At 42.9% G+C, this 61260-nt stretch overlaps 2 protein-coding genes across 3 annotated transcripts in view; both read right to left on the bottom strand.

Annotated features, from left to right (window-relative positions):
- The window catches only part of LOC112974827 (PDZ and LIM domain protein 5-like), a 128312-nt gene extending 127451 nt beyond the window's left edge, over positions 1 to 861 (bottom strand). For both annotated transcript variants that reach the window (XM_026084190.1, XM_026084191.1), the window contains exon 1: positions 692 to 861. The gene's annotated coding sequence lies outside the window, so the exon portion shown is untranslated. The remainder of the gene's footprint in view (positions 1 to 691) is intronic.
- Positions 862 to 28860: 27999 nt separating this feature from the next.
- LOC112974832 (melanopsin-like) lies at positions 28861 to 60673 on the bottom strand. Its single transcript, XM_026084198.1, has 10 exons — positions 60624 to 60673; positions 50070 to 50212; positions 47580 to 47713; positions 45839 to 46042; positions 45230 to 45401; positions 43461 to 43616; positions 42286 to 42393; positions 37787 to 37964; positions 34686 to 34835; positions 28861 to 29247 (listed from the first exon to the last, which is right to left on the bottom strand). The coding sequence occupies exons 2-10, from the start codon at positions 50201 to 50203 to the stop codon at positions 28861 to 28863; spliced, it is 1623 nt and encodes a 540-aa protein (XP_025939983.1). The 5' UTR covers positions 50204 to 50212; positions 60624 to 60673.
- Positions 60674 to 61260: the final 587 nt, after the last annotated feature.

Raw genomic sequence — 61260 nt, 5'->3', positions numbered from 1 at the left:
CCAGAAAAGCGCACCTGCAAAATGCAAGACAGGAGGGGAGAGGAAGGGGTGCAAGGGCTCTCCATGCGTCGCTGCTGCTCCCRTGTCGGCTGCTGTGCTGGGCAGGGGTGCAAGGCCCCCCTCCGGCTACTAGCCAGGAACTTTGGGCCCACACTTGCATTGGGGGGGGGGTGTACACCCCGGTGCACAATACAACAATGCACCCCAGTGYACAATACACAAATACACACCACTGCACAATCCACCTCGGTGCACCATACACTCCGGTGCACAACACACCGATACACCCAACTGTACAACACACTGCGGTGCACAACACACGGATACACCCAGGTGTACAATACACCCCGGTGCACAACATACCCCGGTGCACAACACACCAGTACACCCAGCTGCACAATACGCTGCAGTGCGCAACACACCCCGTCCTGTCTCTGCAACTGCGGCAGCTGCAGAGGCGAGCTTGTAGCAGAGCCGGGACCTGTCTTAAAAGGACCGACAAGGATGCAACGTCAAACTGGCAACACCAGCAAGGCAGAAGAATCATTTAAGCCGAAAGACAACGTTGGCACAAGACCAAATAGGTGTAAAGTGGCCGTGAATAAATTCAGCTTAGATATTCGCAGGGGCCGGCCAGCTAGCAGGAAAGAGAGGCTTCTGGCACAGAAGGAGTGAGCACAAGGAATCAAACCGGTTGGAAGGTGAAGCTCGATCAGATAGTGGACAGGGTTCCTCGAGATGTTTGCCCGCGAGCAGAGCAGTTTTTCATCGCGGAGGCTATCAGCCTGGCCATGCCACAGTCCGAGGCCGGACCAGCTCGCTGGGAGGGCACGCTGCGGCGCTGAACAGACCGCCGGCACCGCCGACGCCTCTCGGGAGGGAGGAACAGCGTGAAGATGAAGTGATACCGTTTCAGTTTCGTGTTCAGCTACTTTTTACAGCTAGGCGAGGCTCGAGGTTCCTCTTATATTGCACACACGTTAAAAGTGATCACAAGAAAAGGTGCCTGTGAAAGAAACAGGCACCGGATTAAATAGTCATGGCAAGGAGGCAACGGCAGAGGATTYCAAGCCCTCCGCTCAGACGTGGGTGTGCTGAGGAGAAAGTGCAGAGGGGCAAGTTCACATGCTTGTTCATCACCCGCCAGGGTGACACCGAGCCCTTCGCCACCCCCAGCCCTGCGGCGCGGCCCCTGGTCCCCTCGGCGCGCTGAGCTCTCCGTCGCGACTACGCTAAATGCATCTCAGAAAAATAAAATAAAATAAAATAAATAACAGGCTAATGTGGCTGAACCACCCTTTTGGAAATCCTTCTTCCTTACTCTGCTCTTTTCCTATTAAGTATCTCTAATCAGGCAAAACTGACAATCCCCATTGCACACCCAGACTCTCTCACATGATTTTAATTCATGAAGGTAAAAAATTCCCCATCGCAGTGATTTTTCACTGTGTCACAAGGGCCTGAGGTCACTCGCATGCTGTTTTATTCATTAGAGAAAGCTCCAGGATCCCACTCCCTGGTACGGCTCACGTGACGCCTCCAAGGTCAGCGTGTCCCGTGCCGACCGGTTGGGTGGAAATCTGCTCCCAGGTCACCGGTCTGCGGTCCTGTCTGCGCACTGCGACTAGCATACCAGCTAGCCACATTAATGAAAATATACATAAATATATATATATGCACACATCCTCTTCTGCTTCCAGCTTGCCAAAAGCCTTCAGCTTTTCTTTGCAGAGGAATAGCTCGCTCGAGTTATCTGAACATGCATCATCTCAAGTCTGTGCTACTTTAATTCATCAGCACTCAAGGAAAACTTGCAGAGAGACTTTTGCTCGTAGGCACTGTAGCAAATTGAGTAGTAGCGACACTGTGGTGACACTGGAGGCACCTTGCCGCTGTGCTCCGTACCTACCCGTTGCCCCCCCAGCCAACGTGACGCCCAGCTCAAGGCTGTCAATCATCACCACCCATCTACAGCACGATCAATTTGGGACAAATAAATCCGTTTTCCGCTGGAGAAATGCAGCCTCCGGAGCCTAGGCACGGAAGCTAGAGACAACTCATTAGCTGGAGGTCTCCCGGCTCTTGGTCACTTGTCAAATGCCTCTCTCCTCTTGTAGAAAGCTTTTCATTAGGGCTGAAAAATGACATAAAAGATAGCAAGTTGAGGAGAAACCTCCCTGTCAGCCAGAAGGACTACAACCGCCCTATTCTTCCTGCCCTGACCGTATTTGAGACAGAGCTTGCATTTTTCCTTCTGAACGCGGAAGGAAGTATGCGAATTAATTAAACGCAGTAGTCAGCTAGCCTTGCAGATACAGCCTATCTCCGAAGTACTTAAGTCCTGTTGAAATGCTAATGAAATGCTCTAGGTGCCAGATAATGGGCACTGCAGAGCTCTGACAGAGGGAAAATCACCTGCGGTTGTGAAATACAACATGCCGTAGAAAAAACAGCCCATGAATTAAGAACAGTTTAACAATGCACAATAAAATAAGTCTTAATTAGACAGTAGCTAACCTAACATTAGCTTCCCGTACGCTGAGACGCTGAACTCCAAGCCGTAGTTGCACTACACGGCTACTTTCACTTTTGCTTTTCTTCTAGAGGTGAGGTTAATGCGAACACAGCTAGTGCAGGGCTGGAATTCAGCATAAAGTAATCTGCTCTTTAAAGCGGTTCATGTGCATATTGTCTGTGGCCTAACCGGCTGCTACCAATTCCGAGATAACTCTCTGGTCAAACAGTGGAAAAGCATTAGACGTGTTCCAAGTGTTTCTGAGAAACAGAGGCCGAAATAAGSTTTTGACAGCCACACACGGCAAATTTTATTCTGGAGTCACGCTGAATCCTAAACTGCTTAGGACTGGCGTCACAGCAGCACTTAACAGCATGGCTCTCCCCACTTCAGGGAGCTAGCCATTAACGCTCTCCAAGTTATAAAGAGATTTATGGGTGTCCCGGTTTCATCATCAACCCTTCTCTGATTTTTCTTGAATAATGCATTCCTTTCTAAAGAAAAAGTAATATTTACTATTATAGCACCCTTTATTTATCATGTCCCCCAAAATCCTGATGATTTTTGTAAACAAGGGAAACGAATGTGGGTTATGGCTCGACTCCTTCGCGGCGACTCAGCCTACGCATGTCCAAAGTCTGGTTGCTCATCCAGGCCCCTCAGCCACTTCCACCCACTTTCCTGCCCCCTGCGCGGGTGAAAGGGCCGCCYGTGCGTGGGGCCACTTGCTTAAGTTTCCTTTCCCTGAGCAACCGGGAATGGCTTGTGCAGACATCTGTGGTTTGGTGAGGTTTAATTACAGTCCACCCGTTGCAGAGGAAGGGCTTGCTGAGTGATGTCTTTAAGATACATTGACTTACACCCCAGCACCAATTACACAGGGCTTGGCAGGTAAACACCAAAACCACCAGAGCCATCCTTGCGGTTATTTATATTAATTAACGTCATGGGAAAGGAGACGCAGCTTCACCTCTCATCTTCTGTGTAGTGCACTGCCTTAGCGAGGGAGGGAGCACGTGCAAGCTGCGGCAGGACAAGCACTCTGCGGGGCTGGACAGACGCTGGAGCCATCACAAAATTATTATTATTATTATTATTCATACCAGCAATGGTAATGCAGTCGGGCACTACTACACACAGCCTTTTCACGGGGCAGGCGTGTTTTACATCGCTGTGCCACTTTCAGTATGTCAAAGCACCTCATTCAAGCCTGTATGTGATTTTTGCATCCATATAAGTGAACCGATATAAAAACGAGCGTAGTCCAAACTAGTGAAACTCCACTGTACCAGCAGCTCTGACAATGCATTTATGAACGCACAGAAACAAACTTAAAAACAAACAAAAACCATAGTTTGAACGTCGCATTGACTTAATTCAACTGGATTTTATAACTATTTAGGTAAATCCATAGAAAAAAAAACAGCATATAGAGAAGCCTCCCTAGGCCTTTGCAACCGCCTCTGAAGTTGTATTTCTCTGGAAAAAACTGAAACCAACCGTGTGCATAGTAAGATCTGAGAACACGTCAAAAAGATCTTATTTTTAGCTGCCGCCCACAAAAAACACTGGAGCAACTTATAACTATTCCCACAGTAAATAAAATACATCTAATCCTTACTGACAAAGGGGAATGGAGCGAAAAAAAAAGAGAGGCTGGTATTTATACATTTTAAGAAGTTGTACCAAATTTACACACACCAGTGGTGTATTCACATGGCAATATGTTTAAATGATTTATATCCCTCCTGCTGCTTGTCAAGCTCTGGTCGCYGCGCTGGCTTTGCAAGGGTAACCGTCGCACAGCTCCGCACATCGCCGGCAGAAGAGCAAAACCCGCGCCACATCAATGTGTTTGGCCAAACCGCAATACGWAAACTAAGACGGGCAGAAGGGCCTGGAGGGAGCGCAGGCACTTGAGAGCATCCTGCCTCTCTAGCTGGCAGAAGTCAAAGGAAAATGAAGTGTCACCGTGCCAAAGCCTCTTCTGCCCCAGGTCCTGCAGCCTACCAGCCCAACCATATTTCCACCGTGGAAATGCCCGTGCCTTTTTYTGCCCCAGCTGTTCCCACCCCAAGGCTGACCTGGATTTAATGGTTAGGAACCTGCACCTTATTTCCAGACTAAGTTTAGTCACAGACAAATTTAAATAGCCCTTCTCCCTCCCGGCTGTTTTACTCCTGTTTATTTTTAGCCGGAAACTGTATCCCCGCCAACCTGCCTTTCGCTAGGCCAAACGCGTCGGCCTCGCCTCCACTGGTAAGGAAAGCTGGTGGCGCTGCCCGTGATCTCAGTAGCCTCCCTTTACACCTGTCCGGGTTTGTATTTTCCTTCGCCATGAGACATCAAAATCATATATAGCCTCCTGAGGACACCTTAGCGGTGTCGTCTTCCGTAAGGGAATTAAACGCCTGCCCTGGAAACACCGCGTTTGACACATCCCAGGAGGACGTCCTCCTTCCTTCCCAAAGGGGAACAGTACTGGTGACACAGAGCCACCACGGAGCTGGCCCACGGATTCAGGATTTTCTGCTCCTTTACCCTTTCCAACTTTTGCCTTCTCAGAGATCAATGGCAATTGCTGATAGCAAACTCCAGGTGCATGCTTTTGGCACTTATGTTCCTGAATTTAAATTTCATCCAATTTACCATAAAATTTTTCAGATTCTCCCCTCTACTGGCAATGCCTCCCAACCTTTGGTCATCCACAAATTTCATCATCAGACTGGTGGTCTCTGTGCCTAACTCACGGGTGGAAGTATTAAGCAGGAACAAGTTCAAGACTTTAAATAAATAAATAAATAAGCAAGCTCTATTAAGTGCCTGCCCTTTCTGCCTTATACCTTAGAAAGGTCTAAGGAAAAAGGAAACAGAGGGAGATAGTACTAGGGCATAGGAAAGTTTCACCACATTCATCATGATACAAAACGCTATAATGCCGATGTTGGCAAAGCAGCAGAAGGGGACAACCAAGCAGCGGCAATGGCAGACACTCATAAAACAAGACAGGGAACAAAAAGATATAGGGGAACAGTATTTGAGACATTTTTTAGGTTTGTTAAAGCAAAGTTAAAAAAAACTTCTCTTACACTGATTAAGGAAAGGGGAAAAGAAAAAAGAAAGCTGTTGTGCAGAGGCGAACGTTTCTCACCTACGCTTTCCTATCAGGGAGGCGGTGGCCTAACCTGGATAAATCAAAATTACAGGTACCTGGGTTATTTCCTGCRAACATATTTAGCACATCCACCTACGGAAAAACACGTAAGCCAGTTTCTGCGGAGGAGGAACAACCTGCACAACTGCGAGCAGAGCGGGACCTAACGCACCCGACTTTGACGGGCCACCTCGCACAGCCCACGGCGTCTGCGCAGCTCCAGGTGGGACTTGTAGTCGGAATAATCCATCCGGGATAAACAGGAGCTGACAGGACTTTGGAGGGACACGAAGTCGTCCCGGCACTGGCCCGCACGCCCGGAGCTGGGCTGTGACCTCCGAGCCGGCGAGAGTGCTTGGCGCCCGCCGCTGTGCCCTTTGCCGAGGAGGAATTTGGGCAGCCCTCCGCCGACCGACGTTTCCGGGCCTTTAGCCGATGTGTCTGAGCCCTGGAAGAAGGTGGCTAACGCAAGGGCAAGGGGAGCCATCACCTTACCCGTCGCCAGCATGAAGGCGGTCGGCGGAGAGCAGGATCGACGCCGTCCCGCTGCTGCGATAAGAGGACGGCCAGGGATGCCGGGAACGAGCGGCGCTCCCGCAGCCGCCGAGGGACGCCGCTGTTAACGTGCCCCACGCTGGGCCGGGGAGCAGCGCGCTGCCTCGGCTCCCGCTTCGGCTCTATTTGCCTGAAACCGAAGGGGAAGGGGCCAGCTTCTACCCTCCAGAAGCGTGCGTGGGCAGTGCTTGGTTTTTTTTTGTTTTTTTTTTAGCAAAAAAATAATCCCTAAACACCAAAACACTGTAGCATTATAACTATACTCAAATATTATTCCATGTTTCAAAACCACACTAAAGGCAACCCATTTTTTTTGTATAAAACGAATACCGTATCCCATACGTAAAGGCAACGTACCTATCAAATCTGGTCTGTGCTCTGCAAACCAGCACAAGAGTCGACTGCTTCAGTCTGCAGTCGGTTGCCTGGATGACAGGGAGGGACGGGGTTAGCAAAGCAGAAGAGCTTAGAGAGACATGAGGTACACCCAGGCTTGGATTTTACGTAATTAAAAATATATATATATCAAACTAACAGAGTCCTGTAAAGCTGAATTCACCCTTTTTGCCAGAATTATGTTTGAAACTCAATTAAGCACATATTTATGCTGGCAAATAAGCTCTTTGGAGCCAGATCCAAATCAACCCAGAGTCTGAGATATGTCAGACCAGCCTGGAGTGTACTTGCACGCATTTATCACGGTGGCTAAGTGGCGTTTTCTGCCTTTGAGGGAGCCGTGGCACTAAATTTCTTTCCAAAGCGACTTCCTCCTGTTGACAGAGATAAGCCCTGAGAGACTCGCATCCAGCCGTCCTGTGCTGGATGTGACAGAAAGGAGACGCTGGGAAAAGAAGATGGGCCCAAGCCCCCAGGGAACGCTAACCGTAAGCCTATTTTAACCATCTTGGATGCTCCGAATATTTCACAGGACTGTTCCAGCTGCTGAGAAGTCAAAAGCCTCTCGGTAATAAAGACCCTTGGGAAACCGATCCATTGGTTTTACAAGTTCACGGCGCCGCTGGAGAAGGGCCAAGGCCGGGGTCYCTGGGAATGAATGGGATATTTCGGTATTACCTCACGTAGCTTGCGGCCTCGCAGCAGCCCCGTAACCCGCAGGCCTCGCTGCTGCAGCGCCCGCACGACCCGGGGAAGTCCGCGCGCGAGCTGCTATAAAAACAGTTTCACTTCGCTTTTGCGGGCAGGGTTTCCACCAGCCCTCGCAGGGCAGGGCTGATGCAGAAGTGAACAAGTGCTCTAACGCCTTAAGACTTGCATGTGACCTATAACCCAGGCCCACTCGTAGATGACCGCCATTATGTTATTTTTAACACTGACAGCCACTGGGTCCACATCTACATTTTTTCAAACAAAAGCATGGCTCTGGCCCAGAGGCTTTCTACAAAACAGTTTGCTGCTCCTTCCCCCTCCACCTCCTGTTTGCCTGCCCTCTCCACCCATAAAATTTAGGTCCAGAACCAGTCATCTCCGTTCGGCTGACAGGAAGGGCAGAGGTAAAAACTGATAGACTGAAGAAAATAGCACAGCGTGTACGCAATAGATATGCATCATAAAACACTTCCTATAAATAAGCCAAAACATGTGCTAAGAGCAGTTTACTCAGACGGTCATTTCAAAATTGCTGCTTTTAGGGGGAAACAAAGATGAGAGAAGCTGGTTGCAAAAAGAGAAAACAGAGCACATTTTCCATGTCTCAAGAAAACTTCTCTAAAAATGTTTCTAACCAGCTCTAATTATGAGAGGGGGAAAAAAAACAACATGAGAAATGACTTTTTTCCGTCTTACACAAATCAGGGCTTGACCGCCGAGAACAATACGCCCTGTCCCGCTGCCGTAACCTCGCAGCCTCGGGCTCCCCGCTCCGAACGGCTCYGGAGCCAAACAAATAGTTCTTCAGCGAACCACGTCCTTATCTGTTCAGCAAGAAAGGAAGAGGTAAAGGATGAGTGACGGCAGGAAATTCGCATTTCATTCCAGGGACAAATTTAGCCTGCCGCCTCATTCCCATCACTGGAGATGTAAGGGCTCAGGAGGAGTGCGAAGATGAGGAAGAACATACAGCAGGAAGGAGGAGAGAAATTCTCTTTTTGCAAAAAAGCATGTTTCCCACTTTTGTGGGGTCAGTAGGATCACCGGACAAAGTGTGCGGGATTGGGGGGTTTTGGGGGGTCRGTCTAGCCAGGCTTTTACACAACTTCCCCCACTGGGCCTTGTTGATCTTTCTGTGACTTTTTGGGCAACCCGTCTGCACAACTGGCATGTTCTGGCTAACGCGATGAGTTATTTCCTGGGAAAACGGCTGTATTAGGAATGCCTTGATCCCTGCGCAAGTGCGCCTTGGCCTCGGGGGCTATGGCAGGTCTCCTCTGGCTGGGGACACCTCCCATCGCTGGGACCACTTACTTGGGCTGAAGCAGCCTTGGGCGAGACGGGCACGCAGATCCGAGATCACGCAAAATTGTGGGCGTCTCTAGCAGGTGGGGATGTCGATCTGCCATTCGAGATGGTGTCAATAAAGCCAGGCTGAAAAAGGGAAAACGCAAGGAATAAAGGTGAGCTTAACAGCTATATACAGTTATTGCGAGCCCAGAGGTATGCAGGGCACCAAAGAAGCTTTTGATACAAAGGAGGAAGAGATGGATGTGAATGAAAAATAGTACAAGATTTAATATGCTTGCTGAAAACAGGTGCTGCAGGACTAGCTTCATAGCTCTCCTAGATAGGAGAGCTGATTTTCGAGACTACGGAAATGAAGCAGATCTTATCTCTCTGCATTTCAGGAAAGCATCATATACGGTACTACATGGGAAACTATTAATTAAACTGCAGGAAATGGGGGTGACTGTGGAAAAAAAACAACCTGCTAAGAAACTCTCGATCGGGAAGTTTCAAAGAAATGGACACGTCTTTGTAACAGTTTTAAAAAGAGAAGTGTCAGGCCTCAGGAACTTAGGGGTAAGTTTTGAAACTGAAAGCATTGCAGAACCTGTTGACACTGTTAATGCAGAAAATATATTTATCACTTTTTCCTTTTTTTTTGATAAATAATTAGGGGGTTATTCTCAACTGAGAGGAAGACTGGAATAAATTAAGATTGGGAATTAGAAGCTTTACAGAGGCTTCTCAGCGGCCTGAAATTTGGAAGAAACTTCAGAGTAGCTGGGATAAGGGAACCATGTTAATTTTAAGATGGTGTTTGAGCTGTTTATGAAAATATGAGCAGTATGGGAAAGTGGTGAAGAAGTCTTTGAAACACAACTTGTCTTGTTGTAGGAGAAATCAAGTATAGAGGAAACATATCGTGACATCTCTACCTGCTTGAGCACAGTTAGATCCCCGCCGCCAACTCCCAAAAAAGAAGTCTAAGCTTAAGTATAGATGCCATAACAGCTTGAGTTTCAGCCCGCACCTTTAGTGATCCCTGGCCAGTCTTCTTGGTGCCTAGGTGCAGCTGGTGCACTGTGATTTGGTCCCTCCGGCCTCAGAGAGCCCTTCGCTCTCTGCTGAACATTTTGGTTTATCTGCCAAGACCAACAACGAGTCAGTGCCTGCTGCCAGCTGTGACAAGGACTTGTTCTCTAGGAGCAAAACCGGGGCTGTCTCTTTCACACAGCCTTGCAACTTCCCCGCAGAAGGCTGCAATTACTTGGCAGTGAATAGCAATTGTTAAGCCCGAGACAAAAAGTCTGGCAAATAACTTGTAAGGTGCTGTAAGCTTCAGTAAAGCTAGAACCTATTGTATCTGTTATCAGGAATAATAAATACACGCTTACCCTTTATATGCATTTATTAGTTTTGGAGGACAGCTATTTTCAGAAGGAAATGGCCTTGAATAATTTTACGTTTGCATGTTTTCTTAAAAATCATAGTATTGAGCATAATCCTTGAAACATTTAAATATTGGAAATAACTTACTAGTTTATGACTTCTCCCTCTTCCCCACATCTTTGGGAAGTATCAATTTCTCTAGCTAAGGACAAGATGAATGATGTGTCATTCCACTAATGACCTTTCTTCTTACTAAGTTTTATTCCATTGGCTGGAAACCTAGCTTGACCCTGGCTAAATAAAAAGAAGAAACTAACACAAGCAAGAATTTTAATAAAGTAACATTGCATCAGGTGCACAAACTTGCCGGAACAGCTAAAGTTTGCAAACAGAGTCATGGATTTTGGCAAAGCCCTGGCATGCTTTGATGGGGTCACTGAAGGTGTAAAGTGACCACAAGACATTGTATTTGATTATCTCTTGGATTTATGGAGGATTTGCTTGCTTGGAAAGAATTTTTAGAATGATTGGCATATGCARTTTGTGCAAGCTAACGTTGTCGGGATTTTATACGCAATTCTATTTATATATATGCTGGAGGTAGTTTTGATTCTTGATCTAAGACCGTGTGTAGGCAAGGGGTGGGATTCTCCATTTGCTGCTTTGCACATTCATTCGGACGCATCCACACAGGGAATGCAAAATGATACCACATCAGAAGGGCAGCGTTTTACACCCACTTCACAGTGCCAGAGACACAGTCAACAGCCACCAGGGCAATAATGAAATTGCTCTACTGAGAAACGCCGTTGGCTTGCAAGGACCCGAAGAAGATTTATTAGCAGCCCTTCTGTAATGGGTGCAGAAGACTCTGTACCTTCGTGCTAATAATAGTCTGTCTATCCAAGTGAGGAAAGGGGTTTAATGGAAAGATGACTGAAGGATCTGTGTGCTTCAAAAAAAACCATCTCCTAGGCTCTGCAAGCAGTATTTATCTGTTTGCTTGCTGTCATCTTTCAGTTCCATTCAAAGGCATGCTTAGGTCACGTCACCATGCCATCTGCCCATAAACTCCCTGAGGCTTATGCTAAAAGCCAGAAAAAAGCTATTCCTTTTAAGGTTTGAAGGGGACTGTGTGGGTGGTAACCAGCATGGACTAACCCTGCTGCAAGCTGTTGTTCCATGGACTGAACTTCCCAGGGAGCTTCCCAAGGTCTCACCCCCAGCCCTGGGCTCTCCCAGGGTGGGCAAGAGGATGGAGGGAAAAAAGGATGGAACAAAAGTCTCCCTTTTGCCCTTCCCTTTTCCCGTAGCTCTTCCTCATAGGTGGGTCTCGAGCAGCTTTAAAGGTAGCCAGCTGCTTTCTTCCCATGTGCAGCTGAGTACAGCTACAAGTAAAGAAACAACACCAGCGTATCTCAGCAAGAATGCAGGAGTGATGGAGAAGGGCTGAAAACAAATGACTTCTTATTTCAAAAGCAGGGATTGTTTACTGGAAAAATGGCCAGAAGAGAGGTGGACCATGGCACAGGGCTTTTGGCCTTTTCTTTTTTTAATGCTAAAGGAAGCTACTTTACTACGATGGAAGCAACATGGGGCAGGAGAGAGAGAGAGAGAGAGAGAGAGAGAGAGGGAGAGAGAGAGACTGAAGATGGCAAAGCAAACGAGAGCCAGAGAAACAGAGCCTCGCAGGAGTGTGCTGACCATGGTGGAGAACAAGAGATCACCAGGACTGCAGGTGAATTTGCTGGATTCACTCCACCATCCCTTGGCCTCCAGCTGGGACACCAGAGTGAGAGGCAACGGTCAGCACTGCAGATGGAGAGAGATTTGAAGCACTAGAAATATAAAAGGAGAGTTTATGTTAGCTAAATTTAGAGGGGAAAGAGTGGCTGAGAAAAGGCTGAGCTAATGTTTATGCACACAACGCATTTTGGGTGGGGGAATCTCTTTTTTCAAGACTGATTTGTGAGGCACACTGTTATGATTGCTTTGAGAGCTGAATCAGAGAAAGAAATATAGGCAAAGGATTGAAGAAATGGCCAGTTCTRCAACAAAGGACAAAATGGAAACACTAAAGCATGATTTTTTCCAATCCCTCCTTCTCCAGAAACATTGACCTTCTCCCAAAGTTATGTTAGCATTTTGTGGCAGTCACCTTGAAAACTACGTTCCCCACTTTACCTTTTCCTTCTACGACTTAAAGTGGGAACAGGAGATTAAAGAGACCAGAGTAGGTACTCTGGGCTATATGTATGGCCTTTTCCCAGAACCAGAGCTCTTCTGGCATTTTGGAGGGTCTATTGATAGATGTTTCCAAGTCACGCCTGAGGATGGCACAAGCTGCTGAGAACTGCCAGCTGGTCATTCATGCTCAGGAAGAAAAGCAGACTATGGAGAAATTCTGCTTCTTTGTCAGATGCAGTGAAAAATTGCTGTTTAAAAACCTTTCTAGTAGAGAAATGGCTCTAGAAACCAGGTTCTGACTGCAGATATGCACGCAGGATCACATCATGTAACGCTGTTCGATGTAGACGTCCTTTTGCTAACAGAATCAACCCAAAAGCTGCTTCTACACTTAACCATAACAAAAAGCTATCTTAGAAAGCTATTTTATCATTTGCAAATCTCTAAGCTTTATTTTGCCAGTTTCTATTTACAGCGTTTCGGCGTCCTCTCCCACGGATGCTGCCATCTCCTTTACTTACAGCTAATTCCTTATGCACTGCAATTTCCTGAATGACTCTTCACTTTTTTCATGGTTTAAGCATATTCTTCCTGTCTAATCCAGGATTTGTGCCAGTCAGCTAAGGGGAACTGGCCTAGGCAGTACATTTACTTGCTAGACTCTGTTAAGACCTGGGTTAGTTTGGTTTAGATTTATAAATGTTATCATTTGAGCCACACTGCTTATATAGGCAGGGTCTGAGATACAGCTGAGTCGGTGGGGGAGGCGGAAGGGATTTCTTCTAGCCCAGAGTCCATCAAGCTCTCTTAAGAAACGTGATGTTATACAGCTTTTTGAACCAAAGTTATGACTAGACTGCATGGGTGCCAAGATTTGGAAATCTCTAGTGCCAGTGCAGCTGACACCTGCACAAATTTAATTAAGGATTAAGAGTCTGTGGCAAGTTTAATCCCTAAACACAAACAGATGAAACTCGCTCATTCCTCACAGCTCAGAGAGTGGCTACTCAAAAAGAAAAAATATCATAACTACTTAGAGAGTACTGAAAAAAACCTTTCTTTTACTACGCACATCTGGGGAAAGGAGCAGAAAGTAGATACAATTACTTTTTTTTTTTTTTTTTGGACTATGTCTATCTCTGGCGCCACCTCCATCCTTGTGCTCTTTGCATCAGGGATGACCAGGAGAGAAATAAAAAAGAAAAAGGATCCTCCCATTTAGAATGAAAAAAAATGAAATGCTTCTAGGGGTATAAAAAAAAAAAAAAAAAAAACTTTTTCTTCTCTGAGCTTCGGAGGACTCAGCAGGGGACAGTGAAGTCAGAGTAGCGGTAAAAAGAAGAATTTTCTTGCCTGAGGAGTTTGAACTTCTTTGAAAGTTGTTGGGGCAGCTTCAGTTCTTTGTAGGGGAAATTGTCTCTGTTCCCTTAAAAACCGCAGTCTTTTTGCGACTTCCCTGCCCTCTTTGGGGAGGGGAGGTTCGTCTCGGACCTGGGGGCTGAGTGACACAGGTGCGCTGCTGGTCACATCTGAACACTCGAAAACAGCCTTCCTGCACAACGAGGCAATTGCCATTTCGTTTTAGGGACACAGTACTGCAAGGGGGTGCAGAAAGGAGAAATAACAACACAGAACAGAAAAAGAAAGGCTCAAGAAGACTTGATGGATAACTAATAAAACAAATAAAGGAAAAACTCTATTTCACTTGGTATTTTAATAATGTTTTCATTTTCTACAAAAGTAGGCTTTTAAAAATAGCCTTCTACGCACTTAAAAAACAAACCTAACCCTGACATGGTTTTTACTGGCCAACCTGAACTCTTGGCTAGACTTGTCTGGGACAGGGATTTCAGAAAATCTTCCTGGCTTTCTTATAAAAACGCATGAAGATCATGGTCAACTACGCTATCAGCAGCATTACTGTGCGTTATAAAATGCAGATGTTACTGCTGGGGGGAAAAAAAAAAAACACCTCAGTGATGACACCTAGTGTTTTCCCAAATCACAGCAAAGTGCTTATAAAGCATTGCACAGGGGTCTGCACCATGCAGGCTATGCCGTGCCTAGGTACCTGCAGAAAGGTGCAGATGGGGCTTTCCCAGTTTGTTCTCAACACAGCTCCTTAGCTTCAAAGCCCTGAGATTTTACAGGCCCCAGAAGAGGTGCAAGTGGACCTTGTATCTCACCTAGTTGACATCTAAGGACTCCCTTTTCCACAACTACGTAAATGCAGAATAATTGCTTAGGGGACCACTTCCCTGCTGCAAAGGCAGTGGGAAGGAGGCTGACCCCCAAGGGATTTGCGTCTGCTGGTGGGGCACACGAAACCCGCCGATTACAGGCTTTGCCACCTTCCCAGCAGAAGCGAAGCCCATGAAGATGCTGAGCCCTGAGAAGGAGGGCTGGCAGGACGTTACCACTCTCAGGGAAGTGCCTGGGGGAATTGTGAGCGGTGCAGATTACGTTGATGGGGACTGCACAACATATGGCAGCACGTGAAGCGTGTGACCCCTTTTTGTACGTTTATTTTACGGATGGTGAGGGCAATACTGTCCCAAGACCCAGATGGGCAAGAAGCTCCTGCCAGACCCTTACATTACACCTTATCACGAAGGTCAGAAAGTCCTTTGCTATCACAGCTGGTAAATATTGCAAACCACCCCAAACCTGATTCCCCTAGAGGATGTTTGTGCAAGAAGATTTACTTATGTAAAGAGCAAACCACAGCATTAGATACAGCATTTCATACAATGTTGAAGTTGACCCCTTTCGCTAGTAATATCAGATGATAAAAACCATTGGAAGTGCAAGAAATGGTTTCTGCTAAAGATCAGTAGAAGAAATGAAGTTCTGATTGTGGTTATATAATGAGAATAAGAATAGTGGCTTCCCTTTTTATTAGCTTGGAGAAGCAGCTAAGATGAATTTAACAGTTGTCACTTGTAGCAACGAGCGCACAACTGCGTTTTCTGGCAGAGCCAGGAAGGCAGCTATAAAACTGAGTGATATAAAACACGGAGTCAGGCTCTTCAGCTGAAATAAAAAGCTCAACATCAATACGTAAAGGCCTTTTATGATATGAAGTAAGAAAGGCCAGCTAAGAAAAAAAAATCAATCAGATGCAAGCCTGTTGTACAGGAGTCCTCTTGATCCCTGTCAAGGGGCAAGTGGGAGATTTTGCTGTTTATGAGAAGCTGGACATTTCTGTTTCCATCCTCCCCCATGGGGCAGGTGGAAATCCAGCCAAAGCAAGGGAGAGGATCACAAAAGAATGAAAGAGCCAATGTGTTTTCCCAAGTCTCCTAATCCTCGGACGCCAGCCCAAACAAACTGGACCAGTCACATGCATTAAAAAAAGCCAGTGCCCAGACTAATTCCTGCAGAGCCAGAGCCAGTGGATGAAGGTTTATTAACTGATTTAAAGTGTAGGTCTGCTAGGAAAAGGGGCTCTGCGAGCGATACTCCGATGGCTTTCTATTTATGGTGTCTCCTTGCCTCCCAGGTCAAATGGACTACAACAAATCAGCCTGAATCCTGCCACCTCCAAGAGCTTGGCCAGGCTGGCTTCTCCCATGTTTATACATCAACAGGAATTCACGACCCATAAGTCGAGCAACGGCTTCGCTATACCTCAGCGATGCCACTGTATTTATTGGTACTCGTTAATAAAAACAAACAAAATAACCCAACCTCCAAATTCAGCGTTACCTTTGTACCTTTGCCACTTAAATGAAAGAAGCCTCCCTTTCGGCAGCCACATTACCTTGGATGTAGGCGCTGCTCCTCCGCAGCCCGGGACCCTTCTCCGCTGAGGAGCTGTCCTGGGGACCCTGCCGCCAAATTACAGAGGGGGCACACGGGCACCTGCTCGCTGCTTTCTTACTGGGGCAAAAAGGGAAACAACACTTCAGGGGCAATTTCAGTGAATGCATTTTTYCCCCTTCCCCCCTCCCCTTATTTATTTATTTCCAAACTGTCCTGTACACTTGAAACACCCATCGTTCCTTTACTTTGGCCCTACTCTGCTAGCTATATATTTTATGCCCAGTGCTGCTTGCATGGCAGCACAAATCATGAATAGCTCCATCAAGGTACATGGAACCACGCCAGGAGAAGAAAGAGAAAAATCAGCCTAATTTTTTCCTTRTTAATCTGCTCCATGTGCTCTCCATTTTCTTTTCCATTAGGCGAATAGCCATTTTGCAGCTATTTTTCAGTGCTGAGGGTGCAATGCTGTATAATGTATTGCRAAGATGAAACCAGGTGACTTATTTCAGCTGCTTGAACTGTGCAAGGCCATCAGCATTGTAAGGCTGCCTCGCAGTTCTCTCTCCATCAGACTCCAAGGGGACTTGAGGTTTCATGGACCAGGACTAAAGCTGGCCACAGAAATTTCTTTTTTTCGCTGCTTTTACTTTCATTCCATCTTTGTATAAGGACAGACTGCAGAAAAAAACTTTTTATTTTGGAGGGATTTTTCAGCTTTGTTTGTTTTTCCATCAAAGCAGAGAAGGTTAGATTTCCTRTTGCATTCCTCCCTCTCTCTCGCCCCCTTCGCTCTGCTACAGGGTAGAGTCCAAGGATTCTTTCCCATTAGTTTGCTTTGTTATGCTGCAGCTTTCCAAAATTTGGCTATGTTTTTGAAAGCGTTGAAAAATAGCGAAAAAGGAAAATGAAAAAAGGGAGAASTGCCAAACCTTAGATACAATTTCCCCTATTACGTTCTGCGACAAAACACAGAAACCAAGGAAAAAAATGCTTTTAAGATGTAAATCCTTCTTTCAGAAGCATTTCATGAGAGCTGAGAGACAAACAAGCCATTTAAAGCGGAGCTCGAACATTTTCGAGAAATCTCTGCTCCGCTTTCTCACAGGAAGCCGAGCTCCCTCTCTGACCTCCAGTTCCTCCGCCTCGCAGCTTTAGGTAACYGAGGGGATGCTGAGCCACTCTCACAGCAGCGTTTCCATTTTTACCAGCTAAATAAGGAAAAGAAGGGGGCTCCGGTCATCCCCAAGGAAACRTTGCTTCTCTTTGGGCAATACACTTGAATAATAGCTTATATCGGAAAGGGCTCCCCTGGAAGGAGTGCAGCGTTGAACTGGCAATTCRACTGCAGCTATTTTTCACTTGTGCTCACCTTACATGTAGCACACGTGGCAATTATGGGCTCTCCAGCGAGTCAGAGCATGCGAAACTGAGAAGGCAGTAACAAGCGCCACTGCTAAAATGTCTGGTTTTTAAAAGACAGATTGCTCTTCAATTAGCGTGTGGCTTTTCCCTTGACAAACCGCCTTGTACCTCTTTGAACACACTTAATGAAGAGCTGCAGTCTCTACCAGAAAAGACAGACTCTGAAGGTGATTAATGGAAAAATGAGTATCTGTGATTAACAGTCGCATTTTCTACACCCACTACTTTAACGGCAGCTCCCGCTGCTATCTCATCATTTATCACTGAGCAGTGCGGTGGGTGGCCACGAATCCTGGCCGCACTGGTATTTTGTTACTGCACTGAAGAAGTAGCTCTTGATAACAGATAAAATAGACATATTTGACAGAAGGCGGGAAGGATACTCTCCTACTCTCCCTCCTTCACCTGCTCTTTGCCTCCTCCTCGTTACTGCCGGCACGCTTGCTATTTTTCACTTGGTAAAACTACAACCACAGATCGGTAGCAGCAATAATACCGTAAGCAGCAAGACAGCATTAGCAAAGGACATCCATTACCATGAAGCAAAGCATGACAACCAAGGAGTATCTTAATTAAAAGCTTAACCAGCCCATACATCTCATAATTACTGGCTTGGCTTTCTTTATGCACGATTGCTATTATATGCTCTACAAGTTGCCTTTCAAAGCCGCAGCAGAAGACAGATCTTTTTCACTACTTACAGGATTTCACCAGTTTGATGATAATTTTCTCCCCAGCTGCCCTGGGCAAGCGCTTGGTCAGAAGTCAGCCCTGTACCTCTTACTGCTTGCAGCAAAAGGTCTCAGCAGCAGCAGTGATTTTGTAGAAGAAAGTCAGCTCGGCTGCCAGCAGCAGCTCCAGCAATTAGAGGGATTTTAGTTTCACCTGGTAGCAAGCATTTGGGCCAACACCAAGCATTTTGGCATGCTGATGTAGATAGATAGTGTCCAGGTGAAATAAAGTACCAAGGGCTATAGGGCAGACAGGAAACAGTCCTTAAAACTTGTTCTGGACCCACTAGTTGTGCCTTATAACTACCTGAATTTGAAAACCACTACACTGCTCGGGTATCTCCTGTACTAATAAAAGCAGTGGAGAAACCCTATAGGTGCCTTTTGTACAACGTGAAAGGAGCTCAGCTGCTGATCCGTGCTGAGGGTTTTCCCTACGAAAACAGCACCATCACCCTATAGTGCCATTTCTGCTGGGTATCAAGGTGGTACACACATCCGGAGGGGAGCGTGGGAAACAGTGCAAACCGGAGCTCCTGTATTTCCTATGGGTGATAATGTGCATCATATGTTTCTGTATATTTGAAGGATTGCTCACTTGCCACATCTTATCTTGCTCATACTGAAAAATTCCATGTTAAAAATTTAATTAGCCTTTTGCTGGATTATTCCTTGTAGGAAATAAAAAGAGAAAAAAAATATTACCCCAGTCAAGGCCATTTCTTCAAACCCTTCCTCTGCRAGAGGGCCCATCCCAGCCCCAGCTTATAAGGGGGAAAAGGCACCGGGGCTTTGGCTGCCTGATGCTGACTGGGGACACCTGCCGCCTGGCAGAGCTGCAGCAGGTGCCCACCCGAAAAGAGGCTCCAGGGCTGAAACCAACTGTTTTAGTCAAGCACCTCTCCTGCGTATCGGCATTTTCATCGTGCCTCCCTTTATTCTGCGTTTAGCTCTTCTCCTTATACTGACTGATCTGTTTTGTGCCACTTCTCCAAGTTTCAGCTCTTACTAGTAAAACCTGTTCCTTTGGTCACTTCACGGTCTACAGATTTCATGCTTTAAACCACCAAAACCTCCATCTTTCCTCCAGAAACAGCGTGCCTCCAAACTCAAAGTTATACCATAGCTTTTGGGTCCAGTGCATATTCACCTTAAAAATAAGATTTCAGAAGGCAGTGTTGTCTGCTGCTTTTCCTCGGGAGCCCGCTTTGCCAGAGACTTTCTCATTATGTCACTCAGATTCAAGTGCACTTTCCTTTGGATTAAATATTGCTGCAGATACCTAATACTTTCACTCCAGTATATAAAAATAGAGAGACCTTTCATCTACTTCCTCCCCCCATCTATTGCAGTTCATATGCAGTACCACAGAAAACTTGCAGTGAGCATTTCTGGTTTCTCACCAAACCACCGCCACCAAGGTGCTTGCGGCCGGACAGCTCGAGTTTAGCCCTCCGCTGCTGCCCCTGCGAGAAGCGTTTCCATTCCCCGGTGCCTGGCGGCTGGAGGTAGCCTGTGCATCACCCGAAACCCAAGAGCACCCGTGGGGCACAGGGCTGCCCCGGGCGCTGCAAACTGCCACCTCATTTTTAACGTGCTCCTTTCCTTTGAGTGCTTTAGTGCGGAATATATATTTTATATATATATATTTTTTACAAGAATAAAAGGCTCTACTTTTCAAAGGGTATCACCACTTTAAATTGCATTAGCATATGTGGCCTTTCCCTGGATAACGCCAGTAACTTACAACTTTCTTTACCCTTTAGCTATAAGCTAGTCTGTTTGCTTCCAGTGCTCTCCTCTCTTGCTGCCCTTGGAACCCGAAAAAATGGCATTTTTACTGGGGAAAACTACATGAAATAGATACAGAGACATCCATGAAGAATTATACAGAGAGACAGGGGCTCGGTGGGATATAGTCAGGGTTTCAGATGTGACACCATATCCTTAAACCAGTCATGAAGAACTTAAAAAAATAAAAAATAAAAAATCTCACCCCCTCCAGGGTTACTCTTGAAATGGGTGGAAACCCCCCAAATAACAAAGCCAACAACAACAAATCCTGGGCCTGCAGCATTAAAGCAGCCAGGACATCTCAGACAAAGAAGCTGAAATTAGTCACTGAAAGTTTTTTTTAAGTTTATCTTCCTTGTAAGATACCGAACCTTGAGAGAAGTGGTTTTGAATTCAGTCTCTCCACCTGCTAAGCGTATGCTGGGAAGGGGAAGGGAGAGATAGGAAATTTGGCTGCTCCAAATGCAGTTCAAAGGTGGTGGCAATAATTACAGTCTATTTAAAAGCAAGCCACTCTCTCCAGCACTTAATGACCTCTTTTCTCACTCCACCCTTCGGCTTGCCGGGTTACGACGAATCTGGCAATATTAATATACCCCACTGCAGAAGCATCTCGCTGTAAACACTAATCAGGGAAGAAGAGCATGTGGAGCAGAGACGCTCATTAAATAGACTATTACTTCATGTAATGAATTCCAGGAAAACATCTGTTATTTTGATTACTGGCATTAAGAGTGGGAACTGCCAGTCCAGCACTTGAGATAAGGAAGAGGCCAGACAGACTTATATAGCAAACCTTAGTCTGACTTATTATGTAATTATCAGCTCCCCTTCACCAGGAGATCTGGATGTCTCAAGCAGCTAAAAATAGAGCGGCCTCGCTCATGCTTTCTTTCCAGCCTGCGGGAGAAACGACTTGAGTCATTTGCTTACGTTTGGGTGAGCAGCATTAGCGAAGGGAAAAAAACGATCCCACACGCGGAAGCGACGGCGCTCTCCCCCTGAGCTGCGATAGTCCCTACGATGGAGAAAGCATTTTCACCCAGATTTGACTTTGGCCTGAGCGGTCCAGAGGCTGCCGCAGGAAAGCGGGCGCAGCGCGGGGCGGCTCTTCCCAGCGGGAGCCCTGGAAACCCTGCCCTTAGAAATGCCGTTTTAATTTTTATTTTGCGATTTACTTTTTATTTTATGAGGCATGCCAGATTAAGGAGAGAAGATAAACACTGAGCCAAGACCTGCGGCTTCAGTTGTGCGTCCTAGAGCGAGCCCCATGCATACGTTTCTGTGACAACCACGGCGGTGAGCTTGAATCCATCGCTTAATTTTGCTATGCTATAGAGGTAAAAAATATTAAGCGGCAAAATTTAGATCCCAATTGAGATACCACTCATATCACCTATTTAGATCCCAATATCACTCCTGGTGCACAGGCCGTTTGGATCTAGTGCTTTGCTTTGTGTTTTTAATGGCATACCTGCAGCTGAAGCCCAGGTATTTCGGTGATTTTGTGTGCACGCCGTAGGTAGGGAGGACGAATGGGCTGGTGTCGAGGCTCGGACTGAGGAGAACTAGAACGGACAACCTCTGCTCTTTGCCCTTGCACTTCCTACACGACAAGGTGTGGGGAAAAAATCCCCCCCTGGAAGGAGCAAAGCACCTTTCAACTCAGCTGGGTTCTGCAGTAGCTTTACCGTGCTGCTGGTTTAATGGGAGCAAGCTGCTGGGGTCACGTGGACAGAGTGGGACCCTCCAGCCTGGAAAAGGTGTGATCAGTGGCGATATGATGGAAGGCGATAAACTTGGCAATACGGCCCAGCAGGTACAGGCTAGGGAGAGATTATTCGCTCTTTCTCCCCYGGCCGCTCTGGGAGACAGGATATTAAGTTAAAGGGACTCTTGGTCTGAGTCTGAGAGATTGGTCTTTCATTTTTATGTGAAACAATCTTGTTTCTGTCTCCTCAGGCGGGAGAACGAAACTTGAAAGAAGGTCCCCAAAGACCTATAAAAAAAAAAAAATCATATAAAAAGAATTCATTGTGGTAGTCCACTGCTTTCCAGCCAATTTCGTGATTACTTTAGAGTCTGGCTTTTTTGAATGTTTATAATTATGCATCCTGAGCTTAGCTGTGCCTGCTGGAGGCCGGGATGAAGGTGYTGGGGGCCTGAGCTTTAGGAGCATACCTGCCACATGGGGACTTCTTTACTCCCTGCCCTTTTCATTGACAAGTCCAGCAATTCCCACCTACGAACTGCTTTCCTCCCTCTTTTTTCCTGGGTTATTAAAACTGCTGATTTCACTGTAGCCTGTGGTATCAGAGTTTTCAGCCTTTTTTTCTGAAAGAGAGACATGTGAGAAAGCAAGGTTCAAAACAGGCACACTGTGGGATGCAAAAGCACCTTCCAAATTTTCCGGCTTGAGCCCTTCTCTGGCACTCCTTTGGAAATACCACCGTAGTCGAAACGGAAACAAGGCCGTGGGAGTTTCTCCGCTGGAAATCTTGGTTGCTAATTCTAGCTGGACAGGAACAACTTCACTCAAAAGCAAACGCCTCAGCGCATCGGCAACTCCCGAGCGCGGCATGACAACCGAACTGCGAACGACTGTCTGCCAGACACCTTCGGCAGCCCTCAGAAGCTGTTCCAGGAAAAATCATTGTGCAGGGAAAATACATTCAGACCAGCACAAAAACAAAGGCTTTCTGAGGAAACAGCCCATGCCAGCAGGGACGCATGCCAACGCACCCGCAAAAAAACAAACAAAAAACCCCCAACCCCCCCCAAACCAAAAATCCCCCAAATCCACCAGCCACTCCCAACGCAGACAAGATACCGAAACCACCGAAACCCACAGGCTCCCCCTTTCCCCTCGCCCGCTCGCCTTGGCCTGGCAGGGGTTTCGGCACTTCTTGCTGGACTCCCCAGTGGTGCAAAACGAGGTCTGAAGCCACGCTGCAGTCGCAGTCGTCAGGTGGGGCCAGGAGCAGAAGGCCAACCCCGCTCAGGTCGCAGCCCAGAAACGGGTGCGCGAGGCTTGCAGGCAGAGGATCGCTCAGCCTTCTCTCCCCTCACCACATCGGAAGCAGTTGCTTGCCTGATAGAGTAAATTTTCTGAGAAGAAACAGCTGTCTCCCTGACTGGTAGAACTTCTGCCTCGTTCTGTTTTATTTTTTTATAGACACCCACTTGCAGAGACTCAAACCCACCAAAATCTATTTAAAACTTTCAGCAAATTATTGATCTCAAAACTTTGTTAATATCAGGGTTTGTGGTTTTTTTTTTTTAATTTACTTTTTTTTTTTTTATTCCACCAAACTAATTGCTGCCTCTGTTGACTGCCGCCCATCACCTGGCTGATATGGCCAGCTGGACATCACCTCTCACATGGGCTCAAGCTCAGTATAAAAAACAGTTGTTTCTTGTGTGTCCCCGCTACTCACATGGCCCAGGTTCATAAAACCACTTACAACCCCATCTAATTTTCAGAATACACTAATTCACAGACAGTTTATGCTAACTTATTCCTGTGCCAAAATTGACACTTAACTTGAATAGCTCTTTTCCTCCCCAGACATGTTTAAAGATAGCTGTCATATCCCCCTCAGTCATCTTCTGCTGCATTTAACAAGCCAAACTAAGTTTGCTCTCATAAGGAAAARTTTTGATCCCCCTTTCCTCTGCATACTCAGGTTTGAATTCTCTCATCTCGACTATAAATAATGAGAAGTGCGCACAGCAGTCCAGGTGTCGCAGTGTCACCTATAACGAATGATAATGCTTCTTTCCTGCGTCCGCTGGGAATTCCTCTCCTGAGGCATGCCTTTTCCTGCCGGTATCCAGCTGATTAATAGACTCAGTTGTTTTTCTCTGTCATTTCCAATTGATGAGCTGCTGGTGTTTACAACTTCCCCGTGTAGAGGTAACCTGACCGAGCTGAACTCAGGGACCACCAGCAGCTTTGTCACATCTGGCTTGTTGTCACTAGGCTTGGCTGTCCAGGCTCCACATTTTATTTATTTATTTTTTATTACACAAAGTTGGAGTTGGCTGTTCTGCCTGCAGTTCTGGTTGCTCAACAATTTCCATCATAAGCTCCTGTTTTCATTTGTTTTAGATTTACCAAACTCAAACTGTTCAGTCTCACATTTTCCACACTTCTAGTCTGCTCTGGGCTGGAGTTTTTCTCTGTTTCAGGAAATGGGGATCATTTGTTTTCCAAGAGCAAACCCATGGAAAATTAGTTGTTAACGTTAAATGCATCCATCTGTTTCTTTGAAGAGTTCTACCACCTGCCTACAGTGGAAAGGAACCTGAAATCTGGCAAGAAGAAACTCTAGGAAAGCATCTTCTGCTGTCCCCAGAAAAATCTACCCGCGCTTAGCTCAGTGAAAATTGTTGAGAATTCCCATTTTCGTATGCATCCGCTAGCACACGTCTCCAAATACTCCAAAGGGGGGGGGGTCATGCATGCTCCCAGGTGCAGAGGAAAAGGGCTGGGATGCATCACCCTCAGGATGATGCACCACCGGTAACGGTAGCAGCTACAGCCCCTCTCTTCTTGTGTTACTGGTCATGTCTGTGGGTCATTCAGTCCAGCCAAAGGTCCTGAGGGCTGACAGGCAKCTTCTGAAGCTTCGCTTTCAGCAGAAGAACACATCTGACTTTTTAAATAAAAATATTAACACTGGCACACAACCACACATAAAGCAGAAGTGTTTCAGAATAAAAAAAAAATCCATGTATTGCATAAGACACTTTCCCTCAAAGAAATGTGCTCTCAGAACATTTTTCCATGACTTACTGGCATCAGTTTCTGTCACAAGAGATATATCCCCATGGTGGCACTGGATAGAATTAGTACCATACCCATGCTATAAAACGAATAAAAAAATTGTGACTGACCTCCGAATCCTTAGTAAGCAGTAATATATGTTCATACATGGGTAAATGTGACAGGGAAAACGTAAGTATCCCACCACCAAACTCTCCGCTTATATTCTTGCTCTCCCGACCAGGGCAGCCAGAACACGCGTACACAGACCTAGGCTATGAACAAAGTGCAAAACACGAAATAATCACCAGCTCTTTTTTGAGACTACCCAGGAGGACCCCCCTTGTCCTGCCTCAGGAGTTTACCTGCTACATGCACTTGCTGGAACWGAAGCACTRTGGTCAACTTTGATTTATTCCTAKGSAAAAATAAATAAATAAATGAAAAAGTCCATATTTAAAATGTTGCACAATGCCCACCTAGGCCTCCACCTCCCCTTAGTTTGCCTGGGTTTCCCGTACTCGTGAAAGAACGATATGAAAAACAGAATGGCTCACCTGCACCAGGAATCGGTAGAGACCAGGTGAATAAAAAAAAGGTGGAAAAAAAAAAGTAAATAAATCAAAAAAGAGGGYATTCGTCCACAAAGGCTTTTCAGTATTATGCACCACATGTAACCTTGGAACGTAAACTTTTTTCAGACAGGAGCATGGAAGACTTCTCTGGTTCAGCAGCATCTCCTGAAAGGAGGGAGATGGATGCATCCTTGGGAATTGAATGCGTTTTTGGATCTTTCCAGACAGGCAGAAAGTGACACAGCTCCTGCTTCATGCCAGCCCAAGGCAATAAATACATCAAGATTCAAATAAGTATTTTTTTCTTATCTGAAACCTTTATTTAGCCATAGCTTTAACTATAAAAATTTAAATTCTTTGTCCGCTGATTCATGGTAAAACAAAAGATTTACACTTGTGGTCTAAACTTTCAGTCAGGAAAACTGGACCATATCCCGTAATTGTTTTATACAAAGATTTAGCAGAAACAAACAGTTGCTGGCTAATTATCCCTCAGATTTAGGACAAAGATCAAAGGCTGCTGTCACAGTTCTAACGTACCGACTTGGCCAGCTTTTTCAGATTTGTTTGCCTGACTGCTGACATCCCAAYTGTAGTCGTCTTCTTTCAGAGATGTGGAGCAGCCTCAGATTTYCCAAAGTCAGTGAGTGAACTCTAATTTTAGATGCCAACACGGTAGGCTCCGCGCTCAATTATGCAAGCACCCGGTTGCACGCGAGTAGTCTAAATAACCTGAAAGGAGCTGCTCAGGTAAATAAAGTTATACATACACCCTTCCTAGACACTGGGTCAGAACACAGGTGTCAAAAGCTTTCACCTAACTTTTGTGCTCCCCTGTCTGGCTACAGAAATTAATCATTAAAGAAGAAAAACAAACAATGGGTAGTTTAATTTTATTCCTAAGGATTTTTTTATTCCATTTGAGTGACCAATACATGTCTCTGTGAAATGGGAAGCAGCAGTTARTATTGTACATTTTTATGTGGCATCTAGTCTAACACGGCAAAAGAGAAGTGCACAAAATTCTTCCATATTGCAATAGGCTATTTAAGACAGATTTACCTGCAATCAATATTTCTGCAAAATTACACAGTGGTGGTAATAAATCTGGTATTTCATAGTACTTTTTTTTTTTTTTTGGCTCTCCTGCTATCTCATTTGGCATTCTAGCCTACATCATTTGAAGCAAACAGTAAACAGCTTGATGCTGGCTTCAGAAGAGAAATAGTACTAATAGTATATGACATTAGCAGTATAAAAATGAAGCAGTTCTTTGCACATACCTCAGCCCACTAGTTTTCTGAGACACATTWCTAGCACAAGCACGTGTGCAAGAGATGACTGTGAAGTCACCTTGCTAGCTAAAAAGCAGAAGGGAAAACTTTGTCTGGATACAGAGGAATTTCTTCACTGTTTCTTTAGGTCTCGCTCTCTTCATCCCGATGGAAACTACAGCAATATCCTGCCTACAGTCATACTGGTACAAGTCTGTGGACAACTCAGTGCAAAGTCCGCTCCAGGGTATGTTTTTTATATCTTGGAACGCTGAACACATTTGTTRTTGTTATTTAGAGGAATTACAACAGTAAGAGTCAGGTACAGGAGTTGGAAGACTTATAAGAATGTTTGCTTCCCAACATCTGGCTAGGGAAGAGAGGAGGTCCAGTAACTCAGGATATTAAATACAAGCAGAAGTAAGGTCACTGACTGCACAGCTGATGTAGAAAAAAAAAACAACCCACAAACCAGAGCAGACAGGTTCAGCAGAATCAGATTTGGCAGAATGGTAGATTTATTCCAGGATTAAACCTCCTCCTTTTTCCATGAATTCTGTACTGATAACCCATTCATGACCACAACCATGCACTGGAGGAAAGCTGGGCACGTAGGTAGTCCCTGGTGACTCCTGGATAGTGTTAGCATTGCAATAGGCAGCCTGATGGTTAAGAATACGGCTTGACAACATTTTTCAGCAGTCACTGCTGTAACTCCCCGGAGCTTCATTTGCCAAAGGAGAGCACCACCCACACCAGAAGCAAGTCTCAGTCCTCATGGAGATTAGTCCTACTGACACTGTGTAGAGCAGCATGGTCGGCAAGTTCGGGCGACTTCCAGCYCCTCCTGCATTGCTTTGGTTTTAGTTTGTTCTTTGGCCGTGTTTCAACACTGTCTCCTGTCTATACAGCTGCAAACAAGATTTATATTATCTTTTTTGTTATTAAAAAAAAGCTTCTGTGATTTCCATCTGGTTTTTGCATGAGGAGAATAAAAAAAAAAAGAAATTACTTCTTCAGATCAGCCAATGTGTACAGAAAACTTTGAAGTGCTCTTGGTGCTCTCTGTGCAATGCAATCTATGATACACTAACTGGAATAAAATGAAAACATGAACATMAACTCATAAGTCCAGGTGCTTGTTGGATGTCTGAATGCTACTACACTCACTGGACCAAATATTTGCACTATTACATCCAGAGAAACTCCTGGTTTCTACTAAGATATATTGATATTACTTGGAGAAGAATCTTGTTCAATTTGCTGTCTACATTTGAAGGTCAGAGATTGAGAGGGTGGGTGTGGAAGATATGCTTTAAAAAGAGAAAATGAGTAAAGAAAGAAAGAATGCAATCAGGAATAAAATGTTCAGAGGGTGTTGTGAACCTGAGGCATAAGTGAAGTGAAGCACAAATAAACAAGCACAATCACTAACCACAAACAACAATCCTGCAGCTAACACCACAGTACTGAGGAGTTTTCTCTCCAAAATGATGTTTTACAGTGGCCTGTAGAAGACATCCACCTGGTGTACTTCAGAAGAGGAGAGGAGAAGAATCTCCCTTGAACAAGCAAGTGATATACAGCAGTCAAGGCTTTACTTTTACCAATAAATCGTCAAGCCAGCTGTGAAAGTTCACCCTTTTAATCACATTAGGACCCATACATGTTTAATCATGTAAATCTGTAAATCTGAAAGGTGCTCTAAATGCTTCTACAGCTAGTATAGTATATAGCACCTTGCATTTTGACATTCAGGTGATTGTACTAATGCTGAGGTAAAATCCAAACTTCTATCACTAAGCTGTGTAAGCAAGCAGTGGCACGATCAGTCCATCTATTTAAGTTTAGCAAGCTGCTTATTTAAAAAAAAATGAAAATAATTTGATTTAAAGATAGTTCTGATTCTCTCACTGTCTGGACTACTGTTGGGCCCGGCAGAAGCTGCGGTCCTGCCTACTCCTGGTACTTCCAATCACCGTCCAGAAGAAAGCTGCCAAAACACACATGCTGTTTCTTACAGGTAGCAGAAATATTCAGCAGCTGCTAGTGCTCTCTTTCATGTATTTTTCCTTCTGCTGGCATCGATACGCGTGGCTGCAGATGCCAGGGTGCTGCCCTGGCATCTACTYGTTTCCTGCGGTGCAAGCTGGGAGCCTCTTCCCGTGCCTGGACCCGTCTGGACAAAGACAAATCTGAAGGCTGCCTAGTGACTGCCATATAAACATACAAAAAGTCTGATGATCTAACCTACAAGGCTGCAGCTATTTGGTATAATTAAGTGGAGAAGACGCCAAGAAAACAATTACTGGAAAGTTTTCTTTCGACATGTTATGATAGAAATTTCTCAACAGCTTCGAGGAATTCTGTGGAAGAGCTCAGCCCTTCTAAGTCCAGCAGATTGCTCTTTTTGTCATTGAAGGGGAATAATTCAGGCTCTTCCTCTTCATTTTCCAGTTCCTCTTGAAACAGGTTGGTCTCAGAGGTAGGAACGATAATGATGCGAGGGACGGTATTGCTAACGATAGAGTCCAGGCCTCCATCAATCTGAGTTTCCGTTTGTGAAGTACCTGTATCTCTTCTTTTGCTGATACTGCTGCTATTCAAACCAACAGGCAGAGAAGCTGCTTTTAGGGAACTGGCCACGAGTGTTTCAGAGGGGCTGTGTAGCACTGATCGCCCCACCACCTTCTCCAAACAGCTGGAGGAGAGCGACATCTGGAGCAGAGATATAAGCTTTAGCACGCTCATACAGCATATGGCTATGGAAACTAGTATTTGAAATATTCAGTAGCACTAGCTGCTATTTAAGTCACCAGTTAGATTTTCTAATGACTTGAAGCACTGACCAGAAAGAAGGAAAATGAACACGTTAATATCTGCAGCTTGGAAAGTAGAATGTTAAATGAAGGGGGGGGGGAGAGAGGGTGTGGGGAAAACCAAACCAAACCTCCAAACATGCTCAATTATCAGCAGAGATTAAAGAAAAAAAAAAAAAAAGAAAGCTTATTCCTGTATCAGACTCATTCTATGTTTTAAAAAGCATTTTTCAGTTTTTAATACATCTCAGTATACTGGATAATCGTACTGTTTTTTCTCTCTCAATGAAAAGATCTCAGATAAGACTCTAGCACACTGCATACTTCATTTTCTTAAAGTTTCATCATCTTTACAGCTTCAGTAAGGATCTCTATAACAGTGTCCTGATTTGCCTCCTGGTACTGCCTCAGGCTAGACAGTGGCTTTGTATCCATACGTCGGACAGTACTTCCATCAACAAAGTAAGGAAAAACAGTGACCATGATTTTGCTTTGCCACCATTTTCCATCTACCTATTTTGGAAGAACTTTAATRCCAATTTTAGTTTACCTCAAGACTAAAAAAGATGCAAACGCCATCAAAAGCCTCTAAAAAGTAGCAATTCCTAACTGCAGACTTGCATAGAAATAGGAAAGCAGTCCAGTGTAACAAGACTAATATTTCTGAAGCATCATAAACATGCTGATGGAAGGATAGGTAAGCATATAATAAATGMAAAAAAACACTTATACACTCTTTGAAAAACCTTATCAGATAGTTCTTTTCTAGCACATAACTTGAACCAAAAATGTACAATTTTCAAATTTGGTCCCGATGGCTACTTCCTTGTGACCTTTTCATGTGCCATAACTTCTCTTCAAAGTGTGCAAAAAAAGCATCATATACATCCATAAGAAATCTTTCAAAGTTTTAGCTAATATTTAAATATACTGGCAGCTGAAAGCACGAGTGGTTAATTTTGGCTTTCTTTAGAAAATGACAATTATGGTCATAAAAATCACTGTGCCAGATATACAGAGAAGTTAGAAGTCCCTCCTCCCTGGGGAGAATCAACATTAAAAGTAAAATGCAGTATTTACTTCATTACGTCATATTTTTCAGTGAAACCTAACAAAGCTCAGAGTAAGACTAAACTGTACTGAGATTCTTAAAAAAACATCTTCCAGAGTTATAGTTGTATTTGTCTCTATTAATATATTTGTAAAGTATATGAATTAGCTACACTGACTCTCTCCAGAGCTTGAGGTAACACTTTTGTAAAATTTTTCATCCTCTGCAGATGTTTCTATTGCAGCTATAAACCATATTAATTCAGCTCTAGGCTCCTTGAAGCATCCAAGTATATAATTCCCATTAATTTAAAGGGAATTTGGTGCTGAAGCATCTTTTCAAAATGCTAGACCACAGTTGGCAGCACTTCCCAGTCCAGCATGAGCTCCTGGGCCCATGCCTCCTTCTAGTCACTGGCCTGTGATATTGCCTTCACACTGACAAGCTGAACCGTTCCTTAACTCGGAGAGGGGAGGCTCATTTTTTGTAGATTTAAAGGTCACAGTCTCAGTCTTTGCAATTAGTCTGGCATAATACACTATTACATGTGTCAAGTATGGTTTTACTTGGCTACCCTCTGCCATACTCCCTCCTCTTCCTGCTCCAGAAGCACTCCCCCGAAAAGAAATTCTCCCTTGCCCAACACTTGAAAGAGATAAAAAACAAACAAAAAAACCCACACAACAGAAACCCCTACATTTCTTTGCAAGGTTATGCTTTTCCTATTAATGCCTGTGAAGTGCCTCAGTGCCAGGAAAGGCAGGTTTTCCAGCAATGTACGAGGACAGCTAGGCTGCGCCTCGGACCACACAAGTGCACCATAATCTAGGGTAACTTTGGAGGACCTGTGCAATATCAGACTTATCAAGTTAGGGTCCGTTGTTTCTGTGGTGGCCCTGTGCTCCGGACTATCCAAGGGATCTGCTGCTCCAAAAAAACCGCATTATTCACCATGCTAACGAAACAATGAAGAAACAAGAAAACTTGAAAAAAGGAGTTTCTGGAGGAAGCAGAGTTTTCCTTGGTGTGACAAGGATATGGACATCATGCCCGGATGTGAGAAAGGGAGAGGCACTAATTCCACATACCCTGATTGCAAAGAAATTTATGCTTGAGCACATTTCTTGGCTTTTATAAAGAAAACGGTGGGACAAGTTTGATGGTGTGCCTCTCAGTCTAGGTTTCTAAGTAGATAATGGTATATACTGCAACATGACACAGCTCTACTCCACAAGCACGAATAATTTCCAAATAGCTATCCATAATGATTTCTCCAGCTGCTGAAACAAACCAAGCCGGCAGAAGCACAATAGAATAGCCCCTAAACAAGTGGTTTAAATAAACCTGATAGAGGAGAAAAGTTTGTCCTTCCAAATCAAAGACAGAATGAAACCCACACTCCTCTGGCTAAGCGGATAAGAGTGTGATATGGGCTCATCCGGAGCAACAGCAAACCCGCCAGTTCCTGGTGGGTCACGTAGTGATCCTAATCCCTGAGGACACACAACTTGCCCCCAAACCAAGGCTTTTTTCTTGACAGCATTGAAAGCAGTGTTAAAAAACGTGTGCCTGTACTGTGCATTAAGGAGTCTTGATTTCAGCTAACCAGTGAATGGAACTTACAGGTAAGTTAAGTTTTTAGATGTTGGTGAGATGGTAGACTTAAAGGAAAACAAAGGAAATGCACAAAATCTTTTAGGTAAAGAAGAATCTTATGTTGTTAAATCCAAAAGTTAGATGACCCTTGACTGAGTTCAAACTTGTAATTTTGTAAGTGAGCATTTTTGGAAATGCCATAACCAGAATTCAGTCATAGACAATCCAGTGATGCTATCAAAACTCTAAAATAAGCATCTGAAAATAAACCTTTTTTTTTTTTTTTTAAAGGGCAAAGGGGTGGACTGGTATTGAAATAATCTAATTGATCTTGATAGATAAACATTCTAGTAGAATGAATATTTATGCATTTAACTAACACACAAAGAACTTTCACACCGCACAGGAATACTTGTTCAAAATATTGAGAAAAACAAACTACGTTTTCAACATTCAATGTAATAGACTCTACACATCAGTGAACACTGCTGATAATCTTAAATTGCAGGCACTCCATTTAAAGGTTATTTATCAAAATAACATTATATCAGTCATCTTTATATTATAGCATCTTTATATTATAGCAGTCATCTTTCAAGGATTAAGTACAGTGTCTGAGCCTTCTTGTGAGCTATGTGGTTACTAAATTCCAGAATATTAAAATACTTAATTACTAAACACTTATGAAGACCACCTCAGAGTTATTTTCTTCTTCTCTCTTAGATTAAAAGGAGGTGATTCTCCAGAATCTGGGTATCATCTCTTATCTTTGCCACTTATCTGCAACCTTGGACATTAAATCCACACATTGAGCTACTGATGTAGTTGATGGGGGGTCTAAGCCACAACTTGTTAGCAAGCAGCTGGGCCATGGAAGGTACAAGACAATACAGGGTATGAGCCTGTATCATCTTCCATGACATCTGAAGCCAAGGCCTCATTACAAATCCTTTCCCAGCAAGAAGTCGTCTGGAGGTATGGACACAAAAATCTTTCCTAAAGCTGGTTCAAATCAAAATAGGCCAATTCATGCTATCAAACACCATGTTGTGTAGCCCTCAGTAATACTTGGGTTTAAATTTTCCAATTTTGTCTTTCCTCTCTGTCCTCAGAGAAGGAAAACTACTTATTGCTGCTCGGTCATAGAAGGCTGTTGTAGTTCTCATTGCTGCCCTCCTTGACTTTCATGTAGTGAAACCTAAAAGTTTCACTTGAATGTGACTGTAGTAATTGTGTTACCAGGACAGAGTGAGAAGGGAAAGAGTGACAACACAGCAAAGTGATTTTTGCAGTCTGTGTAACACAAGCTCTTTACCAAGCTTCAATGTTTCATACCCTGTCTCTGACAACAGCCAAGCCAACAGCAGAGCTTATTGGTGCTGTAAAACAGCCACTCTCAAAGTGAGAATCGGGGCCACGTTGCGTGAAGAAAGCTTATGGGGAAGGGCGGAGGCTGTCCCGAGAACGGACAGTCCAGGCAACCCTGTCCTGATGGGAATGGGGTGTAGGACCCCGCGCCTCCACAACCACACCATCACTTCTGTGCTCTCTGCGTCCCTGCTTTCAATCAATACTATTCATAACAGTTAAAGGAAAAGACTAAGGCTTCACCAGACCTTATCTTAAGCAGACCACTGACAGAAGACGAGGCAGATGCATGCAGGAACAGGATGATCAGATCACTGGAAATTTCCAGAACAGCTTTTGTTTTAAACCATGCTGTCCCTGGAGAATTAACCACAGAGCTGGGAAGAAGTAAAGCGAACATCAGGAGATGCTGTAGCCTCCTCAGGCACATTTGTTTGGATACACACACAGCCACAATGCTACCCGCATGAAGAAGCGGGTGCTAGTCAACCTAGCCACTGGCAGGGTCTTGTAAGTCCTATGCCTTTCTTTTCTTGAAAATTCAGCTCTGACACAAGCTTGACGCTGTGTCAGCCACACAAATACTGGTTTTGAAACTAAAATTACAGTACTGGCACAAACTGACTTGCAGGTGACCTACTGCTCTCATCCTCAAGGAAAAGGATGCTTCTCAGAGCATGGCACCAAACCTCAGTGGTTTGGGCCATAGGTGTGATGCATCCAACAGAAGACACACTCAGTACTCACCATCTCCTTTTTCAGGGAGAGAAGGGTGGCAGCTGCCAGACTCTCCTACTCTGAGGGAGAAATGGGAGTTTCTTTCTCGTCTTCCCCCTCAACAAAAATAAAACATTTTAATGTACGCTGAAGAGAAGAAAAAGGGTGGCTTCCACCACGCCTAACTCTGTTTTGCAGCCCTGACTTGTAACAAATGGAGGCTGCCACAATGTGGGTGCAAGTGTCAGGATGGGAGGGACCAGAACTGGGGTAAATTAACATGCAAAGAGACAAAGAAGTCAACTTCTTCGATTTTGCCCTGCTGACTCTGCTATAATGCAGCTTTAGAGCTGTGGACTGACCCGGGCTTTCCAGAACAAGGCAACACATCAGTGAAAAAAGTTAATAAGGCATTACTAGCATTCTCAATAGTAATAAAAAAATAACACCAGGGATGAAGAGGACATCAGAATCAGTATAAATAAAGCCTACATATGCAACAGATGGGTATAAAGACTGAATTGTTATTCCAGAGATAACTTACTGTAGAAAGATTAGACACTAAAACCGAGATTCCCCAGAGGAGACGTAATTCTTTTCCTTACCTTTTCTGCAGTTACTGCATTGCAGCTGTGGGTTTTTGGGAGCAGGTCCCTCTTCTCCTGTCTCACACTTGTTGAAAAAGAGTGACTTCGGTGAGGCTGTAGTTGCTTATTAGCTGGCTCTACAGGGTTAAGCTCTACATCACTCCAGGTCTAAACACAAACGGTGAAAGATTTTGTACAGTTACATTCTTTCACAAATTCTGAAAGTTCTCAGACTCTAGCTTTTCTTTTTCACCTGCAAGATGACCAGGAAGCTTACTAACAGAAAGCTAAAGCTGTTCAAACACACGTTTCATACCCAAAACTTCCCATGGGGAGAGACCTGATTTTTAATCTTGTCTGGGACTACTTTTCTGAGAGCCAAAAACCCTTTGAGATCATGAAAAATGATTTCATCTCTTTTTACCAGGATGCTATTCACCCTTTTTTTTCTCACTGCTTCTGTGATGCTTATAGCTACCTGGCACCTGGAGATAAAAAGATGGGATCCTATCTAAGCTATTATCTAAGGGGTATTCTGCTTGGCCATCAGCCACTCTTCAGAAAGGCCTCCCACAGGTCCAAAATCTTATTTGTGCATCCCGGGCGGATCCCCCACACACTCAGGGCTTCTCCAGCCCCATGGGCTTGGCTCTTCTCATTAGAAGAATGAGAAGAAGTCATTAGCAGTGTCGTGGGAGGCGATGGGTAGGCTCTGCACTAATTTTCCAATAGCRTGCCCGTGATGGAGCATGATCGTGACTTGCAATCATGCCATTCCATTTATAGGCTTATCACCTTGTGCAGAGGCCATCAGACATGTCTAGCTTTGTGGTGACCTTCTGAAAGAGTATCCATGATTAGGTCATTCCACTGTTTTCCACATCAGCTTTTAGAGGGGGTTTGAGCAGGCTCCACACAAGTGGGAAGCTAGTTTGTAATTCCACTGCATTGCTTTGTTCATACATCTATGTATTATCCTCTTTTTATTCCTCCTCCCTCACAGAATTAACCTGTAAATATAACTTTATGCAACTTAGAAATATGTTTGGCTCTCTGCACGGACATGTATGCATATATACATGCAGGAAAGTGCTGGTGGGAACAGCTGCATCTTTTACAGTGTCATTGCTCCCCGCCAATACTTTATTGGAGCATTCCAAAATTTCACTCTGTATTGCTGTCATGTGAGAGTCGTTGAGCTGAGCTTTTATTTCAACAGCTGCTGGTTCATCTAAAATCTGTACAGCTGCACTGGACTGTCAGTTGCCCAAAGAACAATTACCCTTGGCTGTGTCGATTCAGCACAGCCCTGAATGACACGTCACCACCAGCAGTTGTTTCATTTGAGACTTGTGAGCAAAAGTTGTGCCAAAGGCTGAAACCTCTTAACAACCACATCTTCCCATCTCTTGAAGGCAGAGTGTTTTAAACACTAAACCAAATCAAACACAGGCAATAACCTGCCAACCTGAATGAACCAAAACCAAACAGCGACCAACAAAGAAGAACAGAAAACTTCTTGGATCAGCATGTGTGATTCTGCCAAAATCACCTCATTTGATATCAAATGAATGATTAATGGGGGGAATTTAGGAATAAACTTTAACTCAGGGAAAGTTAGAAGGTGAAAGGGGCAAAAAAAAGATTAGAAATAAGTAAATGAGTAGCCTCCTCATTTTTAACTATTCCAGCACATTTCCATGTCTCTGCCCATGCTGTCTACAACCAGTGAATTAAACACAAGTGAAGTGTAAGCAGGACTGCATGGGCTGTGCAGTCCAGTGGGTTACAAATGTGTGTGGGTGCTTTGTTTGCTCAGGCTGTTAAACAATCTCACATAAAATATACGCCTTTTGATGACAGGGTATCTGCCTGTTCCATATACTAACCTCATATTTCAAGAATAATCCAAGAGTTTTACAGGTTATGAAATTATCGCAGCAGATACACTAATGGAGCATTGTGTAATCAGTGGTCTGTGAGTGGTATTAAACCATCAGGCTAAACTATTTTGTTTTCATTTACATTGCAACAGAATTATTTGTGCATTTAATACCTTCCAGAGCCAAGTCAAATGCAACATTTCAGAGCACACACAAGAGTCATTCATGAGAATAGCTCAGTAAATGCTCACTTCTGCTTCTTCTATCAGGCTAAGATCTTTTGCCCTAGTGTAGTGGCAATCAGATGACCATGAAAATGCTCCCCGTGCTCTGAAAACTGTAACATCCTAGGCTAGCAAATTTGGGGATCCTCACACTGTGCTGCTTGGTACAGTGGTGTCATACTTTGCAGGAGTGCTATCACACACATCTAACTCAGTCTGGCTCAAAACCAGTCTGTATAATGGTAGTCTAAAAAAAGGCTTTGCCCAGGCTAAAAGGCCTTTTCACTCTTCTAATTATTATTTTAATTTTTAAAGAAACTTTATGTTTGATGTATTTTATGAGAAGCTATAGACAGAGATTGCCACTTCTAGAGCAGATATCTACAAGTAGCTTGTCCATTGCGTGGTATCCGAACACCACCTTACTGTGAATGACAAATTTCTACTTTTGATTCCTAACTCCAGTAACCCTACTGCTATGAGGCTTGGCTTCCATTTAATCCTGCTTTGTAGGTAAGAGAGAGAAGGGACTCATTTAGCTATTTTTCCAAATGTGTCTCAAAACAACGTTACACATTCTGAGTTTCTATCCTGTGGCTTTTTCCTACAAAAAAACTCCATGCTGCAGGCAACTGCTTCTTTGCTACATTTAATCCAGACCTCCAGCCTTAACGATACTTAATACGCTTACAAAACATCTAGCTCTAGATGCAGGAGTCTTTCGTTCTTCATGGTTAAAATCCAGATAAACAAATCAAACAATTGGCTGTACAAAAGTAGACTGCCTTTAAAATAATGAAATGTTGTTATTAGAAAGGTTAGAAAAGTTTGGATAGGTCTGGACGGAAGATGGTTTTCCCATTCTCCAGCCCCTGCAAATACTGAATTATGTAGCAGATAGTCGGCAATATGGAACGTCCATTCTCTGAGTAGGTATTTACAGAGTCACTTATTTTGAGAGTCAGACAAACATTATACTCGCTTTCCTTCACAGAAACAAGAAAAGACTTACAGCTTCTCCAGTGGAAACCGATGAAACGCAAGTACTTTTGGTCCTGAGAGCAAAAGACTGGTGACTGGAGAGAGAGGCCCTGAACAACGATGATTCATTTACGGAGCCTCTCAGGAGATYGTTCTTCGACAACCGTATTAGGAACCGCAGGCAGGGAACAGCATTGTGGATGGTTTTTCTGAAGGAAAACAGGAGAAGAAAAACAAACTGTATAATATCACGCTGACAACTTGACTTTCAAAATCATGTGGTAAAAGCACCGTCTCTTTCAGAGACAACATGAAGACCATTTTTGAGGTCTTGAGAGACAGGAGTTTCAATCTTACTGATATTTGGGAGGAATGCTGAATGGCATTTTGCGGGCTGAGGCTAAAGTAGGGATTTTGAAGGGAGTTTTAATACAATACAAGTAAAATACAAAACAGATATAAAATGGAGGTGCTTATTTAATCATATTTCTATAATACTCTGAAAAAAAATAAAGTCACCCAAAGTCAAATATTTAGTAATTGGAAATTACTTTTTGAGAAAATACTACACAAAGTAATGTATTCATTTTTTTATGATGGAATAGTTTTGAACAGATCATTTTGGTAAAGCTGTAATTCACTGGGGGACAATTTGGAAACCCAGGGATGCAGAATTTTCCTATTTGCTATTTATGAATGGTTACAAAACCTGAAGTTTCTGCAATAATTCTAACACAGCCAAGCAATGTTCTCTGCAGCTCACGTACCGTTTGCTAAAGGAATGTAAACTTTCTCCACTCYGCAGAACTGTATTTCATGAAATAAAACTTCACATATTTTTCCTTACTTATTTAGTTACTCACATTTTTTATGTCTAGTGATACATATCAGGGAAAGAAGTTTTCTTCTTTCTTTATTGGTGAGGGGGAAGAACACAACAGGATACTGTACAACAGCTAAACTTCCAGAGCAGTTCTTAAAAGCCCTGGGCTAGCACAGACATCAGTATTACGTCTTCAGTGACTTCGCTGTCACATTTATTTTTTTCTTTGCTTGAAGTAAGGAAACCCCTACAAAAAGACTTTGTTTGATTTGTTAGGGTGTTAGGATGTGCAACAGCAATTCTCTGTGCAAAAAAAAAAAAAAAGCAAATCTGCCTTGGTAGCACTGAATCAGTCTGATCTCTATCTGAACTCTTCACATCCCAATTTCTAGGTCCTCTTAGACAGATTTGAAAAGGAATTTTGATTTAATCCAGTATATCCAATACCAAATGGCAATTCCTCCCTACCCCTCTCACCTTACTCTTGTAAGTAAAGTAATTTATCCAGTGGTATCCATAACGGGCCAGTCTGTTCAGGCCCATTATGGATACCATTGGATAAATTATTTTAAAGACACAATGTGGGTGATTAAAACATCTGGAAATGATTCAGAAACCCTGATCTTTACACATGCATTCATTATTCACTGTTCAAGCAAAATTGGTCCTGCCAACATATTTTCACCAGCTGACTGTTGGCAAAGTATAAATTGTAGCTACTTTTTAATTTTTCTRACTTCATGCTTGATTCATCACAAGTGACACAACATTACTTCTTTTCCTGACTGAATGACTTCCCAAGCCTGCAAAATGCCCTCAACAACTGCACAAACACTTCTTTTGTTGATATGTCTGGAAATAAACATTAGGAAGTAAGAAAAAAATCATATTTTATGACAGTCTCAAAAATCCTGTTGTGGCACAAGCCCTTTTCTTAATGCAGTCTTGCTTTCTAAGTTTTCTAAGAAAAGGAAAAGCCAACGCTGCTAGAAAAAAATTCACTGAAGCAGGTCACTGTATAGCATCTGCTTGGAAAACGCTCACTTGACCTTGGAAAAATAACATATGGAAATCACTGAACACAATAACTTTGGATCCCCCCTCCCAAAAGAAAAGAAAAGAAAAAAGAAAAAAGGTTCATAATGTGTCAGCCAGCCATGCAAATCTTCTCATTAAACTCCTGCAAGCCTTTGGAGACTAATCTTTTTTTCATCCTAAATTAAGATACTCAATAATCTTCTAAAGCTAAGACGGACTCTGTTTCTGGAGGACGCAGAACTGCGTTAGTTACTATAGCAGATATTTTCATACAAAACAGCTATTTTCACCATTTTAGGTGTATTTCCACCAACTTTCTAAGAAGCTTCAGCTGTTTTTACAACTGTGCTTTCATTCATCAGACATTCAAAACAATTAGCTCTCTGTGCTTTCCAACTCCCAAATCATAGTTTCAGGCAATATAACTTAGCAGCCTTTCCACTTCACTGCCGAGAAAAAATTTATTCAGACAACTAACCCTGCCATCTAGCGGCATCTACTGCCTTCAGTTTAGCACCATGACAGATTTAGTGCAGCATCCCTTTGGAGAAGATACGCTTTGAAAGAATTGCTCACAAGTCTAAAGAAATGCCAAATAAGTTCTGTTAGAAAAATATCTCCTTTTATATAATAATGTATTTTCCACTGAAAAGGTTTCAAAAAACACATTACTTACAGCATCAATAACAAATTGCAAGCTCTTTCTGAGCTGTGGCTTCTGTGGGAGGGATAGCTTCTTCTGAGTATACTGCTGCGAGTTGTAAAGGTGAAGGAAATATTTCGGAGACCATACTAGGCTGGAGATAGGGCTGAGAAGAGAATGGATTTATGCCCCTTCCCTCGGGAAGGGGGAAAAACAGTAAAAGAAAAAAAAAGACTTGCTGAATTTTTGGAAACAGAGCATCTCAAAAGTTTTAACAGATGCCACTTGCTTTGCCAGTTCCTGAACACATCTCAGCTGAGGCTGGGAGGGCATTTCTAAATAAAATGGTGCCAAAAAAAAAAAGAAAGAAAAAAACCCTTAGCTGGAACAGTTTCTAGACTCTGGCTAGCTCAGAGAGCAGTGCTTCGGTCACTCACGCAGCAGGAACAGGTATGGGTGGCCTTTACAAAGGGCAAGGCATTTCCTTCCCATGCTTTTCCTCTGCCACCAGGGGAAGACTCCACTGGTCTCTATGGAGATGCTGGAGGGCTCTAAAGGAGGTATTAGCAGAGACTACAATGAACTTCCTTCTGCAAAGGGAGACTTCCGATTCTCTGGAGGTCCATCTTTCAAAGGGTATTAAATTATCATTCTTTTCTGCATTCTGTTCACCTGATGTTATACGTTTCCCATCAGTGCAGCTGTATGGAAATCGTCTCTTTGTACAACTCGCTGTTACCTTTCTGATCATCTCACCTCTGTGGGCAATTATCTTTATACTCTGTCCCTTGCTTCACTATAATCCAATAGAGGCTGGATAAAAACCATAATTCAAACCTTTTGACTCCAAAACTCATATCCTGTCTGTGAGAGAATTAGCAAGAAAATAAAAAGGAAAGAAAAGTCAGCTAACCATTCATAAAAACATCTAAAAACATCTACTTTTTTTTTTCTTAAACTGTAAGTGAGGTGTATAGTGGGATTTAAAAGGAGGACCTGGCCAGCAAAGCACAAAACTCAGAGGATTCTCAAAGGAAGATTTATAAGATAAAGCAAGGTGATGATGATGTTCAGAAATTTCATATGCATTAGTGCATGCTCTAAGTCTATACTGATGGGTCTATAATGCAATTGGCTATATACAGCACTTACAGATATGAGAGCAATTATATTGATTTTCATCTCCCTCAAAAATCCTTTTCCATAAAACTGGAAAACTCAATATAGAAAATGCAGCTTCTTGATATTGAATGGTGTATGAGAATTCATTAGTAAAATTTATGATAGGCTGCCACAGTTTTCTATTTTAAAATATTTACTAATTGATATCCATAATAATACACAGAATGAAAATGTAGAATAATTTTTCTGCGAAGGTTCAGAAATATTTCCTGTGTATAAAAAAACTGAAGCGTTCTACACGTGGTCAACATTACATTTTGCACATTGAACCATACTGCTGCAGTCTGACACTTCTTTTTAAAAAGTCAAAGCTAGTATTTTTGAAAAAGGTGAAGAATGGAAAGGTTCTCTTAAAATTTACCTGAGACTACTAAATAAAACAAATATGAAAACTGAGCCTTCCAAAGAAATCTTTCAGCAAAATAGGGAATTTCAGAACCATCAGCTTTATTTTTTCAAGGCAAATACTTGCTGACCAGAGTTAGCAAATTTGCTAACCAAAAAGCAATATTTTTAATTACATTTGGAAACTTCTTCTAATTTTTAGGGAAAGCTATGTGGATGACTGGCTTCTGAGAGCTCTTATTTTGCACTGAACTTCTATGAAAATGCTATTTGCTTCAACAGAGCTTTTCCCAAAGCTCAGCACATCTGGAGCACTGTGTGCAGGGTGGGCTCCACCATGCATGACCAACTCGGACATCCTGGAGAGACTCCAGCGTGAGACCACCCGGATCTGAGCACAGGCTGCATGAGGCGAGGTCGAGGGAACATGCTTCATTCATTCATTTTAAAAAGAACGTCTGCATYTACAGTAATACACATACCTATATGTTTACTGTACCTGTATCTTGGGTGAATTATTGCATATATGATGGGGTTGTAGATTGCAGAAGCTTTGGCAATAACAGCTGGCACAGATTTGGAATATGGCGTTAAGATGTTGCTGCGGCTAAAACAAAGCAAAAACATGACACAGAACTATGCCATGGATTAATGCTAAGTTACCAAAATGCATTATTCTTTTTTGACTGCTTCTGTGCTGTGGCCCCATGTCAAGAAGTACCTCTGAAAAGTTAATTCATTAAAATACATTCCTTGCTCAGACTGAAGACTTGCATTTGTCAGTGTATACTTGGTTTCATTCATTTGGAGAAGCAGAAAGACATGCATGTCATTAGTTATCTGTCTGAATATGACCAGGACACACAGAATCACCTTCCCTGTTTCTCTGCTAGACAGAAATAAATAAATAAATAAATAAATAAATAAATAAAAATAGTGACCTGTGATCATCCAGGAAAAGGGTCATCCAGGATGGTCCATTCTTGACCTTCCAAGAAAAGGGAATGGCAATAAGAAACCAGATTCAAAACTAAAACCTTTTACCAGCAACTTCCATGCTGCACAGTAACGGGTGTCAGTGACTCAGCTCCAAACACTATGAAAGGAAGAGAGGACTGGAAGTGGTTTGAGACCAGTATTCCCCTTTTTGACTTCAAGCTCCCACAATTGCATGTGCAATTGCAGAATAATAATAATTATTAATATATCAGTGTTATGGAACACGCACTGACACCAGGTCCCCTTGGAGGAGAGCACAGTTGGAGGAAAAGGTGGTGGACAAGCGCTTAGGGGTGAAGATTTGGGAATATACTTTCTTTTCTGGCCTTTTTCAGAGGTAGCAGCGTACGGAGGAAGATTCTTGAGAAAACAGATGTTAGAAAAGAAAAGAGGTAACTCTTCTGTGAAACCGGAATTTATACAAAGAAAGTGTCATGAGAGAGAGGAAACTATGTGTATCAAAAATGCAGATAAAAGTTCATAATATTTTAAATAAACAAATAACCCTTTTCCTGGATTCATCCACAAGAATATAGTAAGGAACGCAGTATCATCTCTCCTGTAATAACGATTTTAAATTCTTTTAAAAAGAAGACCTGTTTCTTGCAGATGACAACACTAATCACATTTATATTTCAATAAAACCCAAGTTCTTTGGATCATGCTTCCACTTACCCTGCCCAGGCAATCAAAGTGACACAAGCATATGGAGACCAGGATAAGACAAATACAACGATGACCACAAAAGCAATTTTTGCCAGTTTCCATTCATTTCTCATGGACTGAGAGAGGTGGGATTTCCGACTGCAGGACCCTAGCTTTTGAACATCTCTGTGGGGGGAAAAACACGGATATGTCAGCAGGAGGGCGAAGAAAGTCAGGCACAGCATTTGCAACATGTTCTCGGCAGCATGAAAAATGGAGCAGATTTCATCTTTCCCTGCTCTAGCTACTGTCTTGTGCTCAGGTGCTTAAAAATTTAGGAGATGGAAAAGACTGTAGTCAGATGGCCTCAGACGTTTTGTTTGAGTTTGGTTTGCCCRTGGGATGGAGCCAGAGGACCCTTGGGATTAGGGATTACGGGACAGGCAGCCTCAAGCAAGCCTTGGCAAGGTGGATTTCGGGCTGGGAGGGGAAGCGATGGGCACCCCCTTGCCCGTCACTGCTTTCAGGGGCAGAGCAAGCAAAGGCAGAGCCGGACACAAAATGACACATCAAATCTGATGGCTTCTCTTTTCAAAAGGAGAAATGTCCACTGACCTTCACAAGTATCAGCTTCCTGGGTAAAACATACTGGATTAGCCTGCCTACTTTGAGAAATCTGGCCCCAAACACTTAGGGGACCAGTTTTACTTTCTTGCAGGTTTACTGGCCAGAGAAGAATATTTTCAGAGGAACTTAGCACAGAAGTAACAGATTTTACAAATCAGCGTTTTTATTTTAATGAAGATCTATTTCCAGCTGAAGACAGTAATTACCAGTCAGCAAGGTAACAAATTGCTTCCTGGTGCACTGTGAACATAGCTGCAAAATAAGTTCATTGTGTTAGCGAGTGAAAGGTATATAAAAATCTTGTTGCCACTCTGCTTTGTGGTCAAAGAGGGCAGCACTGGCTTAAGGATCAATCTTTGCTTATCATCAAATATGTAAACACAAAGCATAATAAAACCCAAAACCAAGGCCAAAACGTCATTCAGTAAGAACTTCAGTTTGGGCACACAGCTAAGCATCTTTGTAGGAACCTCTGCTGAGTAAACCTGGGGTTTAGTCTTGTGAAGCCAAACGACTTGAATGAGTGCTTGAAAGTAAGCACAGATTTTGGTGAGAGAAAAGCCATCAGAGCTGATGACACAGTGGGAACACTTATAGCTTCAGCTGGTGCTTGATCCTCCTTACAAGGAAAAACAAATGCCTTCATTAGGAGGAAAAAAAAAGTAACAAACCCAAATCCCCTTATCCATCTAACAACCTGCTGTTTTTTTACTTCAAACCTACAAATATATAGCAAGGATCTTGTAAAAAAGTACATCCTTACAAGCATAACCAGATTTTGTGTATGCAGTTGTTTATCCGCTTGAGTAAAGCGCAAGGTTTTCTGGGATGTCTGTGTTAAATAGAACTGTCAAAAATATAAGGACTATTTTGTTTATAGATCAGGTCAAAGGCAGGTGATGACCCAAGTGCTATGTGCTATTAATTACCACTGTCAGGGCTAAGATTAGAACCACCTGAGACTTCTTCCCCTACTCCAAAATACATACATCTATTCCAATTATTACATTGGCAGAATATTTCTCCATTTATGGGTGTTAATGATCTGCCACTTTATTCCCTAAATCAGTTCAGATTCATTTCCAGTTCAGATCTATCTGCAGCTAAGGAAACTGAGAAAATCTTCTAATGCAATAAAAGAGAGATTTACATATTTCAGCTACATTGCTTACCTGCCAGTACTTCTTATGGCCAGGAACATAAGTAAATAGCAATGGAATATTACCACCAGGGGAATAAAAAACACACAGCAACATAAAATCATGGTGTAGCTTCTGTTTGCAGGGGAGTAGGTTACATAGTCCCACGTACATGATATCATCAAGCCCTCAGGCACATAGGAACCTATGAAATACATGAAATACATTATTTACACTTATGCCCAAAGCTTGCGTAGTTACTGATTCAACACCTGAGTAATTAAAATAAATGCCATATTATATAAATACATAGATTATACAGATTCATCAGCTACGCTGGCCATACTATACGCATGGTCTGAGAATGCAAGAGCGTGCTCAGAGAGCAGGTCCAGACTGCTAGACTCAGACGCACCTAATGGTCTAGCCGCAGTTTGGTCTGCTCGAATACAGCTGGGGAAAAAAAGGATATCTCACTGCAGTAGGTGCAGATATATTGCACGACAGCAAACCATCGCGCAGTAGCTATGCCTCCGCTCAAGCGCTTTTTGAAAACTTTGTTTTTTCGTATCCTGAGCAAGGCACGGCACACAAAGCAGGGAACGCTAGACCCGATAGCCCAGAGGAGAGCGGCCGACATACTCCACCCCAGCAGCGGGGCCACGCTCCACCCCAGCGAGTAAAGCCAGACGAGGGCGATGATCTGCGCGGTGCGTCTCTTCGAGGTCCGCTGCATGGACCGCAGGGGCCGAGTGATCACAAAGTAGCGGTCGACGGAGATGGCCAATAACGTCATCATCGAGGTTATCCCGAAGAGTGCCCCACAGAAAGCATACAAGTCACAACCTGAAGCGGAAAAAGGGAACGTCAGGGTTTTTCTTTAAACAACAGACACGTTTTCTCTCACAGCCTGAAGTGATTCATCTCCCTCCTTTTTTTTTTCCTGGCTCAGGACTTCTCTCCCATTAGAAGATTTTTCTTAGCCTCACAATTTCATAATTAATAAATGTTTATTAGGAAAACCCCAAATATTAATAAAATACAGATGGATATATTAAACAAATCCTACTCTGCACTGGGCTGTAACCAGGAACCTTTTGTCAATGGAAAACTGCCTCAAAGAAAATCCAGGCTAATTAAAGTTACATTTTCCTGGACTGTTGCCCAATATATCGATCTTAACTGGCTGCAGCAGATATGTAAGCTAATGACAAATGGATGTTTCAAAAATGACTTTGGTTTATATGGCTTAAAAACATAGAAGTGGTTTCAATCCAATGGCTAACATCAACTGTAAAATACAGCTCCCGCTCCTATTAAATACAACATTTTTTTTCAACTTACAGTTTTTACCTGAAACAGATCCCCCCCCCCCCCGCATTCAGGCATTGCGCTAGCAGACGAAAACTTGCAGAGTTACACTGTACCTCATTTGATTCGGAAATCTGTTTCAAACGATCAGTCATTTCTTGAGATCTTGCACTGTGCCATATGGCTACAGACAACAATCCACCAGGAACAGGAGACACCTCTAATACTAAATTCARCCTTAAAGCAATCTTCTTACGAAGTCTTTATAAGAAACCCAAAATAATGGACCAAATCCTACTCAGCCTAAGTCAATTGATTCATTTGCAGCAGCACGATCATTTACAATCGGCAAATAAGATGCGGCCTGATTTTATCTAAGTGGATGAACAGGACTAACAGCCTTAACCTAATGAATAGCCCCTTCTACGCTGCTAAATAATACATTGTCTCTGGACTTGCTCCACCAATACACTACCACTGCTTCACGCAAATTTACATCTGATGATCTGATAAGCAGTAATAAACAGTGCATCAGGCCTTCTGAAAATGTGTTATTCTTGTATTTGATCTGTAACTGGAGCATCTCCTTTTCTTTCTTGCAGTTGGAAAGAAAGGAACTCAAATTTGCACGGAGCCCTCAACTGACTCTCATCATTTAATTCTCTTAGCTAAATCGGAGATTCCTAGAAGCATGCGAATGGATATCAATGTACATTTCAAAATAAAAATTTTAATTCCCTATTAAACTGAATAAGGAAAGAAAACAGTTTATGACTTAAGAAAAGTTTTCTACCCATCTCCAGCAATGGTATCTGCCCTAGACATGCTAAAAAGTCACACGATTAGTTGTTGATTTTGACTCCTCTCATTCCAAAATATGGAAGATGAAGGAATCAAGCCTATAAAACACGAAGTACTTATGCCATTATGTTGACTGATCATGCTGAGATCCTCTSTTGTCGCTCAAGAATCCTGTGCTGCCATCGCCACAGCACGAGCCAAGATCACGATGGCTAAAACGGGTTGCAGAAAGTGCAGAGCTAGTGAGGTAGCAATTAGTGTTGCAAAGTACCTATATCTCCAAGAATCCACTCTTTGTGCAAGCTGTTGACAAAGCAGACRGGCGCCTGCGAAGCACACATCAGGAAGTCGCTCACAGCCAAATTCATTATGAAGTAGTTTTGTGGCGTCCTCAGCTTCTTGTTGCTAAAAATAGAGAGAGAAATAGACAATTTAGAATATACAAAATGAACAGCTGGTTAACTTTATTTACTAAAATAAGCAAATACTTTCCAGGTTGCAACTGTTTACTTCATCCATCAGCCAATTACTACAGCTTCAGATGGAGTCATTTCAAAGTGATGACTGGCAAGGACAAGGGGAATAAAAGGAATCATTTCCTCCTCAAACAGAGAAGAGCTCCAGCTATCCTGAAAAATACGATTTTGTGCAAGAGAAGAGCAGTCTCCCTCTTTCCCCGGTTCCCTCTAACAGCACTAACACCAAGTACCCACCGCGCTTCGCAAGGTCAGGGTCTGAAGCAGGTTACAGAGCCCAAGGACAACTTTTGGTGAACTTTTAATAACTGCTGACCTAAAGAGTCACCGCACTACCAGTAACTAAATCGGTCTTTGCAAAGTGCCACAGGGCAAGCAGAGCATTTGAAAGAACACTTTTTTCCATACATAAGCAAGTAGAGAAACATCAGCTGCTGACAAACCGGCAACGTTAAATGCCACGCAGGCAGTTTGAAAGCAGTAGCCAGTCAGTAACGAGACAAAGTTTGCCCAAGGAAAACAAACAATTTTTTCACTGTTCCCACCCACCCCCCACCCCCACATCTCACCACCCTCTCATAGTCCCACTTCTTAGGGATATCTGGAGTTATAATCTCCTAGGAAGCTTAAAAATGGTATTTGAGATCATCCTTGGCTCTAAGAGGAATAAAGATACTGATAGAGTGATACTCGCTTTCACTTTTAGTTGGGGTTATTGGATTGAATATTCCCTCGCTGTTCTGATCAAATATTATGCTCCATGGGGCATGGTAAATTAATTTTTGAGATCAGCTCACCCAAATCTACCATATAACGGGCACTTTGGATGGATATACTGAGAAGGTGTAACACCAAACTACCAGTCCCTCCAAGTGAAACGCTGGATTGGCTGCATGGCTAAGTAAAGAGCTTTGATAACTGGAGCTTGAATTCAGAAGTTTTCACAGTGCCAGGTATACATAACATAAAAAGAGATGACTTCCCACATTCTGTGAGACATAAGGAGTAAGCAGGATTCTATAAATATCTTCATACAGTAATTCTCGAAATTTTCAAATAAATTATTTCTTCTCTCTTGAGAATCTCCTTTCTACTTTGAAGGTGTAGAAGGTCTACCAACTGAGGCTTCTCTGATATGCTACCAAATCATCAACATTCAAAATTTACATGAGTTTATTTCCTCTTTATGAATAAAGAGACATTGAGAAAGAAATTGATAAAGAAAGCCATCTCAACACTTCCACAATTCTAGTGAAATCCCAGGTCTTGCAGCTGTTTGCGATGACCGAGTGGGAGGGGGTGCAGAATTCATATCTTTGCAGGTGCTCTTGTTCTGCCTAAGGAGAGTTTTCTCCTATACTGATTTAATGCATTTATTTTATTTACATTTTTACAATTTATTACACTACGTAAAACAAACAAATTTTGAGAAAGGCGTAGAGCCTGCAGTGTATTGCAAGTGTCACAAAGGGATCTACAATTGCTGGGAATTCAGTTTCTCTTCTCTCTCATGTTAAAAGCCAGTTATTTAAAATAATGATACTTACTTATTTTGCTTAAACAATTAAGAATATTAAGCTAACATTTGGTTCACAACCCCACTGGTGTTTCTAGCATGCTAAACACTCTTTGCACTAAAATGAATGATGATGATAAGCAGTGAGCAACAAGAATTTGGAAAGGCAGCATCACAGTATGAGATAAAAGGCAATTTTTTTCCCAGAGATATTTACATACGCTAGCTGCAGTTGCTTCCGCTATCTGTTACACTGTCAGATGGCAACAGAGCATACAATCTGACAGAAATCCTATGATCTGCCCAAAGCAGGGAATAGGCAGATGGCACGAGCTCACTGCATGCACCACATTGCTCCCTTGGTCCTTGCAGCCCAGTGCGGGCTGAGGGGAAGAGCGCCAGTTTTGGTAAAATATTCTATAAATTCTACAGGGGGAGTGAAGGAAAAAGGTCTGCAATTGAGAGGCTACTGTTCTGATTATTAAAAGTATTAAACTTTTCTTTAAACTTGTCAGCAGAATTATTCACAGAAAAAGTCTCCATGTGTTTACTTTCTCATCTTCACTGATTCCTTAGAAGATGAGGAATTTACACCAAGGTTATCAGCCATGTGCATGGGGGGGGGGTGTCATTTTTTTTCCCCGCCACATTTGAGGCCATCAACCTTTGCCTGCAGATTTAATCCGAAGATGAACTCAACACAGAACATCTGCACCCAGGCACACGTGATCAAGGCATGTCAAATGAACCATAAACAAAATTTCTGTACCTGTAAAAGGCGTAGAGAACCAGGAGGTTTCCCAGGATGCCGATAGTGCCAATTACCAGGACGCATGTTCCAACTGTGTAAAGAGCGTGGTCGGGGATCTCTGCCGTGGTCACAGCGTGCTGCCCAGCGCCCATATTCAAACCCTGGAACGGAAAACAAAGGAAAAGGAAAAGTTAGCACRTTCGGTACATTTATTCCAGGGGACACTGACTCAGTATGTCGAAGTAGTGAAGGAAGGTAGAGCACCCAGCTTCCATAGTTTGGGCAGATCAAACTGGCACCTCTGCACTGTTTTCTGATCTCCTGTAACCAAGGCAAGTTTCCCTCAAGCATTCTTCAGTAGTTTCAGAGTTTATTAATACCAGGTTATATAAAACAAACATACAAACAAAAACACACACAACACAAGGAAAACAGACTGAAAAAAATATGAAGGCTGTGACAAAAAATGTAAGATTCTGATGATGGTGTGAAAAAGGAAAAGCTGTGCTAGCATGAAAATACCTACGGGGACGTAGAGCTAGCTGACACAACACAAACTGCAGTACAACAAGCCACAGCTCATCATGCTTTTGCTTTTATTAGGAACACTGATATCAAATCCCTCTCTTAGCCTTCACTTACCAACACTAAACCCCCTGGGTTTCCCCAAGCTCCCGATCCACTAACAGTACTGCAAAAACTGGGAATTCCCCATGGAAAAGTTAGGAGACCAGAGGAAAAACACAGCAGTAGCAACGCCTGTGCAAGCACAAATACATCAAATAGTCTTGACGTTTCTTCCACTGTCCTTTATCACCAGCGCATGAGTAAAGCCCCATCAACTCTTTATGTATTTTTTGGAAACAAATTCAGGTTTATCACTGGCTAAATTCAGCAGCAAGGCCGCCTACAGCTAATCCACTCAGCTCTCGTCAGCGTTATCGATGAGAAGACTCTGGATTGCTACCCTGATGGAGATTACTGTTTCCTGAGTCGCAAGCAGCAGAGACACACAGACCACTCGCGCACACTCAGATACTGACAGGCTGGTCAAAAATATGGCACCTTGTCACAGCGGAGGACCCAGTTCGCATCAATAAGTTTTGCCGCTGTGTGGCTCAGAGACATACGGGATGTAGGGCAAGGTCGGTTTTGGCCTACAGGGGAGGAGCTGGGCAACAAAACACGATCAAGAAGAAAAACTTTATGCAACTAGTAATATTTAAGGGGCCATTTGCAAAGGTAAGACAGCTTTTTCTTTCTCCTTGCTAGCTTCTTGTTCCCATAATCTCCTATCTTACTTTTTCTCCTTTCTGACTTCTATTATTCTTTATCTTCACGTCCTCAGTCATCTACAACAAGAGGAATTTCTGTGGCCCAGTCATTACCCAGTTAACGGTGCGATCCTGCCAGCACCCTTTTCTCTCCTAGGCACGGCGGGATGCACAGCACACCCCCAGTGTCTGCAAAAGGCTGGGTCCGAGGCAGACACAGCGAGGCAGGAAGGCTCTCGGGGACAAAGCGGTGCCTTAAATGGAATAAAAAATTATAGCTTCAAAGGGGGAAGGCAAATTGTCTCAATGCTCTGACAGCCTCCATCCATAACGGGACAATTTCTCCCAAAATGGCAGTGCATAAAAGATAACAATGCAATAAAAGTAGACAGAAAGCAAAGGGAGCATCTGCTGGTGTTGACTGCTCCAGGGGGCCATCACTGACATTCCCCATGGTTAGGAGGAAAGACAAAACCTCACCCTGTGTAGCGGTCAYCCTTGACGAAGGGCCAAGAGCTGGTGTGGGAGACATAACTGTGGCCACTCAGGAGCACAGGGCCCAGGCAGCGCAAGGTTTTCAGAGCGCAGCTGCCCATGCCACTTTACACCTGTGGCACACAAATAACCATAATAAAATCCTTTCCCTTTCCCTCAAATCTCATCTTCTTAACAGCAAACATGCACTAAATCAGAGCCCTGCCTCATTTCTGGCAACGCAAACCAAAGAGGCTCAAGGGGTGGGAAAGTAAGGATCCCTTTTTTCCTCCCTTTCCAGCTTGTCCATTCAACATGYTGAGGATTTACCCCTGCATTTACCTTACATATTATTCAGGGCATGGTCATACCAGTAACGTGCTTGATGTTTTATTGCACTGTACGGGAACTCACAGTTGCAGAAATTCATTTTAGAAATGGACTGTGAAGTTCACACCCAAAGGAGACTTGACTTATCTCTCTTCTGAAAAGAAGCTGACTTGGGCGCTTTGGCTTTATTTACTCAGTTACAAGTGGAGAGCTAWGTCAAAAGCTGACAAGTGTCACAAAACATTATAATTCAGATCACAGTTCATTGGCAATGCTGAATAAAATACAAGCTATTCATGCTTACAGACTGGAATTCGGAAAGCAATAAAACTGCTGACTACGCCGAGTCTGCAATCTCTGCAAGAATCTAAATTGAAGGCTGTTTAGACTAGCCAGGCTTTGGAGAAGGTATCTTGCCTTAGGAGAAGCCCATAAAATAGCACAGCCACTTTTGCTACTCTGTTAATAGCAGTAAGAACAGCTTTAAGAACTGTCGGAAGACAGCTACCTATTCAATCTTTCAGTTGTTACCCTGATACAGCAGTGTGTGGCTTTCATCCAACTGTACGAAATGCAGAGAGCTGATGAAGACAGAAAACCATTTGTAACTGTAATTTGTATCTAAGAAGATATATGCACTTCTGTGTGCACAAGCTATGCACATAGCTATTTCAACAGAAAATATCAACTTTTAAAAATAATTTAACTAGTGGAAGTTTTCTAAATAAAACAGGCTAAATCTGTGCAAATAGCTGTAAGCTAATTGAAGAGAATTTATGCCTCATTTTAGTCACATAATTTATTTCACTAAGCTGGCATAGTTTTACAACAGGAAAGGTTAAGAATAAACATTTTAAGGTTGAGAATTTAAGATCTGCTCTGCTGAACAAATGCCACTTTTCTAATACAGGCCCTTTCTCAGTACAGAATAACACTTAACTGGGGATAAACAGTTAGTATCAGAAAGGATTTAACACAGAATTTAAGYTTTTCCTCTTTTTCCACAATATAATCTCTGAGAAGCTTGACTCATCAGTCATTTTATTTAAACAACCTAAATACCTTCTAATGTAAGTATTTTAGCATATTGGATGAGGAATAGAAAGACAAAAAGCAATTCTGAAGCCTGGTTGTGCACACTAACRAGAAGCTGTTTTTGCTGGTATTCTCAAAAGCTCTTACAACTCTACATGTTTTGCTGCTRCTTTTAGTTTCTCCTGAATAATAAGAATAATATTAAACTACAGAGAATATTCCAAATTGCTCTGATTCTTTCCTACCCCCCAAAACCCAAGATAACTATTCCAAATCTTTCTAGGTGACTTGTTAAACAGCACAGTAGCTAAGTTGAGCAGGTTACATTCAGTGTAGTTGCTGTTCTGTCCTTACAAGCTATAGKTTCTATTAGCCTTTTTTAGTAATAAAATAATTGTATTTGGTGAAACTTAAAGTACAGATTTGGTATCCATCTCATGCCCTCTAACTGYTATAATACACTATGCAATAACATGTCAGGCTATTTCAGCATAGTCTTCATTTAWTAAGTGTGAACTCAGACCCCCTTAGAAGGCAGTCTGAAAACTTACACATATGAATTTTAACTAAAGATGCGTGCCAGGTGCTCTCGCCATCTTACGGTGACATACGGCTGCTCGGGAATCAGCCCAACTGGCTAGCTAAGCTGGGTTTAAGATGTTCGGCGTCACTGCAGTCACACAAAGTGGAATGGAAAAGCCGATTGTGCAYAAACCGCAGCCTGGCTCCTTCTCTCTTAATGACATTATTCAAGAGAAAATGAAGGAAGACAAGTCTTTTACATTTTATTCAACCAATATATTGACTATCTGATGGGTGAAGGGGGTTTTCATGCGCTCATGTGAGATGTATTCACCTATCAATTYTCCCTTCCAGGTTGGTTTCCCCTTCCTCCTCCTGTGGTTTTGAGGCAGAATCCCAAGCACTCTGCTGAAGATGTATCCTTTTCCTAAGGGAAGATTTTAAAGAGACTGTCCATAATGACCTGATTGTTTCACTCAAAAATATAAACGTCAAACTGCCCATGAAGAAAGTCACTAACTGCACTGGGGCCGGCTTGTGGCATATTTCCTTATCTTGTACTTGCTTTGTTTGGCTCCCTCTAAATTACTCCTACAATCACTTGCATTTCRGCTGCATGACATGTTGGACCAGACATCTCACATATATAGTGATGTGGCCGTACCATTATAGAGTATGTGACTAAAACATCCAAATGCTGTCACCTCCATCACTGCTTGGAGGGCTTTCCTGGCAGGGTGACCAGCAGATCTGCAGGCAAATGGAAGACAAACCACTAAGAGCTGTCCTTCAACTAGCTGGCAGAGGAAGCAGGCACCAGATATAAAAATGAGCTTGGTCCACTTCACCCAAAATAACGATGGAAAACTTAACAGATGAGGAAAGTTATTCTATGAAAGCTTTTGTAATTTGATTTTTAATGATAAAGCAATGTCCAAATAATTAAAGCCATCTGTTTCTGCTTTCCAGACAGTGAGATTAAAAAAAAATTGCAATGCAGAAGACAGTTTAGGTTGAAAAAGGAGGGGAAGGATAGGCTCCACTCAATGGGTATGAGGTAGAAAATAACGAAAAAATATAGAAATGGTGGCATGATTGGCATTAGGTGGATAGAAGAGTCTCTAAAGCTTTATTTATGGTTTGATTTTGGTCACAGATGCAAGCTCATCTTGTGAAAATGATTTACACAGAAATGAGCTTAAATAAGGGCTTGCTTACATGGTGGGGGGATTAATATGTACTACCAAGGGAGCGAATTAACAGCATAGAGGCTTCTCTGTGCTGGCCTGCTGGGCAGATTCACAAAGCAGAAGCTTAAGACTGATCTTACAGTACAAAAACTTACGTGTATATCATCACACTCTGAAATCTTAGAGAAAGAAACAATAAGTAATATTCAGGTATGGTGAGATAGGAGTAATCCATCTGTACCAACTGGCACATGTTTTTGAAGCAAGTCATAATACTTGCCAAGTTCCTTGCAATTTCACTGAGGGTCGATATATGAGGGTATTTCAGAATGGAGCACCTTTTGGCTAAAAATGATGACAAAATTTGGGGCTTAATGGGTATCTTGCAAGCATGAAGTCTTGATCCAACACGAGACAGTTGTTATGCGGCAAGTATAGCAGAGCTAGTGATGGTCAGAGATATTTTCAAAATGTGATGTATTTTAAAATAATTATTAAAAAAGTGTTAACACCTTTGAGTATTTAAAAAAGCAACAACTTAGCTTGTTCTGGTTAACAGTACTGCAATTATGACACCACACAGCAACTACCTGATTAATTTGGCCCTCAGAGAGTCGAAATCAAACCACAAGCCTCAGCATGGGGAAAGTTACTTTGCATATTGATCTCCGGGCAACGTTCTTCTTGCACAGCTCACTCCAGTCTGTTCGCATGCCAAAGCTGCAAGCTCAGATACATATTTACAATGTGTATTCAATCAAGATGACAACTGATTTAGCAAACTTAACTGTGAAGTTAATCTAGTTCATCCAAAAGTGAAGAACGAGAACAAAACTGCCAAGCGCTGCTCTCTGCTAGTCGTCCAGTTGCACAAAGGCAACCAAATCCCAAAACGAACATTTGGTGCAGACTTAGGCTGGCACTTATTCAGGTCGTGGTCAGAAGTCTGCGTCTCTCTTGCTTGCAGAGACATACAGGATTCATAGCCCAACTTGTGCAAAATAGGGATGCCCCTCCGAGCCCCTGAGCAACCCCATGTCCCACGCAAAGCGGGGAAACAGCGATCCTCCTCATTCGGAGAGCTTGAAGGAGTAGGCAGGATCGAGAGAGGAGGGGAGGGACAGAAAGGGGTGGGAGAGCGCAAAAGAGAAAGAGAGAGGACATGCTGGACATTTTTCTAGAAGATGGAAGGTGTAACTGGGCATATTCCATCTGGATTTGTTTGAATGTCCACAGAGAACTTTTTAATGAAATCTTATTTTAGCTTATCTATGACCTCAGAAAAAAAACAGATTTGAAAACTGTGGGAAAAACCCTGAGAACTTTTTTCTTTTAAAAAAAATGTACATCTGACTAATGCCATTCCAGCAAGTGCTTCTGGGCTGTTACTGAACTTGATAGCCAGTTGAAAAAATATCCCGTATTTGACTTCCATTTGGGGCAGATTTTGTATTGTACCACCAGAAAAACCTCAATGCACAAGTCTCAGCCTGAGGCTGAGAGGCAAAATGACCTAAGACATTTTCATCATTGCAGAGACTGAAATAATGCCAATTGTCTTCCTAACATCAGTTAGGAGAGCCTAAAAATCCCCATTAATTTGAATAAATATTTTTAACATCTCATGTTTAGCACAGCCACTACTTTGACAAGAAGCTTTAGTTACAGCTACAGAGGATCTGAAAGAAAGTCCTTGCAGTTGCAAGCAATCTACCACCACGTAAGTGGGCATTAGATAACCTCAAAAACCCAACAATACACCCACCAAAAACTAAGTTGTTTCAAGCCAGGAGAACAACCTCAGCATGGTAGACAAACGGAGGTGTTTACATATCCAATCCTGGGAGTCAACGAAGGCAAGGGGTATTAATAATTCATATGTTTTATAATTAATATGACATGGCAGCTATAAAAATGATTCACATGAGAGCAATGTAGTACTCAGAGCTAATCAATAAAATAGAAAATGAGTACATTTTTGTTTGCTCTTTGCAGAGTTATCTTGTTTTTCCAGGAGCATACTTTTGTCTTTCTGAAGACTAACAGAACTTTAAAAAGTTAATTCTTTTCAGAAAAGTACACGGAGGTTGCTTTCTACATACATTCAGAGCCACACTGCTGAGATCAGTGATAAAATAAGGGTTTGCTTCTCTTTGTACATGAATCAGCACAGCTGAAAAACAACGAGCTGGCTGCAGTTCCAGCCTGAGCATTATCTCCCCAGCTTGGGCAGGGGTTATCAGACATGACTGCTTACTCTAAGTTTTACAAGTTATTCTACTGAGCGTGCCAGCAAAACCTCAGCCTTGGGAGGAACACTATGTTGCTCGTTCCTTCCCCTGTTTTTGCTGGGAAGCACTGGCAAGCAACTAGGACGTTTTTCCTCTGTCTTTGTCTAAGCAACTATAATCAACTCTTGAGGCAACAGATTTTCTTCACCCCCTGACAAGACCTAGAAGTCCTAAAATATGGTACAAAGGCATATTCTTTGTGAACAGTTCTGTTCCAGCACTGGTGTACATGTATAATCAGGACAAGTAACATTACCCAGGTCTTTACGAAATGTAGCTTGGTAGAAAATGTGGTTTTTTTTAACACGTTCAAATCTAAACAGAGAGAAAAATATCAAAGAACCAAGTCTGACCGTGACTTAAAAAAGGAAAGTGAATAATCAACCACTATCACATGCTATCAATACCCAGCTGAATTGGAGCTCAGTCCATCTTTCCCTTCTCACCTCTCCCAGGCTTGCGTGCCAGCACAGCCACTTCCTTAACGCGAACCCTGAGACACTACACCATATTGTCCCTGGGGCATATATGCCTTTGAAAATATCTGATGCTATGCTCAAATGCGCCCCAAATAGCAGTACGAACTAGGGAGGCAGCACTAAAGCCACTGAATGAATCTAATCAATGCTAACACTGCATCCAAATTATCTGAACTATTACAGTTCAGTGCACGCTTGCTCTGTCCATAAGGGAAGGGATCATTGTTGGCAAGATGTGACAGCAAAACCACAGGGCGAAATCTCAGGGTATATTAAGACGTTTCATGTTAAAGAAAAGCATGTGTAGTCAAAATGTGATATMAGAGTTATTTCTTTCAATATAAGAAACTTTGCAGTCTTTAAGGAGAAATCATTTATATGCTAAAGCAAATATTTAAGTTATTTTTTCTTCCAATGTATTATGCATCATACTTCCACCAGTTGTTTTTTCTCCCTCTGAGCATCTTACCGCTAACCTCAGCTCTTTAATAATTGCACAGTTTACCTAAAAAAGAAAAAAATGCCTTTACTGTAGATTTACTCTTCTGAGGCTTTTCTGCCTTGCTGTCTACAAAAATAAATAAATAAATAAATAAATAATGCTCTGAACTCGCTGACGCTGTAACCTTTTGGCACAACATATTCTTGACCTGACCTGCTCTTCTGGCTCCTGCAGTTCACCTGAGTCTATTTTACTCTTACCAGGTGGCCAGTCAACTGTTGCTCCTATTTCACCAGTCACAGATGCCTCTGCTCTTCTCACTCCAGTCTGCCCACCATATATTAGAAACAATTTTATGTGTTGCCACTGCGTCCCCTGATGATCAGCCTTTTCCTACCTTCGGCTCTGGCAGCTCAAGAGCTTCAATCTGAGCACCGACTGCGGCTGCCGCACCAACTGCGGCTGCCTTAAGGGTGCTTATACATTACTGGCTTTAGAGAGAGCACATGAAGAAACATCACTGTCTTTCCTCAGATTTTGGCATTGTATTTTGAAATTCTGATATCTATCAGTGGGCCAAGTGGATATAACATCCTGCCCTGAGGTTTCAAATTTCTCTAACATATACTCTGGCTCCTGGAAAGCTAGATTAAATATTCTGTCCGTTACTGTCGATAACTCGGAGAGAACCCTTCACCAGCCACCTCTGATTTTATGCATCTCATCTGAAAGCGAGTAATCTTTTCATTGCACTGTTCTGCTTCTTGGGGAGACCCACCAAGCTGCTGCCAGAAGACTCGTGTGAAAACTGCTTTGAAAATTGGGCCCTGCATTTAAAATATATCCTATGAAAACATGTGTTTATTATTTAAGGATTCTGAAAAAAAACACCACCACAAACTGATACCAGCTTTTCACAGAGTGATTAGAAAATCTAAACGCATCCTAAAAAAAACAGTTAAGGCTAGCTCTTCCCAGAGGTGCACAGTGAAGGGACAATAGGCAACAGACACGAGTTGCAGCAAAGGAATTTCAACCGAATTTGGGGCAAACTTACAGTGAGATTCGTTAAACACTGGAACAAGGGCCCCGAGAGATGCAGAATCTCCATCCATGGAGATTTTCAAAACCTGAAGTTAGCCCTGCTGGGGCACGAGGTGGCACCTGAAGACCACCAATGGTCTCTTCCGACCTAAATTATTTCATGCTTCTGTGAATACAACTCCCCAAAACACACAATAAAAAAAGGGTTCAAACCATAAGGAAAAATGAAAAATTAGTTTAGTTACTTGAGGACAGATATGCCTCTCAGTAAATTAAAATCTTTCTACCTACCTTATTTTACTTCCACAGGGAACTGGGGACAGACAACAAAACCCAGCTGAACCTATATATACATTCTGGACAATATATATGCTGTAGGGTAGCTTTAATAGGTATGCAATCTGCTTATGGATCATACTTCTTTGATAGGAAGGCTGCAGTAAATGCTCCGTTTCTTGTGCAATGATTTCACTTACTGTGGCTTTAAGTTCTGTATGAACAAACAGATTTCCAAAAGGTTTTAAGCACTTCACACCTATTTATTGTGCTGCTGACAATACGCTTACTCTTTTCATGTATTGTTGAAAACACTATTTGGTGTTTATACGCGTTGTTAGATGATTAAGTATAACTGAAAAACTGGTTTTGGAATATTTTATGATTCACGCCATAGAGTTTTACTGGTTCACTGGTAGAATATTTAATCCAACTGCCTACACATTTCAGTCTGACAAATTTCAACTAGATACTCTATATACTATGTTTAGAATAAAGCACCTAGCTATAACAGATAATGGAGATGACTGGGGAGAGAAGGAATTAATCAAGTGAGATATATTTAAGATGACCCATGCCAGAAAGTCAGAATTTTCCCCACCGCTGCAAAGAACGGCAAATCTTAACTCAATACCGACTCTTCATTTAACAGTGGGACAACCTCCCCTACTCCCCCCTCAAAAAACAACCTTCATCCAAGTAGGGGGTCTTTGCTTTTCTGTTCACCTAGAGGGTGAATCTGTGAGCAAGCTAATGGTCTATGTCTTCCCTCAGTAAAAGCAAACTATTTAGCATAGCTAAAAGGAGAAACAGACTTTTGTAGAATGAACGAGTGACCACAGGCAAATCTGTTTAACATTAGCAAGCTACTCAAATACTGAAGACTTATTTCAGAGGAAGGTGTAAAGCAGCACTGCCAAACTGAAAAGGAACTGCAAAATGGACATAATTGGGGAGCAATTACAATAACCAAAGGGCTATCAGATTTATAAAACGCTACTAAAAAAAAGAAAGGAGCATGCTTTGACACACTTGGTGGGAATACGTATGTTCATTAAAAGCGACTTCTGCACCTCTCAGAAAACCCAATTATTGTGTGGATATGCTCAACTTGCGGGAAGAAAAAATATGTTATATGAAAGTAACTGCCTTTAGTATGATCTGGAGAAGCAACAAGATATCTTTGGTATAGCAATGAAGGAGTTTAATCCTTACCCTCTCCGCTGCTGTGTGTGGCACACTGAAGACAGGGACAATGCAGTTGTCTCAAATTGATCTCTTGTTTTAATTACATGGAGATATATCTTCAACTCTGAGCAACTTCCACAGACCACTTTTCAAGACTCTACAAAGGTAATGAAAAAAGTAATCATATAGTCTAGAGTTTGTTTGTTTGTTTTTTAAATAAAGAGGTCTGTACACACCACTGAAAAATGTTTAGGTTATTTTTATCACCTGTATTAGAAAACATCATCTCCCCCTTCACCACCCCCAGTTAATCCTCAGATCTTGGGTACGCTTGAAGTAACTCCTCCATTACCTTTTCAACAGCTTAGAACTGCAATGAATTACCAGAAGAGAAAGTCTAAGGAGAAGCCAACTTCATTCTGATTTAAGAAGTGACATTTTACAAAAAGAGAAGCCCACAGGTCAGTTCGGTTCAAGCCTGCTTTCACTGTGTCAAGTCAGAAAGCTGCAGGAAGTTCCCACAAGTTTTTCTGTGGAGTCACGCCTCTTACCTCCGACAAAAACTAGCTCCTTCTGAGCCTTTATTTTTAAACAAACGTATAAGCAAGCCAGCACAGGAATATACCATTAAGTACAGCGCATGGTGGAGACAATTGCCGGGTGA

The sequence above is a fragment of the Apteryx rowi genome, unplaced genomic scaffold (genome assembly GCF_003343035.1).
Source record: "Apteryx rowi isolate R43461 unplaced genomic scaffold, aptRow1 scaffold_63, whole genome shotgun sequence".
NCBI classification, from domain to species: Eukaryota; Metazoa; Chordata; class Aves; order Apterygiformes; family Apterygidae; genus Apteryx; species Apteryx rowi.
This window is presented reverse-complemented; position numbering and strand designations above follow the sequence as displayed.